Genomic DNA, 72,089 nt, shown 5'->3' with positions numbered 1-72,089 from the left:
CCCCCGCAGGTCGCCTCCAGACCCGGAGAAGAGGAGGAGGCCGAGGGGAGACTCTCGCCCCGGCTTCTGAGAAGTGCTGGGGGCGGTGCGTGCCTTGCGCAGTGGGTTTCTCGTCTGCAGACCTGAGCTGCCTACCAGGCCGGCGTGCTCCTCTCTGTAGCCTTAATCAAGTCACTGTTTTGTACGCTCTTTTTATGCAGAGGCCATTCAGATACTCATTTTAAATCTCTACTCTGTCCCCTGACATAATAGTAGGACTGCAGCGGTTGGGAATTGCTAGACCGGACTGTGGCCGTGAAGACCACAGCAAGGGCATGATCTCTTGTATTTTACAAAGCATTTCAGGTTTAGGAATCACAAGTGAAGTTTCTGCCTGATAAGATCCCCAAGCTGCTTATACTTCAGCGAATCTTGGTCATCTTGCTTGAAGAAACCAAAATTTGTAAAGTTACAACTCCCCTGAAATAATCCTGGGAAAGTATTTGACACGTGTCAGAAAGTAGCTCGGCGTTTACAGGATGGCAATGGAGTCTTCCTATGTTCGAAGAGAAAAAAGAAACAAGTTGAATGGTTTGCCCTATTTAAAATAAAGTTAGCCAAAGCCCCGAAACTTAGCCCACATCACTTCCAGGCATTGGCAGAATCAAGACACGGAATAACCAAGTCAAACAGCATACGATTTTAAGTTTGTATTATATATAATACTGTCAAATTGTCCCCACAGTGTTTATACCAATTTATGGGTTTTTTGTCTTTAGCAGTTATACTCACCAGCAGTGTATGAGAATGCTTGTTTTTACCACATTCCTGCCACATTTGGTATTGTCAGACTTTTTATTAATTATTAATGAAATTCAGAGTTCATTTTCATTTCACTGATGATTGCTGGTACTGTCTTTTTATGTTTATTGGACATTGCTTTTCCCGTTGTCTATTTTTTGCCATTTTCTTTCATTAATTATTAAATTTTATACAAGATACAAATAATGTATAAATCAGTTTTCAATTAAATAAAAACAAAACTCCCAAGCATTACGGATAAAGCTAAAGACTCCTTTGATCACTGCCCCTAACATTAATTCCTCATCCTTCCTCCGTGGTAACCACTGTTGTCACTGGAGTATGTAAGCAGAAATGAGCTTTGTGATCTGCAATAGGAAGCACATAGCAGCACCTATGAAGTATTCTCGTCTAAAAAATTGAACCTGAATCTAATCAAGCCTCTAGACCCAGTTACCAGTTTACAAGAAATGTTAGAGGACAAAGGAACAAATTAAACAATAGGAAAAAAAAATATTACCCAGATCCCAAAGTGGGACATTCTACAGTACAGATGACACTTTCTCTCCAAGAAGTCAATGTCAAGGGAGGAAAAAAAGGAAGAAGGGATGATGACAGAATAAATGAGGTTTGAGAGACATAAAAAACCAAACTCGGGGCCGGCCCGGTGGCGCAGCGGTTAAGTTCGCACGTTCCGCTTCTCGGCGGCCCGGGGTTCGCTGGTTCGGATCCCGGGTGTGGACATGGCACTGCTTGGCAGCCATGCTGTGGTAGGCGTCCCACGTATAAACTAGAGGAAGATGGGCACGGATGTTAGCTCAGAGCCAGGCTTCCTCAGCAAAAAGAGGAGGACTGGCAGTAGTTAGCTGAGGGCTAATCTTCCTCCAAAAAAACAAACAAACAAACAAACAAAAAAAAAAACCAAACTCAGTGTGTGAACCTTGTTTGGATTTGAGTAACCAACTGTAAAAAGATAGCTTTGAGACAATCAGGAAGAGATATTACGTTGTTACTAAGATGATTAAGAGAATGGTATTAAGAATTATTGGTTTTGTTAGATGTAGAGAATGGCATAGTGATTATATTTTAAAAATTTTAAATCCTTATAGTTAAAAGATTCATTCTCAGGTATTAAGTGAAATGACATAATGTCTTACAAAAATAATGGGGAAGGCGTAGATAAAACAAAATTGGCAAAATGTTATTGTTGAAGCTGAATGCTGGGTACATGGAGGTTTATTAGATTATTCATTCAACTCTTAAATGTATACTTAAAATTTTCTATAATAAAAAGTTTTAAAAATACTTGTCCATATACTCACTGACTCTGAAAAACATGTAATGGTACATAAGGATATTTTTACAAAACTGTATTATACTGTGTCTAATTTGCAGCTTGTTTTTGTTTTCAGGGTACTTTTGTGATCTATCCGTGTTGAGACATATAATTTTAGTTTATTTCTTTCAGGTACACTGTAGTGTTTCACTGTGTGACTATATCACACTTTTATTTAGTCATTCTCCTATTGATATTTATGCTGTTTCCATTTTCCCTCTAGTACAAACAAAGCTTCAGTGAACATAGGATAATGTTTCTCTACAGATAGCATGTCTCCAGAGGTAAGATTTCTCTGGAGGTAGAACTGCAAGTTCATGTTTGGTTTTAATAAATATTGCCAAATTTCCCTGAAAGTGACTCTAACCGGTTTACAGAATGTGTAGCTACCTACTGCCTTGCCAAATCTGATGTTACCAAACTTTATAATTTTTCCAGTTGATGCTATCTTGTTTTGATTTGCATGTATTTGACTATTAATGATATTGAACATCTTTTCAGACATTTATTTGTTATTTTTATTTCCTGTTATGAATTAAATTGTTAAAGATAGGTCCTTTCCTTACTTTCCCTAAAACATAAAATGATAGCTACAGATATTCACTATCAGCCAAACAGGAAGAAAAAATTAGGAGTGGCAGTGGTAATATATTATAGAATTTAAAACAATATACTATATTAAAAGACCCCTACTAATAGAATATGTAATCAATAATTAAGATACTATACTCTTAGATGCACTGAATAGCTTCAAAATATATAAAGCAGAAGTTATCTGACATACAAAGAAAATAGCCATAGCTCCTGTGGGAGATAGTCTCTTCTATTAGTCTATGACATAAATTTGGTTTAAAAAATAAGGATGTAGAGAGCTTAAATACTATATTTAATAAGGCCAAAACTGTAAATATAAATAGGTATCTTGAATTTTTTGATACATGCAGAGAATACACCTTTTTGAGCATTCATGAAACATACACAAAATTTATTACATATTTAGCGCAAAGAAAACCTTAGTAAATTACAAACACTAGAACTTGAAAGGATTACACATGGTTTTACAAGCCAGTTCAAACATATTTAATTCAAGTTACAGATAAATATTATGTTATATTGTGTTATATATTCAAGAGAACAGAATAAGATGGAGCAGGTTTCCTACATGTGAAGCTAAAATTTTCTAAATATTTAATAAACTTTTTTTTCTGCTTTCTTTCCCCAAACACCCCGTACATAGTTGTATATCCTAGTTGCAGGTCCTTCTAGTTGTGGGACGTGCGACGCGCCTCAGCGTGGCCTGACGAGCGGTGCCATGTCCGCGTCCAGGATCCGAACCCTGGGCCGCTGCAGCGGAGCCCGCGAACTTAACCACTGGCCACGGAGCTGGCCCCAATATTTAATAAATTGATTCTTCATATGTTTCTCAAAAGGGAGGGAACTTATTTCTCCATTAAATGACAGGGGGGGAAAGTGGTAAATATGTGATCATCTTCGTGTGGTGAGTTGTAGACAGAGGTGAACGGTGTAGTGGTGAAAGCATGGGTATTAGGTCTCGTTTCATATCCTGTCACCACAATTCATCAGCTGCATTACTAATCCCAGAGATTGGGGACATAATCCCTGTCAGCCTCAGTTTCCTTATCCTGAAAGAGTGCAAAATTATATCTTCTGTATGAGGTTGAAGTAAAAATTAAATGTGATGATAGTTGTAAATCTTAATATAGTTCCCTCAAACAAGGCTGGCACTCAGCACTTATTTCCTCTCTTTCTTGTGCCTGTGTTCTGATTTCCAGAGCATATCTCTGTTTTGTGGATGTCGCTGGCCTCTAGTAAAACAGTGAAAGTGTCGAGACTGCTGGCAGCAAGGACCAGGATGCCCCTCTCGGTGGTCTGTGAGGAAATGTAGCAGCTCTTGTGAGGTGGGGGGACCTGCTGATGTCACACTCATCCGAATTGATACGTCAGGATTTCCAGTGCAGAGTGTCTGGGATTTTCAAGGTAGACCTGATTTCGTGTTTGTTATCACCTTCAGGTAAATGTCTTCTCAGGACTCTGCCCTTCGAAGACGAGGTCCCAAAGGAAGACATTATGGCTGCTCTGCATTTATCAATTTTTTCTGAGGTTGGTTGTGCCTTTTTCTGTTTTTAAACAGCGGTTTTGGTTTTCATTAAATAATGTAGACATTTATAAAGTAAAGAATGAAGTCTGCTCTCATTCCTTCAGTCTGGGCGGGACTGAAGAAACCATTGTCAGCAAGTTTGGCAATACGACCTTTGGTATTTTTATCCTGCTTGTGTGTGTGTGAATATGAATAGGTGCACCCTTGTTCTTTTAAACAGTTGTGTACTGCATCATATGATTGTACCATAATTTACTCATCCATTCCTCTTTTAATGGATGACATACTTGCTTTTACACACGCTGCTACAGCAAGAATTCTTGCAAAAATATTTTACAAATTTGTGTTAATGTGGTATAGATCATAAAATTTTCATGTTAAAGATTTTGATAGCTTCTTCAAAAATGCTCTTCAGGGTCCAGCCCCGTGGCCGAGTGGTTAAGTTTGTGCACTCAGCTTCGGCGGCCAGGGTTTCACTGGTTTGAATCCTGGGCGCGGACATGGCACCGCTCATCAGGCCATGCTGAGGCGGCGTCCCACATGCCACAACTAGGCCCACAACTAAGAATGTACAACTATGTACCAGGGGTCTTTGGGAGAAAAAGGAAAAATAAAAAAAAATTAAAAATCTTCAAAAATGCCCTTCAAAAGATAGTACAATTACATTCTCACCATTAGTGAATGGGAATGAGAGTACCCATTTCTACCACCTTAATGAGCATCTTTTTATATTTATTAGTTTTTATGCATAAAGACGTCTCTAGGACAGTAAGGAAAAGATAAATGTGTGTATATCTTTGGGGAGATATCTATTTCCATATGTGTATCTGTATCTCCCAGTGGAAAAGTAATTTTCTGGATTTTGGGTCATTTTTAAAATTGAAATCATAGTAGTCTACAACATCGTGAAATTTCAGTTGTACATTATTATTTCTCAATCACCTTATAAGTGCACCCCGTCACCCCTTGTGCCCACCCCCAACCCTCTTCCCCTCTGGCAACCAACCACTAATCTGTTCTCTTTGTCCATGTGTTAGTTTATCTTCCACATATGAGTGAAATCATATGGTGTTTGTTTTTCTCTATCTGGCTTGTTTCGCTTAACATGATGCCCTCAAGGTCCATCCATGTTTTGCGAATGGGACAGTTTTGTCTTTTTTTTATAGCTGAGTAGTATTCCATTGTGTGTATATATACCACATCTTCTTTATCCAATCATCAGTCGACGGGCACTTGGATTGTTTCCATGTCTTGGCTATTGTGAATAGTGCTGCAACAAACACAGGGGTGCATATGTTACTTTGACTTGTTGATTTCAAGTTCTTTGGATAAATACCCGGTAGTGGAATAGCTGGGTCATATGGTATTGCTATTTTTAATTTTTTGAGAAATCTCCTTACAGTTTTCCATAGTGGCTGCACCAGTTTGCATTCCCACCAGCACTGTATGAGGGTTCCCTTTTCTTCACATCCTCTCCAACATTTGTTATTTTTTGTCTTGGTAATTACAGCCATTCTGACAGGTGTAAGGTGATATCTTAGTGTAGTTTTGATTTGCATTTCCCTGATGATTAGTGATGTCAGACATCTTCTCGTGTGCCTATTGGCCATCTGTGTATCTTCTTTGGAAAAATGTCTGTCCATATCCTCTGCCCATTTATTGATTGGGTTGTTTGTTTTTTTCTTGTTCAGTTGTGTGAGTTTGTTATGTATTTGGGAGATTAACCCCTTGTCGGATATATGATTTGCAAATAGTTTCTCCCAGTTGGTGGGTTGTTGTTTCATTTTGTTCCTGGTTTCCTTTGCCTTGCAGAAGCTCTGTAGTCTGATAAAGTCCCACTTGTTTATTTTTTCTTTTGTTTCCCTTGACCAAGTAGACAAAGTATTCGAAAAGATCCTTCTGACTCATGTCAAAGAGTGTACTGCCTATATTTTCTTCAAGGAGTTTTATGGTTTCAGGTCTTACATTCAGGTCTTTAGCCCATTTTGAGTTAATTTTTGTGTATGGCAAAAGATAATGGTCTACTTTCATTCTTTTGCGTGTGGCTTTCCAGTTTTCCCAGCACTATTTATTGAAGAGACTTTCCTTTCCCCATTGTATGTTCTTAGCTCCTTTGTCGAAGATTAGCTGTCCGTAGATGTGCAGTTTTACTTCTGGGCTTTCCGTTCCATTCCATTGATCTGTGTGTCTGTTTTTGTTCCAGTACCATGCTGTTTTGATTACTATAGCTTTGTAGTGTATTTTGAAGTCAGGGATTGTGATGCCTCCAGGTTTGTTCCTTTTTCTCAGGATTGCTTTAGCTATTCAGGGTCTTTTGTTGCCCCATATGAATTGTAGGATTCTTTGTTTTATTTCCATGAAGAATGTCGTTGGGATTCTGATTGGGATTGCATTGAATCTGTAGATTGCTTTAGGTAGTGTGGACATTTTAACTATATTTAGTCTTCCAATCCATGTGCATGGAATAGCTTTCCATTTCTTTATGTCATCATCAATTTCTTTCAATAATGTCTTATAGTTTTCATTGTATAGGTCTTTCATCTCCTTGGTTCAGTTCGTTCCTAGATATTTTATTCTTTTTGTTGTGATTGGGTCATTTTTACAAAGGACTTTCCTGCTCAAATTTATGAAGCAATTCCTCTGTTTTCATTTAGTATTTTTATGGATTCATTTGTACATTTGCCTGGAATATATTTTTAGAGATCAGTGAGGTAAAGATCTGTTTTTCCAATGAGTAGCCAAATGCCTCTGTAACATGTTTCAAATGATTCATGTTTTCCCCGGTTATTTGAAGTGCTGCCTTTATTATAAAACAAATTGATCAAAATAACTGGTACTATTTCTGTACTCTTTATTGTGCTTGACTGATTTATCTGTACATTTGTGCACCAGGATCACACTATTTTAATTAATAGAGATTTAAAGCACTTTGAGATATCTGGTACAGTATGTCACCTGTATTTTCTTTTTCAGGAATTTCTTGACTGCTCTAACACATTGACTTCACCAGAAGAACTTTACAATCAACTTATCAGGTTCTACAAAGTATGCCATTATAACCGGATTTATAGATCCATTTAGAGACAATTGATATACATCGTGTCTTCCCATCTAGGAGCATGGTATGGATTTCCATTGTTCAGGTTTTGAATGTCCTTTAAAAAAGTGTTATAGCCTATTTCGTATAAATGTCGTTGTTTATTGCTATGTGTTTTATAGTTTTTGTACCTATAGAAATTGGACCTTTCTAAAAGTTCATTTTATAAATGGTTATTGCTAGTATATATCACAAATTTTTATATATATCCTACTGCTTTCCTGGGTGCTAAGAGTATTCATTGCCACCGGGTTGCCATTGCATCTAGGCCTCTTCAGACAGAGATATGAAATGTATATTTTTAAGAAGAAGAAAACCAGATCACTGAGTTCACACTGATAGTTCTAATTCAAATTTTAAATTATAGTTTTAACTTAATGTCTTCAGTTTTATACTTATGTCTTTTTTCTTATGCTGAAATTTTCATTCCCTAGCAACATTAATGTACTTACTTACTTTGTCCTAAAATATACTTATAATAGTTTCAAAATATATATTAATTTAATAAGATTATTGAATAAGGTTAAGATTATTTTGCAGTTCTCTCTGTCCTTAAAGTTTATCCCTCTGAGGATTTATAATCAAAATACTTTGTAGTGAGGACGGATGGAGTCGTTCTTTTCTGAGTGGTATCCAGTTAGGTTCATTTCTCTCACGTTGTTTTTGGTATTTTAGGGATTGCCTTTTTTTTTAAATTTGTTTTTGATTATATAAGACTTTTGGAAGAAGTAATGCAGCTTTAGTGACACGTTGATTTTAGGACTACTGACCTCTAAAACTGGACGATAATAAACTTATGTTGTTTTAAGCTACTAAGTTTCAGATTTTTTACTTGGTTGGTGATTACATAAGTAATGACTAAATAATTATTCGTTACATTTTACATTTATGCTTTATGTACTTTTCTACAATAGCATTAGTTTGCACATGTGCATGAGTTAATCCCATTCTGGGATGGCCGAAAGTCTTTGATAAGAGTTTTACTCCGGAGCAAAAGATCAGGTCCTCAAATTCTCTCCGAAAACTTGGTGCTCAGTTCAGTACTCTTTATGCTTTATGAATAAATTATATTTGTTGGATATGTTGTTTCTCTTGACCTTGATGGAACAGATGACTGGAAGGAATAATCGCTGTATGTTAGTGAGGAAAAAAAGGAAATCCTAAAAAATTGAATTGAGATCCTGGAATGACTAGATCTTTTATGAGTGTTTCACCAACAATCATGTTTTCAAAAGATATTGGGAGATACTTTAAAGTGAGTTTAAAGTCACTCACCTTCCGTCTGTGCTGTGCTTGTTTTGTGCCTTAAGGAGAGTTATATAGGGGCAGGATAACTTTATACAGTTATAGCTCAGTATGAGATCCAGAAGACAAATTAGCTCTTTTGATATCATCTGCTTGTGACACACTACCTTGGATCCATTTTGGAAGTAGATGTTTACTCCATGAGAATAGGAAAATTTTCCTGTTTAGTTTGTTTCTTCACTATACTCAGCCCCTATTAAAGGGCCTAAAGTTAATAGGCACTCATATTTATTGAATGAATTCTTGATACATTCTTATTCAGTATCCGACACATCAATCTATTTCAAATTTTGATTGATTTACCTCTAAAATATAATTCAGCTACTTTTCTCCATCACCAATGTGATCATCCTAGTCCAAGCTGACGTTACTTCCTGTCTGGAATCATGAAATAGCCTCTTGACTGGTTTTCTTGCTTCTACTCTTGCCCTTCACTACTGTTCTCATTAGAGTTTAAGCATACTCAGATCTCTTCCATCTTAAAACAAAAGCTCCATCGTGACAATACTGTCAGCTACTATTTTGTCGTTCTCCTTTCCTTCTCAGCTACCCTTCTTAGAAAAGATGACTACCCTTCCTTATTCCAGTTCATCCCTCTGTCATCTGCAGTTTTCCAGTCCTACCATTCCACCAAAACTACCCACCAAAGTCAACAACCATCTCTCTGTTGTTAAAGCCAGTGGAGGCCTTTCATTTCTTATTTTACTCAATCTCTCAACCTCAGACACCATCAGTGACACTAAACTTGAAATGCTCTCTCTGTGCTCTTGCTTCTTGCCATCAGGTTTTACCCCTCGGCCATTCCTTGCCAGTTTCCCTTGGTCAGGGTTGTCTTCTGCCTGCCTCATTATAAACTGTAAGTTCCTTAATGATGGATTATATTATTGTATGCCCGTGCTTAGCACAGTGTTGAGACATAGTAGAGCTCAATAAATATATGTGGAACTAATGAATGAACTGTGTCTTTTTGCAATTAATTTTTATTTTCATTTCATAACATATACACATAATTGAAAAATCAAATAGTACTAAAAGGCTTATAAACCAAAACCCAGCATTTTTCTGTGCTTTCAACTCTTTTAACTGTTTTTTTCATGTATGTCCGTTATTTCTAATTAATATGCTGATGCCATTCTTTTCTTGATCTATCAGTTTTAGCCCTCTTATACTACTTCACTCTACCTTCCTTCTCCTCTCTTCTCAACATAGTTTTGTTACCATTTGGGAAAAAAATCATTAATTGGAATTTTCTTATATTTGTGTAATAGATACTCTACTGTGATTGTGTGTTGCCTTTCTTGTCCAACATTTTATTCACCTGAAGTTATTTACTGACTTTTTTTCATGTCTCAGTTATTACTCAGTTTTCCCCAGATTAGAGGCTTTTCTGTTTTTGCCTTCTTTCTTCTTTTTTTCGGTCCTTGTGTATTGATTCTCTTGTTTGTTTTTACTGTCATTTTGGTGCAGACACAGGAGATAGAGGAAATAAACACCTAGAATCAGTATACCATTTGTAATGAAAATACATCCAATTTATCCTGGAGATTAGAAATCCAAGAATTCTAGCAGTACGCATGAGCTACATTTTGTGACACAAAGAAAATTTGGGAGATATTTTTTGGTGATCTTCAAATTAAGAACTCTCTTGGGAGATAACATGACAAACAGGATATTTACAAAATCTCCTCCGAATACAGCTTAACTAAAAATGCTAGATGAAATATATACAAAAGCAAGAAAATCTCAAAATAAAGATGAACCTGATAGAATAAGAAAGCACTGAAACTGGCATTTGCTCTAAGTTGTTTACACACCGGGACCTCATACCCTGCAACCTGAGTTTTAACAGAGAACAGGAAACAGGACACGAGGCCTAGGGCCAAAAAGGCCCTGTAAAAATCCAAGACCCTCCTGAAGGGCAGCATACGCAGAGATAAACCATGGGGGCAGGGAAATAAAAGCACTTCCCAGGTGTAGACCATGCAGGTAGTTGTCTCTTTCTTTTTCAGTCCAATCTGGTGACGTTTCTACAAATATAATTATCTTAAAAACTCTGTGGTTCTCCTCTAAGTTGCATTGGATTCACTCCATTAGACAATATCCACACACACAAATCTCTTAAAGATAAGCCCTTTTCTACTATGGGCTTCTACTGAAACTGCAAAGGGACAATAGCCTTAAAACTTATTAGAAGTCTTATTGTTTGACTGAAGGATTTTCAGAGGTACTACCTTTAGATCTTCCTGAGATTTTAACAAATGATCATACAGTCACACCTTAAGATTTATCTTTAGGCTATGTCTTTGTGATAATGTCCTGGATTTGATCTTAATCCATTCCTTAATTGTGACATCATTTGCTGCATGGAGAGGCTGGGAGTTTTCAAAATCTTCAGTTCTTGGCTCCTTCACGTCTAGCATTCCTTCCTTTAGTTTACCTCTTTCTTATTGCATTTTAGTATAAGCAGCAAGAAAAAAACTGGGAGGCATTTCAACATTCTTCCTGGAAATCTCTTTAGCTAGATCATCAAGTTCATTAAGTACAAATTCTACTTGCCACATCACTGCAAGTAGTGGTGTCGCTAAACCTTCTGCCACTGCGTAACAAGAATCCCTTTTCCTCCAGTTTCCAAAACCACTTTCTCACTTTCCTTTAAGCCTCATAGGCAGCCTCCTCAAAGACCATCATGCTTCGACTATGGTCTCTTTAAGGTGACGTCAGGCTTTCACTGACATTCTCCTCAAAATCCTTACAGCTCCACCCACAACCTGGTTCCAGCACCACTTCAATGAATCAGTAAGAAAAAGACAAGGAATCCAATAAGAAAAAAAAAGAGCAAAGCTCATGGGAATTTCACTGAAGAGGAAACAAAAATCTTCATAGCAGCACTGTTTATAATATCAGAAACCTGGAAACAAGTCAAATGTCATCAATAATAGAATGAATAAATATATTGTGATATATTCATAAAATATAATACAACTGAGGAGTGAAAATTAATAACTACAGTTCCATGCATCAACATGGATGAATCTAAATAACATATTATTTACCAAAGCAAGCAAGAATATATACAACACAATTTATTTATATAATATTCAAATAGAAGCAAAACTAAACAGTGTATCATTTAGAAATATATATATGTTTGGTTAAACTATAAAGAAAAGCGAGGAAATGTTTAACACAACATTTAGGAAAGCTTATTACTCCTGCAAGGATGAGATCCAGGAAGACACACAGGAGACTTCAGAGATATTGGTAATGTTTTATTTCTTAAGATGGGTAGGAATACACTATTGTTCAATTTATAGTGATTTTTATAGACATTCTTGTGTACATTATATGTTTAATAAGTTCTAAAACCCTTTAAGAACTCTCCAGTGAAGGAAGAAACTTATGCTTTTTGGTTTCAAATAATAAACCAATAGTTAAATGTTACTTGAAGGCAGATTTTTCTTCATATTGTAAAAATTTATGCTAACTGTGAAAGGCTTCTGAAAATGGAATACACTGCCTCGGGAAATAATGAGTTTTAATTCCTGGAGCAGTTCAGGCCGAGATTAGATGAATGCTTGCTGAGGATGTTGAAATATCCTCTTAGAAGTTGGACTGAATGACCTGTAAGCTCCCATCCGAAGTAAGGATTTTCTGTTACATGAATCTCCCTTTCAGTACTATAGTTTTCTTCCCAGTGGGCTATGTAATAGATAATTTGGTGTTATCCCAATGTATTTAATGTTTAGGAATCACTGACGTTCAAGGATGTGGCAGTAGACTTCACTTAGGAAGAATGGAAGTTAATGGACCCTGCACAAAGGAATCTTCACAAGGATGTAATGCTAGAGACCTACGGGAACTGGCTTCTCTGGGCAAGAAATTTCTCTTCTGTGACTCTCCATCTATTGGACCAAATGGATCTTTATGGTTCAGGGATTTATGATTTCTTATGGACCCTTTGTGGACTAACTTTATCCCCATTTCCAGGTAAAAACTCTACTCTTTGTAGAGTGAAAAATTTGTATTTTCATTGGCCTATCTTGAAACCTAAACCTGAGGATAGTCTAGTCTCCCAGACTTAGAACTCTCTCTTCTGAAATCTCTTTTAAGATCCTTCTATTCTGCCCTTTTCTTGGTGGGGGCTGGGGTGGGGGGGGGGGGGCGCGTGGTTCAACCCAGATTTATTCTGTGATGCAGTATATGTCACTATTCTTGGGAGCATAGATGTAAGCCTTCCCCAAGTACTTTTGTAATCATATGGAACTCCCTTTATTGGCCTCGCCTTCCAAAAGATTGATGACCTCAATGAATTCTGGAATGGCTTTTTGTCACCAACATGGTGAAGTCACGTTTCCTTTTTCCTGAACAGGACTTGCAGTTTCCAAACCAGACATGATCTCCCAATTGGAGGAAGGAAAAGAACCTGGGATGGTGGTGAGACGGATTTAAGGAAACTGGTAAGTAAATGAGAACCAGGATGTTAAGATTCATTGAAAATAATACCCTCAATTGGTCTTTAAAAATTATTTTTTGAAGGGGCCAGCCCGGTGGTATAACAGTTAAGTTTGTGTGCTCTGCTTCAGCGGCCCAGGGTTCACAGGCCCAGATCCCGGGCACGGACCTACCACCACTTACCAAGCCATGCTGTGGCAGGTATCCCATGTATAAAGTATAGGAAGATGGGCACAGATGTTAGCTCAGGGCCAATCTTCCTCAGCAAAAAGAGGAGGATTGGCAGCAGATGTTACCTCAGGGCTAATGTTCCTCAAAAAAAAAAATCTTTTGAAATTTTGTTTTAGTTCATTTTTGTCAAAGCTATTTCACAGGAAAGGGATCTTTTTATATTTGACATGCTTTACTTGACTGTATCTCATCCTGTGCTGCCTTCCCTGGGGCTCGACTCTCATCAGAATCCTCAGTCTGATCCTATTCCAGGAGTACTGTCCCTTGTGCATTCAGACATGCAAAGAAATTTTGTGACTTTTTTAAAAAACTTTTTTCTAATTGATCTTTTCTAACTTTTTTAAAAAATATCTTTTAGTGTCAGACTTCTTAAGCTTGTCATTTGTATTCACATTTCTGGTGTGTTTGTTTTTTTCTTGATGATTGGCCCCGAGCTAACATCTGTTGCCAATCTTTTTTTTTTCTTCTTCTCGCCAAAGCCCCCCAGTACATAGTTGTATATTCTAGTTGTAGGTCCTTCTAGTTGTGCTATGTGGGATGCGGCCTCAGCGTGGCTTGATGAGCAGTGCTAGGTCCATGCCCAGGATCTGAACTGGTGACACTCTGGGCTGCTGAAGCAGAGTGAGCAAACTTAACCACTTGACTACAGGGCCAGACCCACATTTCTGGTTTTTGAACTCCTATTCATTTTCTTGCTCTGTATTTAATTTTTCCTTGCAACTATGCTAAAACTGATCCGTCTTAAAGGTCATCACTTTTCAACCAAAAGCCTTTGACCTTTTCTTCAACTTTTTGCATCCTGTGTCACTGTTTTACTGCTCTTCTCTTTCCAGCTACTTTTATCTGATTACACAAATGCAAATAATAAGTTTTTAAATCACTTATAATTCCTCAGCTCAACAATAACTGCTTCAGTAGTATGATGTGTATATTTCCATACTTTTTTTCTATGCATGAATAACAGATATCACTAATGATACATACTTTATAGATATAGATATGTTTGTATTTAATAAAAAATAGTATAAAGTATGGGAGCATAGTTTTCATTTCAAAGTATGGGAGCAGACTTTTCAGTCAAATCTGCTTTTCTCACTTTATATAATACATATAATTTCCTGTGTAAACATTTTTCTAGTCATTTTTAAAAATTCTAAAAATTCCTTTTTTGGGGGGCGGGGGAAGATTAGCCCTGAGCTAACTGCTGCCAATCCTCCTCTTTTTGCTGAGGAAGACTGGCCCTGAGCTAACATCCATGCCCATCTTCCTCTGCTTTCTATGTGGGACGCCTACCACAGCATGGCTTGCCAAGTGGTGCCATGTCCGCACCCGGGATCCAAACCGGCAAACCCCGGGCCACCGAAACAGAACGTGTGCACTTAACTGCTGCGCCATCGGGCAGCCCCTCCATTGTTTTTATGTACTATAATTTAATCATTCTCCAATTGTGAACATTTAGATTATTTATGCCTTCTTGAAACACTTTACTATTCCTACTCATTTCCTTCTTCTAAGTGTTTTTTCTTTGTATTTTTTTCTCCGCCCAGCCCTTTGTTACCCCTTTCCTAAGCCCACTGGCCTGGCATCTCACTCTTCTCTGTCCTAATAGTAATAATAATATTAGGAAATACAAATACCATTTTACATTTGAATTCTCATAACAAGTCTCTGATTGTATTTCATTTTATAGATAAGAAAATGGTGGCACAGAAAAATTAACTTGCCTAATTAGAGGCAGAGATGGAATTTCACCCCAGGCAATTCGGACCTAGAGTTCATATCACACTGCCTTTCTAGAGACACCCATCTATCTATCCAGGAAGTTTTAATTACACTTTCTTTATCAGTGCCACCAAAGTCCAGGTCTACACTTTGTCCAAATTATACTCTCTATTGATACCCCCAGTTTCATTTCCCACTTCTTCAAACTCAAAAGATTTAAATATGATCGTATTAAGTATAACCTCTTCCTTTAATTTGTTCTGTCTTCCACTTTGGGTGAAAGAAAAAAAAACAAAGAAAGCAAGCAAGCAACACTTGGCTCCAATCTTAATTTCCCCTTTTGTCAGTGGTACCACTGTTGTTTTACTCTTCAAAACTAGAATCCAGGGCTGGCCCGGTGGCGCAGCGGTTAAGTTCGCACGTTCAGCTTCAGCAGCCTGGGGTTCGCTGGTGGGATCCCAGGGGCAGACATGGCACCGCTTGGCAAGCCATGCTGTGGTAGGCATCCCACATACAAAGTAGAGGAAGATGGGCACGGATGTTAGCTTAGGGCCAGTCTTCCTCAGCAAAAAGAGGAGGATTAGCAGCAGATGTTAGCTCAGAGCTACTCTTCCTCAAAAAAACAACAAAAAAGCACTAGAATCCATGGTGCCCTTTTTAATCTTATTTCATTCCTCACTTGAATTCACTTTGTTAATCAACCTCTTTGTATTTTCTTTAAAAATGTTTCTTGGATTCTTCCTTGCTCGTATTTCCACTTCCATCACTCCAGGCCTTATTTCTTTCATGCCTGCTTTATTGCAACAGCTTTTTAAGGGGTCTCACTAGTTCTGATTTGCCTTACTCCAGTCTTGCACACATCATGCCACATTGTTTCATTGCCCGAGAATTTTCCTTTGCCTAATTTTCAAGGTCCTTCTACTCTAATCCATTTTAATTTTCTTCAGTTCCTCATGTGTCTATTGCTTATTTCAAGTGTGTCAATCTCCATATTTTCTCATACTTGCCTTGAAATTTCTGCAACCTAGGCCACTGGTCAGTTCCTCCATCTCCCACTAGAAATGGGGCATTTGTAGCATCTAGACCTAACTATGCCTAATTGTGGAGTGAAAGGTGTTCTAGCAGCTCTACCTCCCCAAATACTCATTTGGAAAGTTTTGGCTGGTTAATATCCCTATCTCCTGTTCTTTTAACCATTTCTTTCCTGTCACGAGTCGTTGGCATATGCTTACTTCTTATTCCTCTGCTTTCTTCATCTTCGCTATCTTCATCTCCTACCTTTGCACAAGCCCTCCCTCAGACTGCCTTCTCAGAACACTCATTTTTCTTCAAATCTTTTCTAACTCTGGCTCTTCTCATATTCAATGCTGAGCAGACACCTATCTCCAGGCCTTTCCATTTGCTCTCTCTGCCTGGGACACAGATATGTGCATTGTTGCCTCCCTCACTTCCTACAGATCTCTGCTTAAACGTCACCTTGTCAGGCCTTCCTTGACCATTCTATTTAAAACAGCAATGCCTTGCCCCTCCTGACCACTCCATATTTTCTTAGCCTCCTTTATTTTTCTGCACAGCCCTTATCACCTTCTGCCATACTAGATGTATTCCTTCTCGCGCATTTATTTTTGGACTCTGTCCCCTGGGCTGTAAGCTCATGAGGGCAGGATCTTTGTTCGTTTTGTTCATTACTCTATTCCTACCGCTTAGATACTGTCTGTCACATTGTAGGCATTCAGTTAATATTTGCTGAATGAGTGAATCCTTCTAATGACCTCTCCTGTTTGGGAATGAGGAGGATGGTCGTTTTTTCCCTCTTTTTTTTTTCCCTACCCCTCCATCATTTTCTTTTTCACTCGTGTGTAGCTCTTCAAGGTGACAAGTTTTTCCTAAAGCCATCTTCACTGACTTTCCCTTCCCTCTTTGAGAAAAGAAGGCAGCTCAGCCTCAGCCTACTTCTTGCTCCAGTATGCCTCTTTAGACCATTGTTCTCTCATAGTCGTGAATTTCTCCTCATCTGGTTGTAATCCTGTTCCCCCATCATTAATGCAGAAAAATCTCCATGACGCACTTAGGATTTTCTTAGTGATTTTAGTTCTTTGACATTCTTAGTCAAAGAGCCATCAGTTAGTATCAACTAATCTGTACTGCCCTTCACTTGCACACATTTTGGATCAGGTAATTACTAAAAACAGCTCATTCTGCATGATATCAAACGTATTACTCCACCGTTCTTACTACCTCCTTACTGTTGCTATGCTGGTTAATCTGCTCTTTGCTCTCGCCATAGTCGCTGGCCCTCCTATGACTCCCCAGCCTGTTCTGTCTCCCCGTGCCTTCCCAGCCATCCTGTCTGGTCTGTGTTACCACATGACTAGCTCTTTCTTCAAAATTGTCCCAGCCCCTTATATGTCTTTATTCCTCTGTTCTTTCTCTATATGACTCACAAAACCTGAGTGACTTTTTCCTGTATTTTATTTCATCTTGGACTTCCAAACATTGCTAGAGGAAGTCATCTAAATGGGCAGACTTTTACGGTCTCTAAACTACACCTTTCCTGCTTCAGCTGAGCCATTTTTTTAATCTGTTATTTTGAATTCTCTATCTTCTTCATAATGGAAAACTGTATTTAGACCCTGGCCTTTCTTGATTAAAAAATAATAAAATATATTACCCCTAAGTTGCTGAAGAAGATACCAGATAATTCCATTAGGAATCTAAAAGACAGCAAATCTAAACAAATTTTAAAACAAACATACAGTTTCCTCATGTGGTACTTAATGTGTAATTGTGTATATGACTCGTCTGTGATATTTAAACTTCTTTCTTATTTTATTTCTAAAAGATCTATATGATTCTTTTTTAAACTTTCCTGGTGGGTTTTCATGTTTTGTTGTTTCTTGCTAATATTTTTCATTTAACCTTTGATGCCTTTAAACATTTTCAACATAGTTATTTTAAGTTCGGTAGCAGATAAGCTCTGTATCTGAAGTTTTGGGGGATACATTTTCTGCTGTTTCATGTTTCTGCTTATTTTCACTCACAGGGGCTTGTTTTCTTGTTTGGTAATTTTTAAATTGTGGGCTTGCATTTGGCTAATTTTCATCAGTGGGAAATATAAGAGAACTGGGACTGCCACAGAAGATTTGCATTTGCTCATTTTCTAATCTCAGAATGTATTAAATGACTATTTAAAAAAAATTTTTTTTAAACATTGGCAACTAAGCTAACATCTGTTGCCAATCTTTTCTTTTTTTTCCTTCTTCTTATCCCCAAAGCCCCCCAGTACATAGTTATATATTCTAGTTGCAGGTCCTTCTAGTTGTGCTATGTGGGATGCTGCCTCAGCATGGCCTGATGAGCAGTGCTGGGTTCACACCCAGGATCCGAACTAGCGAAACCCTGGGCCGCCGAAGCAGAGGGCACAAACTTAACCACTTGACCACAGGGCTGGCCCCTTAAATAATATTTTTCACTACAAATCCCTTTTTATTCCACTCCCCTGTGAAAACTCTATTGATTACCCTTTGACACCACTCTCCTTTGAGGATGTGCCTCATTCCCTGTGCATTTCTGTATGCGGAAGTGTGTTGGGAGGAGGGGTTCAAATCATTCATTCTTTCTTTCATTCATTTGTTATCCATCACTCTACTAAGTAGTCAGTGTGGATAATAAACTGCATAACACATAGTTTCTGTTCTCAAAATATCAGCTTTGGTAAGGAAAACAAAAAGTAAATAAATCTGACTACAGTCCTTGGATGAACAGCCCTCGGATAAATGGTCAAATAAATTTGTTGTAAATGAATATTTTCAATCATTATTTTTAAGAGTTGTCATTTGTATGCATTATGGAGAACTTCTACAGCCTTTTATTTATCTTTAAAAAGCTTTTTCTTTTGCATTTTGAAGAATTTTTGCTTTTTTAAATTTCTAATTTATTTTCATGCTTCCACATCTACTCTGCTTATCTGGCACTATAATCATGAATTTTTGTCTCTTCCAACTCTGAGGGAATTGTCTTAATGCAAATTGTTCATAAAAAATGTTTCTAGTCATTAGTTCATATACTGATAACTTTTATGGACTCTAGGTAATTTTATAAACTTTCATGCATTAAAATTTTTTCTTTTCTAAGTTAGCTAATTAAATCGATCATTTTCTTTCCTTTGGATCCTAAATCTACATTATAGTTATAAATGTTTTGCACTATAGCTGTAATTCTAAGTATATAAGTTGTATAAAATGTGAATAAAACAGAGGATTTTATGCATAAAGTAAAAGCTGCTAAAATGTAAAATAAATATACTGTCAAAATATGTTTTAAAACGGCAATATTGGTAAAATAAGTTTCATTAGCTAAAAATGAATTTAATCTTTTAAACCCTTATTTACATAAATACACTTAATTTTAAATAAACTCACCAATCATTTACTATTTGTCCTAGTAGAGTCTTTAGTTTTCTTTTCCTCTTGCGATAGGCTCTCCCTTTATTATTCCCCCTCTCCTCACCTCAGGCAATCTGTGTTAACAAACATATATATTCTCACTTATTTTTCTCTGTAGTCATATACACATATGTAAATATTCACATATGAGGAAGTTGGTTCATTGTTTTACAGAAATGGAATCATATATTACACACCTTCATATCTTGCTTTTATCTTATAAAAATCCCCCTAAAATATCTAGTATAATACTTGAGACTTTTAAAAATACTTTATGGATATACAATATTCCATAGTGTAGATGGATGTGGAAACAAAAGCTAATAAAATAAAAATTTATTGTGGGGGCCGGTTCAGTGGTATAGTGGTTAAGTTCACGTACTCCACTTTGGCAGCCTGGGATTCATGGGTTTGGATCCCAGGCACAGACCTACACACTACTCAGTAAGCCATGCTGTGGTGGCGTCCCACATACAAAATAGAGGAAGATTGGCACAGATGTTAGCTCATGGACAGTCTTCCTCAAGCAAAAAGAGGAAGATTGGCAATGAATGTTAGCTCAGGGCCAATTTTCCTCAACAACAACAACAAAATTATTGTGATGTTTGTGTGCTTTAAACAAATGGTCAGAAATCATTTTATTAATAATTCTGCAGTAGAAAGTTGATCTTTTTCATTTAACCATCAGGTTTATACTACAGCAGTTATCTTTCCCCCTAACATTGGAAATAATCTTTTTTTTTTCCATCTCTTTCAGACTGGAAGACCAAACCTGAAACCAAGCATCCTGTTCCAACAGCAGATATTTCTGAAGAAGGAACATGCAAGGGACCATAATGGAAAGACTAATAAAAAATGATCCTCAGGATCCTAGTTTAGGAGAATCCAGGACAAGATATTACAGGTTATTGAGACAAAATTTTTGTGATAATTTGAATAAAAGAATAATTACCCAAGGGGAAACTCTCACTGAAGAAAGTGACTTCTGGTTGAAGTCTACTCTCTTTAAAGAACAGAGAAGTCTTACAGAAGACAGTCATCACAGAAGTAATCTAGATGGACAAAGTTGGAAAGAAAACTCAGAGCTGATTATTCAATCAGGAACCTACTTGGGCAAGAAAATTTGCAAGACTGCTAACAGCAACAAGGATGTGAGGTAGGCCTCATGACTTAAAATAGATAAGAAAATTAATGGTAAAGGGAAACCTTATAAGTGTAATATATGGGGAAGAGCTTTTAGTTTTAGTTTGTCACTTATTCAACATCAGAGAATTCATAATAAAGAGGAACCATATGAATGTGATGAATATGGGAAAGTTTTCAGTCAACCTGCATATCTTAATCAACATAAAAAAATTCATAGTGGGGAAAAACCGTATAAAACTTGTGAATGTGGGAAAGCCGTCATTGTCTCCTCAACTTTAATCGTACATCAGCAAGTTCATACTGAAGAGAAACCTTATGAGTGCACTGTCTGTGGAAAAGCCTTCAGCTAATATGCACACTTTACTCAACATCTGAGAATTCATACTGGAGAGAAACCTGGTATATGTCATGAAGGTGGCAAAGCGGTGAGTCAGACATCAGAACTTACAAAACATCAAGGAATTCACACTGGAGAGAAGCCCTACAAATGTAGCAATTGTGGGAAAGCTTTTAGTAATAACACATACCTTACTGTACATATGAGGACCCATTCTGAAGAAAAGCCATATAAATGCACTGAATGTGGGAAGGCATTCAGATGTAGCCCAGATTTTACAGTACGTCAGAGAATTCACACTGGAGAGAAGCCCTGTAGATATAGTGAATGTGGAGGAGCCTTCAGAAGTAACTCAACCTTACTCTGCATGTTGGAGTGCATACTGGAGAGAAACCCTATGAATGTAGTGAATGTGGCAAATCATTTAGTCATACAGTAAACCTCATAGAACATCAGAGAATTCATACAGGAGAAAAACCATATCGATGTAATGAATGTGGGGAAGCCATTAAAAATAAATCAAGCCTTACTGTACATCAGAGAAGTCATCCTGGAGACAAACCATATAAATGCAATGAATGTGGAAAGAGCTTCTTGCATTCCTCATCTCTTATTATACATCAGTGAATTCATATGGAAGAAAAATATTACCAGTGTAGTGAAGGTGAGAAATCATTCAGGCTAAAATCATACCTAACTGTTCATCAGAGAATTCATAATGGAGAGAAAGCATACAGATGTACTGAATGTGAGAAAGCATTCATTCAAATGGTAAATCTCACAACATCAGAAAATTCACACTGGATTGAAACCATGTAAATTACCAATTGTGGGAAATCTTTCAGGAGTAACTCATACCTTATGGTATGTCAGAGGACCCATACTGGAGAAAAACCACATAAATGTAATGAACGTAGGAAAGCTTTCACTAACATGTCACAGCTTATTCTGCATAAGCAAACTCATACTGGTGAGAAGCCTTATAAATGCAGTGAATGTGGTAAAGTCTTCACAAGCAATTCAGGCCTTCATGCCCATCAAAGAATACATACTGGGGAGGACCCATTTAAATGTAATGACAGTGGGATGATAGATGTTATAGAACATCAGAAAATTCATACTGGGGAGAAATCTCATAGATGTGATGAATGTGGAAAAGTCTTCAGAAGAGGTTATCGCCTTATGGTCCATGTGAGAACACATACTGGAGAGAAGCCTTATATGTGTAAGAAATGTGGGAAAAGTCTTGTCAGTGTATCACAGCTTATCCTTCACTGGAGAGTTCACACTGGTGAGAAGCCCTAATATGGAAGGAATGTGGAAAAGCTTTCAGGACTAATTCTGACTTTATTGTATGTCATAGAGTACACACTGGAGAAAAACTTGATAAATGTAATGAATGTGAAAAAGCTTTCAGGTGTAGCTTAAGCCTTACTATACATCAGAAAGCACATCAAGGAGTATGAATGTACAAAATGCAAGATGCCATATAATGTCCGTTCTCAGAGAACACCGGAGAATACGCCTACTTCATTTCTTACCCTTTGGACTTCTTAAGAAGAGGTCAGACATCAGTCTATGTAGCCTTCAGTTGCAGAGAATGCATGTCAAATACTCCGAGAGATCCTCAAAAGTCTTTTTGTATTCTCCAACTCTCAACCAGTTTATACTCTTGCAGAGGAGGAAACTTTAGGAGTCATCTAATCAATTCTTGGCCGCCTATTCTTAAAATTTACATTTTATTGGATGCTTTTCTTTGTTATCTGACATCTATCATCTTGACGTTTTCACCAATATATCCATTTTAATATTCTATTCCAGATACTCTTCAGAAGATTTTTTCCAGAATCTATTATCTTTGGAAATTTTTTGAATCAGTAATAAGTGCATATATACAAAACTCAGGAAATCCAAAAGATATGCCTCATTAAAAGTGTTCTTCCTCAATTGATTCTTCAGATTTTTCATTCTCCTGTTCAGTGTTTAGTTCTAGTTTTTCAGTAATGGATATCATGAATTCAGAATAGCATTAGCATCTTTGTACATATATGTACATCTTACTATATTTTCATTGTTTTCTTAAGGTAGTCTCAGAAATTAAAATTAACTGTGCTATGATTTTTTAAACTTTCCTTCCAAAATAGTTTCAGCACTTTACAATGCCATTGTAAATATATGAAGATGATATTTTCAGTAAACTCTCAACATACCAGAATGTCAACTTTTCTCTTTTTAGTTTTGTTACCAAAAGTTCAGTCTCTGATCCCAATGCCAATGCAAATAACAAAAACAGAGTCTTCGGTGAAAAAGGAAGGTGTTATTTTGCCTGGCAGAGGGAGCAAAGCAAGGGCTAGTGCCCCAAAAGTTGCTTGCTCCCCATTAAGAAATGGGTAGAGGCTTTTATCTGGGGTTTCAGGTAGAGGAGGGGGACCATGGACTTCTTGGTCAGCATTTTCCCATCAGCCTGTGTCTGGGGCTGCTTCCAGCGGAGGAGACAAAGGATTTCTCAGATGAGTGTCCTTGGCTGTTTATCTCCATGGTGGAAGGTAGACTCTGATGTCAGGAAGCCGAGGAGTTGGGCCTGGGAAGCTTCAGTTTCTTGATATTCTCTGGACGTTAGTTTCTCTGTGAAAGTACTTCAAATTCCTGGGATCAGCCACAACTTTAGTGGGAGCCCAGCCTGAGGCCATCTGGACTTAAACAATTTGTAACTTCTGTTTGGTTGTAAGGCTCAGGGGGTCAGAGGTTAAAGAAACAAACATTTACATGTGAGTGGAACTAAAGACCCAGGGAACTGGAATGTGTGCTTTTAGTTTTAACCCATGTATGGGGGCTTCACTGTAGGGGAACCAATATCAAGGCTGGTATTAACTAAGAGCCAGCAACAGTTTGACATGGGGAGTTGAATTGAACATCTCCAAGAGTGTGTTTGAAAGACATTAGGTGCCCGCATTTATGTCCCAGGTTTTTGTTTTGTCAAAAGTTGTTCAACTTTAACCGTTTTGAAAGGTATGTATAAGTAGATAATGTTGAAGAGGAGGTATTGAAGGAGGAGAGCAGAGCCCTCCTTCCTGATGAGTCTTAGGGGAGGGAAGTTATTTGGGAGGATAGAAAAGCAAAAGCAGCTGCTGAGAAGGACAACTTTTGGAGAAAAAATATTAAAGTCAATCTTTCAGATGTTTCACTGTCTGATATAACCCCTTCCCCAAGAGAACTTAAGTAAATACATAAAATGATTATCGACGTTTTTGGAGATAAATTCCGGGTTGTTTGTTTTTGTGGAAATGTGGAACTAGCCACTGTAGGAGAGGAACGCTGGCCTGAGGTGACCAAATTTCTCTTGGTTTGGACTAATTAGTAGGCAGGGAAAGAATTCATGCTTGCCTTTATTTTCATTTGTCCTCAGTGGTCATATCATTGCTCATTTATGTATTCAAATATTACTACTTTTCTTATTTTGTTTAAATGTTTATAATAAAGATATTAACCATATAACATTTAATACAAATATTTTTTCATAGGCTGACGTTTGCCTTTTTATTGTCAGTAAGTTTTTTCTCCTCTTAAATCTATATTTAGCCTTTCTATATAGGAACATATTATGTCTTTTCATTGGTTCTTGTATCTTTTATATAACTTTCCACATATTAGATTTACACAATTTTCAATATTATTACGTCTATGCTCTGTTTTTCTGATTATAGCTAGTTTCATAGTTATATAAATAGTTAACTAGGTTATGAGGGTGTCACAGTTGCATAGAAACCTACATCACTTCCAGTGCTCCTTCAGGGCCTTTCTACCGTCCTCTACTGCTTTGATTACTTTGTAATAACAGCTCAGTCCCATCCAAACTAGTTGGTGGATATTTTTTTCTGTATTCTGTGATGTTCTCACTGTTATAATAAAGGCAGCTGTGTGAGTGTCATGGGTAAGCAGGAGGAACTTAGGAAACAATAACTCAAAATGGGCCCTAGCTCTGCACCAGAGACAAAAAGCAAATGTTTTACGTAAATGTGAAGCTTGCGTCTTGGTATACTCCAATTTTCTTATACTTTTAATCAAAAGTACTCACACAGAAAAGTATATGAAAGGTGTTGACTCTAACAAATAATTCGAAAACAAACACTTGTGAAAACTCCAGGACACAAAATAGAAGGTTACCAAAACTCTGGAAGACCTCTTTGTGACCCGCTTCACTCATAACCTGTCCTACACTCTCTCAGGCAGTCCTGCCTTTCTATCTGGGACGAAGGGCTCCTGTCTGAGCCCTGAGCCTTGCAAGGGCCCCATTCTGGTCCTCCTCCACCTGTAACTGTCTCCACCGGCTGAGGAGTCTATGGGGCCAAGGGAATATGTCAACTGGAGCCTGTTCTTCCTCTTTCTAGATAATGCTCTAGGTACCCCGGACCTCAGCTTCGGCATCAGAGCGAAACTTGCTACTATGTACAAACCTATAAGTCTGAGGCAAGGGGACAGCTTTCGGTCAGTAGGGGAGGACTCAGTTTGGAAGTGCAGGCCTTTGGAGGTGTGAGCCATAGCCAGGGTGACATAACTGAGTGGGCTGCAGTAGGTCTCCCGACACCACCATATTCTGACACAAAACTCTGAGGAGGTACAAAAATATATTTACCTATAAAGCAAGAGAACATATATTTTATTGAACAGTTTGTTACCTTGATTTTTTTAATTCACAATTTATTTTGTCTGTATAATACATTTTAGAATTTGATGAATTAGGTTAAAAAGCGTATTAAATGGTAAGTCTATGAAGTATCATAAGCAATGTCAAAACAAAAGATTTTAAATTACAAAATGTTAAATATGTAGGTACATGACATTTCACTAAAACAAATTATAGATATTTTCTAAAGAAAAATAATTGTGCCACTTATTCTCTTGTTTCTATGAAATTTTCCTGTTCTGTACACAGACATTTTATACAAAATATGTTTACATTTTTATTACTACCATAAAACAAAAATACAATGTATGTGCAATATTAAAAAAGATATAAAGTCACATTAAAAACACACTTGGAATAGCACTATTTCCAGTGTACAGATACTTTAGAAAAAGTGAAGATGTCAAATGCAGAATTTTCTGAAGAAAAAGTCACCAAATTACCAGTCTATTTTCAATGTACTACTTTTGAAATAAGTTTTGTATAAATATATATCTATATGATAACATGTAAATTGAACAATTAGCTCAGGGAATCAGAGTACTTAGTACAGAAACCTGAATAAGCCCAAATATTAAATAGTACTCTTATCAAAGAACGTTCTTCTCAGAGTGTTTTTTTCTTTTTGGCTAATGAATTTGTTTTCAATAAAGAGCGGAAATAAAACCTAGACAAAAATATTCATAACTTTACACAATGAACCAAACATTGATATTTTGATCATTCCCTAGGGAGAAACATCCTTTGGGAAAAATATCCTTTCCAAAAATCTCTGAAGCATACCTAACATCCAAGATCAGGATACGTGAGATATCAAATATCAGCTAAAGATTGAAATTCAAACAATGGCATTTCAAAATACATAAGACACTGCTTTATACAATAAAAATCATCCTTTTTTCTTCAAAAGGAGAAGGCATGTAAACTTTTTTAAATGATGGGTTTAATAATGGTGAAGCGGATAAGTACTTGTCAAGATTCGCAGGAATGTTTTTCACGGTGTGCTTTTCCGCTTAAAAGGGAAAGCTTTTAAATTAGTAGTTGCTCTTGCTCTCTAACACAATAAACTCTCTCCCCAAAATTACTTCCTCCAAAACACAGAGAAATAAATATTGGCAGTGGGTTTAAATAAAACCAATTGGCAGCAGGCAGTAGAGCTGCAGGAGGAACTACGTCTACTTTTTACAATATTTTAACAGATATGGGAGAGCTCGATTAAAAAGAGGATCTTAAAAGAAGCTGCATTTTATCTTTATGTATGCATCGAGACATTAACACTAAGTTATATAAACTTACACCAGAAACAAAAAAAATTCGAACCACTTCTTTAGAATAGCACTACACATCTCAAATGGCTTTCAAGCAGGGTAAATAAGTCAAAATACTGGCCACCCTGAGGAAACAAAGAACACACAAAGCGCTAAGTTTAAAGATTTTCTCATGCTATTCCATCTAAAACAAAAGCTCAATACAAGCAAGTCTGGAAAATATTTGGACACATTTGAAGATGGATTAAAACTTAGATACTGTATTTCACTTACGATGTGTTTATAATGTGTGCTCTCTTAAAAAAGATTCGATTAAAATCATCCCCACTATTGCTTCCTCTAAGCTCTTAGAACCATATTGGGTCAATAACTGAAGGTCATGATAATGCCCAGCACATACAAGCTAGTTTTGTTAAATTATGCCTAAAGGCAGCAACAGTTTGCATTAGCGCAAGAATTGATTTAACTTAAAATGATCTCATTCTAACTTTACACAAAATATGGAATTCTTAGAGACTATTTTTATTAAGTTCAAGAGTCTTGTTAAAGGGCCACAATGTCTGAGTAAAGAGAAAATTATGCAAATAAAAATATATAAACATTTTTTTAAATTCTAATTCCAGTCAAACTAGAGAAAGATTTTTTTGAAATAAATTTCTCCCATTATCTTACTCAAAAACCTTGGTACTACACAAAAGACTTGAAAATATGGCTTTGGATGTACATTTTAAAAAGTAGGACATGGTATACATGTCATTAACCAAAGTAGAGAAATACTCTAGAAAATAAAGTGGCTGAGGATTGCCATGTCACCTTTTTCAGTGAATTGTGTTAAGAACGCAATTTCTATAAGATTTTTTTTTAACGCTAACAACAATCACGTGGAAACAATTTCAAGGTTGTAAAGTCTTAAGTATGTAATCCTTTTAAAAGTGTTTCTTTGACTTGAAAAATACTGGAACCACCAAGTTTTAAACGGTCACAAATTGCATTTTGGTAGGCCATGAAGATGATGACCAGGTTGGTTTTCTATAGCTCTGATTATGTGAAATATTCCTCCTTAAGAATATACTTGGATTGTGATGACACCACCACCCAACAAATGTGGCAAAATAGTCTGAAAATGGAGTCTGATAATTCACTATTGTGTGAACTCCTAATCTTGAGCTAACGTGGAAGCTTGTTATTCCTACAGAAATGGGTCGAAGGAAGCTTTGAATTTTGACTGTAACTGATTTGTATGGCACAAAAAGTATGTATTTTCTACAAAAACCATAAAAGATTGATCCCCATTGTCTGACACCTTACATCGTGAAAGGCTAGTACCCACTCTGGGAAACCAGCTCGTCCTCCCTGCAGCAAGCGAGCATCCAAGGTTTTCTTGGTTATAAATATTCTGAAGCAGCTCTGATTTCCAGGGTGCAAGAGGACAGTCCTTCTGATCCTTCTGTGCCTGAAGAACCGCTTTGTGCTCTGTCTTAGCATCTATATATCTTCAAATAAAGACTATCTGTCCCCATTGCAACCAGGAGGCACTTGCCAGACTATACATTGCATACTGGGGATATATTTTTTTTTTCCAGATCATCTATTTTAACCCATGCTGTTTCTCATTCTTTCATTTTTAGCTGCTTCTTCCAGTTTCTCTGCTTTAAATTATTGAGAGTTATCATCAAATAATTTTTGGTTCATCGCCAGGGAGAATTTAGCAAATTTATATCAAGCAATATATTTTTTTGTTCCAACGCATCTTTATTTTTTATTGAAGTATAATTGACATATAATATTATATTAGTTTCAGATGTACAACATAGTGATTCAATATTTATATACATGATGAAAATGCTCACCATGATGTCCAGTTACCTTCTGTCACCATAAAAAGTTATTACACTATTATTGACCATATTCCCTATGTCCTACATTACATCCCTGTGACTTATTTTATAACTGGAAGTTTGTACCTCTTAATACCCTTCACCTATTTCACCCACAGCATCGCACCCCCCCATTGGTAACCACCAGTTTGTTCCCTGTATCTATGAGTCTGTTCCTGTTTTGTTTTGTTAGGCTTTTTTTTAAGATTCCACATGTAAGTGAAGTCATACAGTATTTATCTTTCTTTGTCTGACTTATTTCACTTAGCATAATACACTCTAGGTCCATCCATGTTGTCACAAATGGCAAGACTTCATTCTTTCTATGGCTGAGTAATATTCCATTGTGTGTGTGTGTATATATATGGGTGTATATATATATATATATATTCTTTATCCATTCTTCTATCACTGGACACTTAGGTTCCATATCTTGGCTATTGTAAATACTATAATACTGCAATGAACATAGGGGCACGCATGTCCTTTTGAATTAGCATTTTTGTTTTCTTTGGATAAATACCCAGAAGTGGAATTGCTGGACCATATGGTACTTCTATTTTTAATTTTTTGAATAACCTCCATACCGATTTCCCAGGTGGCTGCACCAATTTACAATCCCACCAACAGTGCACAAGCATTCCTTTTTCTCTACATCCTCGCCAACACTTGTTGTTTTTTGTTTATTTTTTGATAATAGCCATTCTGACAGTGTGAGGTGATATCTCATTGTGGTTTTGGTTTGCATTTCCTTGATGATTAGTGATGCTTGTTGAGCATCTTTTCATATGCCTGTTGGCCATCTGTGTGTCTGCTTTGGGAAAACATCTATGCAGGTTCTCTGCTCATTTTTTAATTAGATTGTTTCTTTTTTTGATATTAAGTTGTATGAGTTTTTATATATTTTGGATATTAATCCTTATCAGATATATCATTTGCAGATACCTTCTCCCATTCAGTAGGTTGCCTTTTTGTTTTGATGATGGTTTCCTTCACTGTGCAAAAACCTTTTTAGTTTGATGTAGTCCCATTTGTTTATTTTTGCCTTTCTTGCCCTTTCCTGAGGAGACATATCCAAAAAAATATTGCTAAGACTGATCTCAAAGAGCTTACTGCCTTTGTTGTCTTCTAGTTTTATGGTTTCAGGTCTTACATTTAAATCTTTAATCCATTTTGAGTTTATATTTGTGTATAGTGTAAAATAGCGGTCCAGTTTCATCCTTTTTCATATGCCTGTCCAGTTTTTCTAACATCACTTATTGAAGAGACTCTCTTTTCCCCATTGTGTATTCTTGGCTCCTTCTTCCTAAGTTAATTGACCCTATACATGTGGGTTTATATCTGGGCTGTCTATTCTGTTCCATTGATCTATGTGTCTGCTTTTGTGTCAGTACCATACATTTAGATTACTATGACTTTGTAGTATAGTTTGAAATCAGGGAACCAATGTATCTTTAAATTGCAGTACAAGGGCAGAAACATAATAGAAAGAGTTTTTCTGCATTGTCACTAATCAAACTTGGGTTCTGAGTTGTCAGTTACTTTCTTTCAGCACTTAAAAAAAATGTTGCCCCATCTCCTTCTGGCCTCTGTGGTTTCTGATGAGAAATCTACTGTCATTTAATTTTCTGTTACTGGTATGGTGTCCTTTCTCACTTGCTGCTTGCAGGATTCTTCTTTGTCTTTAGCTCTCAGGAGTTTGATTATTATCTGTCTTAGGCTGGATTTCCTTGTATTTATCCTGCTTGGCATTTTCGTAGCTTCTTGACTCTGCAGATTTATGTTTTTTGCCAAATTAGAGGACACTTTGAGTATTATGTTATGAGACTCTGAATTTTTATTTAAATCGTGTTTTAGCAGGGCTCCCCTGACACCACTCTGGTGGGAGAAAGAAGGTCGCCACCACCTGGTTATTTGGTAGGAGTAGACATCTTCAGTTACTTAGCCTCTATTGACAGGTCTGGGAGGGGAATTTCTTGTTACCGCTGGGCAGGAGTAAAATTTCAGGCTCCCCACTAGGCCACCACCACTGACAACACTTTGTCAGGAAGGGAGAGGCATTCTACTACTGCTTCACATGGCTGCCACTGACACCGTGCGTGGGGAAGCTCAATATTACCAGGCGTGAATGAAAGTCCCAGCTCCTCACACTCCCTTCTCTGACATCACCCCTGCAGGGACAAGGGGAACCTCATTACAGTCAGGGGAGGGTGGAAGTAAAGGTTCCCCACTCAGCTTTTGCTGATGGGGATGAGGTGGGATCCACAGTTTTTGCCTGGAGTTGAGTGGTTATTTTCTTAAGGGTTTTCTGTCGTGCTAGGTTGCCCTTTTCTTGGTCCTTTGGCTGGAGACAACAGGCTTTATTTAGGGCTTTTTTTTTTAACCTGCACTCATTGGCATTTTAGGTTGTCAGCTTCTCCAACACCCAGGCCAGGATATATGATGCAAAAAGAAAATCTGGGAAATTCACCACTGTGTCTTAGCACAGTCCCTAGCTGGCCTGCCTTCTGTCTAACTTTCTGAGTCTTATATTTGTTTTATAGATAATATCAAGGGTTTTTAGCTGTACTTAGTGGGAGGTATAGGAGAAGTGTGTCTACTCCATCTCATCCCACTACCAAATCACTGGTTCACCTTCATTTATGAAAAATCTTTTGATGGGTATAAATTTCTGGGCTGATTGTTTTTTTCTTTCAGTACTTTAAATGTGTTGATTCACTACCTTCTGGCTTTTTTTTTTTCTGATGAGAAGTAATTATCTTTGTTCCCCAATATATGCAGATCTTTGCTCCTCCAGCTGTTAAGATTTTCCTTTATTACCAGTTTGTAGCAATTTGATTATGATATGCCTTGGTGTGGTTTTCTTCATGTCTTTTCTTTGAATTTCATTGAGCTGCTTGGATCTGTGGGTTTGTAATTTTCATCAAATTTTGAAAATAGCCATTATTTCTTTAAATATTTTTCTACTCCCCCACTCTCACTTCTCCTTCTAGGATTGTAATTACACATAATTAGGCTACTTCATATTGTTCCATAACTCACTGGTGCTCTGTTCATTCTCCATCGTCTTTCTCCTTATGTTTCATTTTGGACAGTTTCTATTCCTATGTCTTTGAATTCACTAATCTTTTCTTTTTCAGTGTCCAATCTGCTTTTAATCCAATCCAGTATATTTTTCATTTCAGATATGTGTTTGTTATCTCCATAAGTTCAATCTCCCACTTGTATTTCTCCTGTGATAGTTCAGGGGTCACTGGGTTATGTCACACTTTCCCCAAAGATATCCATTGGCTCTTTGAGATCTCAAGAGCTCAGTTTTGCACTGCGTTCAGTTTCACTGAGCTTAATATTTGCCTGCAGATCCCCATCTGGAGGCCACTGACCCTAAGTGGGCCTCATACACAATCAAAGCGGCAGAGAATCCAAGGCACACAGAGGAGGAATGGATTAGGGAGGAAACCCGCTCATTGAGGGAAGCTGCTCTGGAGTCTTGAGGACTCTGTTTGACTAACTGTGGAGAATATGGTCTTTGTGTTACCACCTACAAACATAGGTTCTTCATCCACCAGACAAGAGGGGCCAAATAAAAACTAGAATGCCAGGCTTATGGCAAGGAAAGGGATTTTATTTCGGATGATATCAGCCAGGAGACGAGAGTGAGCCCTCAAATTTGTCTCGTTTTATCTCATCTCCCCAAAAGAGGGGTTTTAAAGGTTTGTGAGGAATGTGGCTGCTTGTAGCGTCAGCGGCCTTGCTGGTCAGAGCTTTCCCGCCAGCCTGCATTCACCCTTGGGAGGAGGAGAAGGAGATAACAAATCCAGGTGGCTGTCCTTGGCTGTGTCTGTCTCCATGGCAGATAGTGGATTCTGGAGCCAGGGAGTAAGCAGGGAAAGAGTGCTTTGGTTTTCACCCCATATATGCTGGCTTTAATGTAGGGGAACTGATATCAGGGCCGGCATCATTCGGGCATTAAAACCATGGAATTGAGGCATAGGAAACTATGCTTTAAAATAATAATTATCTTTTAATAAATATTATTATTATTATTAGGATGAGCCAAGGAAGGAATCTCTGGTTGAAAGACTCAGAAATTATAATGAAGGCATTATGAATATTTGGGTCAAGAAGTTGAGTAAAAAACAAGCAAAAGCGTGGAAGCACACTTGCCGACTCTGCCTGCATCTGGGGTTTTAACTAAGTTACGGGAGGACTATCTGTTCTCTCACTCCCTTTATTTCTTTAGTCACACGGAAATGTTTCAAGGCAAGGGGTGTGTCATTTTTCTTTGTGTGGCTAGTGCTTGACACAAAGTTATGGTCTCTCAATTTGACTGGATTTTTTTTTTATGTGGGGCGATGATGCTAAGTCCTTTTGTTTTTTTTAGATTGGCACTTGAGCCAACATCTGTTGACAATCTTTTTTGTTTTATTTCTTCTTCTTCTCCCCTGAGCCGCCAGTACATAGTTGTATACTCTGGTTGTAGGTCCTTCTGGTTGTGCTGTGTGGCAGGTTGCCTCAGCATGTCCTGATGAGCAGTGCCATGTCCCCTCCGAGGATCCTAACCGGTGAAACCCTGGGCCGGGGAAGCGGAGCGCCTGAACTTAACCACTCGTCCTCAGGGCGGCCCCTGGATTTCTCAGGTCACCCAAACTATCGATAAACACAGACAATTCCCTCATATGTTCAGACAAAGTGAAGGGGGGAAAAATCAAAGAAAAAACTCCCACCTCAGGCGCTGGGGATTCTGGGGGCTGTAGTTCCGACGCCCGGCTGCGCAGGCGCACTGGCGTGCCTGGCGGCCGGCCCAGCCGAGCCGGCGCCATTGCTGGAAGCGTTCCCGCCCTGCTCTGCGAATGCCCTCAGTTGTCCTCAGTTCGGCCGCCAGGTATTCGTTGCCCCGGGCGCCAGGCCTCGGTTCCCCGCCGCCCCTCCCTCGGCGCTTGGCTCCCGGCGGCGTCCGGGGCGTGGCCGTTCCCTCCAGAGCCCCTGTCCCTGAGCGGGCCCGCCCACCCCGAGAGGCGATTGGGGCTGGGCCTCCCCCGCCCCCGGCTTCTCTCGAAAGCGGCGGATGCCCTCGGCGGCGGGCTCGCGGGGCTGGGGTTGGGAGCACCGGAGCCTGGGCTGGGGCGCCCCTGGGCCATCCTCCTCCTCCCAGTCCCGCGCCTCTGATGGAGGGAGGGCGGACCCCCGAGAGGCCGGAGAAGGGCAGTTAGGCAGAGAGGGCGAAGCCAGAGGAGGAGAACCTCCGTCCCGGCTGCGGAACCGGCAGGGATGGAACTGGGTTTCCTATCCGGTGACCTGACAGGGGGACGTTCTCCTGTCTTGGGTCACCGAGGCAGCTTTTCCTTGCCGGCTCATTTTCCGGCATTTCAGATCGTCACTTTTAAATCACTGCTTTCTCCCCGACGTGACAGGGGTCTCCTTGCGCTGGTTGGGAAACGCTGGCCTGGTCCACGGCGCTGACGTTCTCAGCAAGAACTGCTCCCTTCGTAGTTTAAACGCCACTACGTGGCTTAGGAGCCACAGCAGGTGAAGTTTCTCCTGAAGTCTCGATACTTCTGCAAAGCTTGGCAGGACAGGGCTTGAGTGAAGTCACAACATCCAGAAAAAATACCTAGGAAGTTATGACTGGGGGGAAACACCGGCCTAGATATTTTCTGCGTATTGTCAAAGGCGAAAGCAGTCACATAGAATGTGGTTAGCCTCATTTGCTAGCAACTTAGCTGATTGACTGTGGTCCAGTGACTTGCCTATAATCATGTTAACGCAGTAGCCAAACCAAAATTAGCACCTGGGGGTGTGGACAGCCACTCTGGAATTTTATTCCTATACCAAACTCCTATGTATATGTGGGTACTTGTCTGCTTGGAAAGTATGGAAAAGTAGAAAGAAGGATAAATATCACAGGCCTAGGTCTCAGTAAAGTCTGGCTTACTCGCAGTCTTTTTCTCGATGCATTATTTTCACACAGTGGAGATCCAACTGAGTATATTGAATGTTAAATAGCGTTGTTTATTCTGATTATGAAAGGAAAAAGATGTTTATTGCACGGTTTGGTTGTTAAAGGTATTTGACTGGTATTATCTATATGGCTCATTACCAAGGAGGAGTTTATTACTCTCTACAAATTTAAAAAGAAATGATGACTTGGCGTTCTTAATGAGTTTTAAAGATACAGTTCCAGGAAATTGAAAATGTCCTCAGTTGCTCTTTGGTGGTCTCCTTTTGTGTTTGGGAAAAATGGTTTTTATTATTCCTCTTAGCCCATTTTTCCTTTCCAACCTTGTAAAGCTGGACTTCTTAACTTGGGGTCAGCACTTGAGACTTCAATATAGGAATTCTCTCAGATTATTCTTTCTTTAAGTCTTATCTCTACACTGTGTTTTTCCTCCCTCAACTTCTTATTCTTTCTCTTCCACCAAAACCTTTTCATTGTGCCTAGTGAAACCCCAGTGTCATGGAACAAACTACTCTACGTGCTTAATTAAGATGTTCACGTTTTCTCGATTTAACTAAACCCTGCTCTCCCCTGCTTACCTGATATCTTTAAATTTTTCTTTCATGACCGTTCACTCTCTTAGTTAGGAAATTAACTTTGCAGCTTTATCATATTCCAAGTGGTTTGACCAAGAAAGACCATTTCTTTCTTTCTCATATAAAAGTCTGAATTGGTAGGTGGCTGGCAGTGATGAGGGTGGGTGGGGCTAGGCAGCTCTGGTCCATTAGGTCATCTGGAAACCCAGGTTCCATGCAATTTTTTGCTCTACCACCCGCTAGGGGATGCTGTCCTCCCTCTGGTGGAAGCTGGCTCCTTCTCATACTGTACATTCTGAAAGGCCACTGGAAGGGGAAATGAAGAAGTGAAGGGCAAACCACTCCCTTTTAAAGATGTGACCTGAAAGTTGCATGCATCTCTTTTATTCAGATCCCGTTTGCTATAATTCAGTGACGTGGGCACACTTGCCTGCAAGGAGGCTGGGAAATGTCTCTCGGTGGGTGGCTTTGTGGCCAGTCGAGACTTTAAGCCTCTGTCAAGCAGAAGGGGGAGACTGGCTGTTGGAAGGCAGTTAGCAGTCTCTGCTACATCGGCCTACTTAAGTTTTCTGCTGATTGAGTCAGTTTTAGAAAAGTTTTAAACAAATTCTTCTTTAGGAAATTTTATTTTTATTGACATACAATTTTAAGACATTTTATCCGTTGTAGGCCCTTTCTTGTTTCTATTTTTGGTTATTGGCAATTTTCTTTTTTGACTGCCAGTGGCTTATATATTTCATTATTTAGAAGGATCAGCTCTGCCTTCATTAGCTATTTTTGTTTGATTGTCTTCTTAGTCATTAGTTTCTTTCTTTATTATTTCGTCCTTATGGCTTACTTGTTAATTATTTTTCTTCTTTAGTTGAATGTTTAATATTTTCATTCTTTTTGATAATTTTACTTGAGAGTATTTAGGGATATAAATTTAATCTCCTTAAAGCTTTGACAGCAACCCATGTGTTTTTAATCTATAATACTCTCATTTTTTAATTCACTAGCAGTTATAATTTAAAGTTCTCTGTTTGACAATAACTACTCAGGAGGGTCTATTTAAATTTCCAGGTGATAGGGTTTTTTCCCCTCCCTTCAGGCTTCCTTTTACATTTGTAATTCTGTTGCATCATGTTTAGAGAATGTAGTGTATTCAATTTCTTCTTTTTGATTGAGATTTTCTTTGTGGTCAGTGGTCTTTATGATATATGATTAATTTTAGCAAATGCTCCATAAATGCTTAAAAATGATCTTTGAGTATAAATTACAATATAGTCATATCTGTTTAATTTCTATCTCACCTTTTCTTTGAATTTATAACAGCCTTGCTTTATGTATTATCATTCTTGTTTTTCAGAGGATAGTGGTTAATTACTGCAAGTATCATTTCGGATGAGCTTCTGATTGGCACAAGCTTAGATTAAGTTCTGCTGTGTTTATTGAGCAAAAACTACTGAATCTTGTGGGAAGCAAGGTGCCCATTAAGGTCAGGAGCAGATGCAGCATGTTTAAGCATAACACAGTCCCTAATGAGGGGCCATGCAACTGCTGGTAACACTTTTTGCACAACGTAGGGTTTCTGAAAAACTCAAAACTTGCTATGTCACTGCCTTTTTATATCTGAAGCTAATATTACCGCTCTGGAAGAGTTTATATGAACAATCTGTACCATTTTGTATAAGGAAATATCATTCATCAGGTACCCCTGGTTCTCGAACCAAACTCGCCATCAGCAAGGCCACATCCTCATGTAAGGAGAATGGGGAGGGGAAATGGTGCCTAGATGTCCCTGCTGGTTTAGTGGATGGTCATATATCTAGCATCATGGCTCATATATTTGTATTATTTGATTGGCTACCAACCAATTAACTCATATTTGTGCATAAATATTCTATTTTTTATTATTCATATCTTTTCTGTTTCATCATAAACTTATGGCCTTTCTCTGTTAGTAATATTCATTGTCTTTGTTTGTTTTTATTGTATTCTAATATGAGTGCTGTTTTTCTTCTTTCCACCAACTTCCATGGATCCTACTATATGTTGTCATACCAAACTATGCATTTAAATTACAGTGTTGATCCCAAATTTAGGTGTCTCCATTTTCTCTTTATTATTATAAACTTTGGCTCAAATATCCTGGAATATAGCCTGCAATGATGATTTATTTTATTTTATTTGTAGTGAGAGCTTTATTTCTTTTTTCATGCACAGAAATATTTATTACATCATTTTTAAAAATTGAGATATAATTGACATATAACATTATATTAGATTCAAGTGTACAACATAATGATTCAATATATGTATATATTGTGAAGTGATCACCACCATAAGTCTAGTTAACATCCAACACCACACATAGTTACACATTTTTTTTCTCATGATGAGAACTTTTAAGATCTACTCTCTTAGCAACTTGCAAGTGTGCAGTACAGTATTATTAATTATAGTCACCATGCTGTCCATGACATCCCCAGGACTTATTTATTTTGTGAGTGTAAGTTTGTGCCTTTTGACTTCCTACATCCATTTCATCCGCACTGCCCCCCACCCCCACCCCCCGCCAGTAACCACCAATCTGTTCTCTGTTCCTGTGAGTTTGGAGTTTGTTTTTTGATTCCACATGTAAGTGAAGTCATACCGTATTTGTCTTTCTCTGTCTGACTTATTTCACTTAGCCTAATGCTCTTAAGGCCCATCCATGTTGTTACAAATGCAAGGATTTCCTTCTTTGTATGGCTGAATAATATTCCATTGTATGTCTATATATACCACATTTTCTTTTGTGTGTGTGTGATTTTTTTCTTTTTCTTTTTAATTAAGGTAACATTGGTTTATAACATTATATAAATTTCAGGTGTACATCATTATGTTTCCACTTCTGTGTGGACTACATTGTGTTCATCACCAAAAGTCTAGTTTCCATCTGTCACCATACAAATGTCTCACTTTACCCCTTTCACTTTCCCTTACTCCCGATTCCTGTGTGGTAACCACCAATCTGTTCTATCTATGTGTTTCTTTGTTCTTGTTCTTGTTTATCTTTCACATATGAGTGAAATCATATGGTATTTGTCTATCTCCGTCTGACTTATTTTGCTTAGCATAATATCCTTAAGGTCCAACTATGTTGTCACAAATGGCAATAATTCATCTTTTTTATGGCTGAGTAGTAGTCCGTTGTATAAAGACACCATATCTTCCTTATCCATTCATCATCAATGGGCACTTAGGTTGTTTCCCAACCTTGGCTATTGTAAATAATGCTGCAGTGATCACAGACGTGTGTGTATCTTTTCATATTAGTGTTTTCCTGTTCTTCGGATAAATACCCGTATGTGGAATAGCTGGATCATATGGTAGTTCTATTTTTAATTTTTTGAGGAATCTCCATACTGTTTTCCATAGTGGCTGTACCAGTTTGCATTCCCACCAGCAGTGTAGGAGGGTTCCCTTTTCTCCACATCCTCTCCAACGCTTGTTATTTTTTGTCTTGTTAATATAGCCATTCTGACAGGTGTGAGGTGATAGATGATTGTAGTTTTGATTTGCGTTTCCCTAATGATTAGTGATGTTGAACATCTTTTCATGTGCCCCTTCACTATCTATATATCTTCTTTGGAAAAATGTCTGTTCATATCCTCTGCCCATTTTTTGATTAGGTTGTTCACTTTTTTTTGTTGAGTTTTATGAGTTGTTTATATGTTTTGGAAGTTAGCCTCATGTTGGATATATGATTTGCAGATTTCTTCTTCCAGTTGGTGAGTTATCTTTTCGTTTTGTTCATGGTTTCCTTTACTGTGCAGAAGCTTTTTAGTCTGATGTTGTCCCATTTGTTTATTTTTTCTTTTGTTTTACTTGCCCAAGTAGACATCGTATTTGAAAAGATACTGCTAAGACCTGTATCAAAGAGTGTACTGTCTATATTTTCTTCTAAGTGTTTTTGTGGTTTCAGGTCTTACATTCAGGTCTTTAACCCATTTTGAGTTAATTTTTGTGTATGGTGTAAGATAATGGTCTACTTTCATTCTTTTGCATGTAGCTGTCCAGTTTTCCCAACACCATTTATTGAACAGACTTTCCTTTGTCCATCGTTTTTTCTTGGCTTCCTTGTCAAAGATTAGCTGTCCATAGATGTATGGTTTTATTTCTGGGCTCTCAGTTCTGTTCCATTGATCTGAGTGTCTATTTTTCTGCCAGTACCATGGTGTTTTGATTGCTATAGCTTTGTAGTATAATTTGAATTCAGGGAGTGTGATACCTCCAACTTTGTTCTTTTTTTCTCAGGATTGTTTTGGCTATTCAGGGCCTTTGGTTATTCCAGATAGATTTTAGGATTCTTTGTTCTGTTTCCATGAAGAATGTCACTGGGATTCTGATTGGGATTGCACTGAATCTGTAGATTGCTTTAGGAAATATGGACAGTTTAACTATGTTTATTCTTCCAGTCCATGTGCATGGAATATCTTTCCATTTCTTTATGTCTTCTTCAATTTCTTTCAATAACTTCTTACAGTTTTCAGTGTATAGGTCTTTTGCCTCACTGTTTAAATTTATTCTTCAGTATTTTATTGTTCTTGTTGCAATTGTAAATGGGATTGTATTCTTGACTTCTCTTTCTGCTAGTTCATTATTAGTGGATAGAAATGCAACTGATTTTTGTATGTTGATTTTATATCCTGTAACTTTATTGTATTTGTTGATTATTTCTAATAGTTTTTTGGTGAATTCTTTAGAATTTTCTATATATAGAATCATGTCACCTGAAATTGTGACAGTTTCACTTCTTCCTTTCCAACTGGGATCCCCTTTATTTCTTTTTCTTGCCTAATTGTTCTGGCTAAAACTTCCGATACAATGTTGAATAAGGGTGGTGAGAGTGAGCATCCTTATCTCGTTCCTATTCTCAGAGGAACGGTTTTCAGTTTTTCTACATTGAGTATGATGTTGGCTGTGGGTTTTTCAGATATAGCCTTTATTATGTTCAAATATTTCCTTCTATACCCATTTTGTTTAGAGTTTTTATCATAAATGGATGTTGGATCTTGTCAAATGCTGTCTCTGCATCTAATGAGATGATCATGTGATTTTTATTCTTCATTTTGTTAGTGTGGTGTATCACATTGATTTGCTGATGTTGAACCATCCCTGCGTCCCTGGACTAATTTCCACCTGGTTGTGGTGTATGGCCCTTTTAATCTATTGTTATATTTGATTTGCTAATATTTTGTTGAGGAGTTTTGCGTCTGTGTTCATCAGTGATACTGGCCTGTAACTTTCCTTTTTTTTGTTGTTGTTCTTGTCTGGTTTTGGTCTTAGGGTAATATTGGCCTCGTAAAATGAGTTAGGAAGCATCCCACCCTCTTCAGTTTTTTTAACTAGTTTGAGAAGGATAGGAATTAAATTTTCTTTGAATGTTTGGTAGAATTCACTGGAGAAGCCATCTGGTCCTGGACTTTTGGGGTTGGGGGGAGGTTGATTAATGTTGCAGTCTCTTTGCTTCTCATTGGTCTCTTCAGGTTCTCTATTTTTTCTTGATTCAGTTTTGGGAGGTTGTGTGATTCTAAGAATTTATCCATTTCTTCTTGGTTATCCAGTTTGTTGGCATATAGCTTTTCATAGTATTCTCTTATAATCCTTTGGATTTTTGTGGTGTCTGTTGTAATTTCTCCTCTCCTTTTTTATTTATTTGAGGCATCTCTCTTTTTTTGTTAGTCACTCTGGCCAAGGGTTTGTCAATTTTGTTTATCTTTTCAAAGAACCAACTCTTAGTTTCATTGATGCTGCCTATTTGTTTTTTTAGTCTCTATTTCATTTATTTCTGCTCTGGTTTTTATTATTTCCTTCCTTCTACTGACTTTGGGTTTTATTTGTTCTTCCTTTTCTGGTTCTTTTAGGTATAGGGTATGCTTGTTTATTTGAGATTTTTCTTGTTTGTTGAGGTAGGCCTGTTTTGCTATATGTTTTACTCTTAGTACCATGTTTGCTGCACCCCACAGGTTTTGGTATGTTGTGTTTTCATTTTCATTTGTCTCTAAGTATTTTTTGTTTTCTCCATTGATTTCTTCGTTGATCCAACAGTTGTTCAATAATATGTTGTTTACTCGCCACATATTTGTGACTTTTCTAGCTTTTTTCTTGTAGTTGATTTCTAGTTTCATAGCGTTGTGATCAGAAAAGATGCTTGATATGATTTCAGTCTTCTTAAATTTATTGAGGCTTGCTTTGTTTCCCAACATATGGTCTGTCTTTGAGAATGTTCCATGTGCACTTGAGAAGAATGTGTATTTTGCTGTTTGGGGATGAAATGTTCAATATATGTCTATTAAATCCATCTGATCTAATGTTTCATTTAAAGCCTCTATTTCCTTGTTGACTTTCTGTCTGGATGATCTCTCCAGTGATGTAAATAGGGTGTTGAGGTCCGCTACTATTGTTGTGTTGCTGTCACTTTCTCCCTGTAGGTCTGTTAATGTTTGTTTTGTGTACTTTAGTGCTTCTGTGTTAGGTGCATATATATATTAATAAGTGTTACGTCTTCTTGGTGAAATGTCCCTTTTATCGTTATATAATGGCCACCTTTGTCTCTCGTTTTCTTTTTTATCTTGAGTCTGCTTTGTCTGATATAAGTATGGCAACACCTGCTTTCTTTTGCTTGCCATTTGCCTGGAGTATCATCTTCCATCCCTTCACTCTTAGCCTCTGTGTGTTTTTAGAGGTGTGATGTGTTTCCTGGAGGCAGCATATTGTTGGGTCTTGTTTTGTAATTCATCCAGCCTCTCTTTGTCTTTTGGTGAATTCAGTCTGTTTACATTTAGAGTGATTATTGATATATAAGGGCTTAGTACTGCCATTTTGTCTTTTATTTTCTGGTTGTTCTATATTTCCATTGTTTCTTTTCCCTTGTAGTTCTGTCTGCCATTTCAGTTTGGTGGTTTTCTGTGATGGTTTTCCCAGTTTTCTCTTTGTTTATGATTTGTGATCCTGCTCTGATTTTTTTGTTTTGTGGTCACCATGAGGTTTGTATAAAAGATCTCATAGATGAGATAGTCCATTTTCTGATACTCTGTTATCTCCATTAGCCTATGCAGGTTCCATCCCTTTCCTCTTCCTTTTTTATGTTTTTGTTGTCACAAATTATTCTTTTTTGTGTTGTGAGTTTGTTACCAAATTGAAGTGGTTATAGTTGTTTTGGACTCTTTCTTTACCTTTATCCTTTGTTTTATAATTGTTTGCAAACCTATTCGGATATAGAGCTGCAATTTTCTGATTTTGTGTATTTCTCACCTTGCTGAAATATTTTTGATCCTTCCCCCCTTTTTTTTTCAGGTAGGAGGGCTCCCTTCATCATTTCTTGTAAGGCAGGTCTAGTGGCAATGAACTCCCTCAGCATTTGCTTTTCTGAGAAAGCTTTTATTTCTCTGTCATATCTGAAGGATAATTTCACTGGATAGAGTATTCTTGGTGGATAGATTTTGTCTTTCAGTATTTTGACTATATCATTCATCTCTCTCCTAGCCTGTAAGGTTTCTGCTGAGAAATCTTCCAAAAGCCTGGTGGGGGGTTCCTTTGTAGGTTATTTTCTTCTCTTTTGCTGCCTTTAATATTTTTTCTTTGTCATTGACTTTTGAAAGTTTTAATATTGTATGCTTTGGAGAGGGTCTTTTTGCATTGATGTAATTATGAATTCTGTTAGCTTCATGTACTTGCATGTCCAGTTCTTCCCCCAGGTTTGGAAAGTTCTCAGCTATTATTTCTTTGAATAAGCTCTCTGTTCCTTTTGCCCACTCTTCTGGGATACCTATATGTTACTTTTCCTAATTGAGTTAGATATTTCTCAAAGAATTTCTTCATTTTTAAAAAATCTTAGTCCTCTCTTCTCCATCTCAATCATCTCTAGATTTCTATCTTCAAGCTCACTGGTTCTCTCCTCCATTAGATCTGCTGTATTTTTTATGCTTTCTACATTATTTTTTATCTCATTAATTGTGTTCTTTATATCCAGAATTTCTGTTTGGTTTTTTTTAGAGCTTCAATCTCTGTGGTGAAGTACTCCTTCTGTTCATTAATTTTATTCCTCAGCCCATTGAACTGTCTCTCTGAGCTTTCTTGTAACCTGTTGAGTTTCTTTATGACAGCTATTTTGGATTCTCTGTCAGTCATATTGTAATCTTCTGTGACTTCAAGTTTGGTTTCTGGAGAACTGTGATTCTCCTTCTGGTCTGTTGTGTTACTGTAGTTTTTCATGCTGTTTGATGAGTTGATCCTCTGCTGGTGTATTTGTGGTAGTAACCACCTGTCTTATTTGGGTACAGCTTTGGTTACTTTGGTTCTGAGCTGCTTCTGGTTGTATCTGAGAGCCTTCACTTTCCACCCTCCACTCTCCTACAGTTGTCATCAGTGCCCTCCTTGTGCTGCTTCTGCCTCTGAGGTTGCTGGTGCCTTGCTGCTTTCAATGTTGCTGCAGTCTCAGGTGTTGCCCCCAGGGTCACCAGGCTTGAGCACTTCCGCTGCTTCTGGGGTTTCTTGGGTTTCATGTTCTCTCACTTGGTCTCCACGGGCTCTCTGTGGGCCCAGGTGCTGCTTCCCTGTGCACCACGTGCACTTCTGCTCCTGGGTTATCTGGAGGTGCTGGTGGCACTGCTGCCAGGGGACACTGGGTTTGCAGGTGTCTCTGTTGGGGTCCCAGGTTCTTGTATACAGCCCCTGCTGCAGACAGAGTCAGTCTTGGGAGTTCCACCACTGGGTGCTGGGTCTCAGGTTCTACTGTGGTTCCTGAAGCCTCAGATCACAGGTGCCACCTGCCAATGCTAGGGGAGGAATAGGGCCTTAGCCACAAGTGTTGTCGCTGGCCCTGCATTCTCTGGTCACTGGCACCTGCCAGTATGCTTTTTGAGACCTCAGGTCAGGGCACTCTGCTCCTGCCGGGGAAATTTATGCCTTGGATATAGTCCCCACCACTGAAAAGACCAACACCACTGCCAGGGAAGGGGAAAAGGCCAGGTGGCTGGCTCCACTCTATGTCCTGAAGCCTCAGGATGTGTGTGTCATCCACCATCACTGGGAGGAGCAGAGTCCACAGCCTCTGGTTGCTGGCACTGGTGCATGAACTGGTGGCCTACTCTGAAACCTTCGATCAGGGGACCCCACTACTGCCAGGGAAATTCATGCCTTGGATGTAGTCCCCACTGCTGGAAAGACCAGTGCCATTGCTAGGGAAAGGGGAGAGGGCCAGGTCCCAGAGCCTCAGGACGTGTGCACCACCCACCACTGCTAGGGGTTGGGAACAGGGGCCAAGCCACAAGTGCTGTGTTTGCCCTTGTAACCTGTGGTCACTGGCATGCACACCAGTTTTACAATCCACATTTTGGATCGCTTCCAACCAGAAGAGAGGGAAAGGGCTGCTTCCCTAGTTCCTCTGCCTCCTGGAGGTCTAGTCCACCCACCTTCAGATGTATAGGTGCATGGATTGCTCAGACGTTCTGATGTGTTGAGCAGGGAGTCCTTTTTTGGTCACTGGATGTCTGACTGGTTGTAGCTTAGAGAGGAGAGACAAAGGGAACGACTTACTCAGCCATGATGCTCTATTTGATTCTTTTTCTTACCATTGTAAATGGGTTTGTTTTCTTGACTTCTTTTTCTGCTAGTTCATTATTAGTATATAGAAAGACAACTGATTTTTGTATATTGGTTTTGTAACCTATAACTTTACTGTATTCATTTATTACTTCTAATAGTTTTTTGGTGGATTCTTTATGGTTTTCTATATATAAAATATTATCTGCAAATATTGACAGTTTTACGTCTTCCTCTACAATTTGGATCCCTTTTATTTCATTTTCTTGCCTAATTACTCTGGCTAGGACTTCTGATACTTTGTTGAACAAGACTGGTGAAAGTGGGCATCCTTGTCTTGTTCCGTTTCTTAAAGGGGTAACTTTCAGTTTTTCAGTGTTGAGTATAATGTTAGCTGTGGGTTTGTCATATATGACCTTTATTATGTTGAGATACTTTCCTTCTATACCCATTTTGTTCAGAGTTTTTATCATAAATGGATGCTGAACCTCAGTGAATGCTTTTTCTGCATCTATTGAGATGATGAGGTGGTTTTTAGTCTTCATTTTGTTAATGTGGTGTATTCTGTTGATTGATTTGCAAATGTTGACCCATCCTTGTATCCCTGGAATAAATTCCACTTGATTTTGGAGTACAATCTTTTTAATGTGTTGTTGTATTTGATTTGCTAGTATTTCATTGAGGATTTTTGCATCTATGTTCCTCAGCAATATTGGCCTGTAATTTTCTTTTTTTGTATTGTTCTTGTCTGGTTTTGGTATCAAGGTGATGTTGGCCTCGTAAAATGACTTAGGAAGTGTCCCCTTCTCTTTAGTTTTTTGGAAGAGTTTGAGAAGAATTGGTATTCTTCTATAAGTGTTGGTTGAATTCACCAGTGAAGCCATCTGGGTCCTGGACTTTTTTTGTTTGGGGATTTTGTTTTGTTTTGTTTTGCTGAGGGAGATTCACCCTGACCTAACATCTATGCCAGTCTTCCTCTATTTTGTATATGGGTCACTGCCGTGACACGGCTGCTGACGAGTGGTATAGGTCCACACCCAGGAAGCAAACCCTGGCCACCGAAGTGGAGCATGCAGAACTTAACCACTAGGCCATGGGGCCAACCCCTGTTTGGAGGTTTTTGATTACGGATTCAATCTCCTTAGTAGTAATTGATCTGTTAGATTTTCTGTTTCTTCATGATTCAATCATGTTGGGTTATCTGTTTCTAGGAATTTATCCATTTCTTCTAGGTTGTCCAATTTGTTGACATGATCTATTTTAGATCAGTGTGTCTTAAACTTTAATGTGTGCATATGAATCAGTGAGGGATCTTGTTAAAAGGTTGATTCTCAGGGCCAGCCTCATGGCCGAGTGGTTAAGTTTGCACTCTCTGCTTTGGCAGCCCAGGGTTTTGCCAGTTTGGATCCTGGGCGCGGACATGGCATGGCTCATCAGGCCATACTGAGGCGGCATCCCGCATAGCACAGCCAGAGGTACTCACAACTAGAATATAGAACTATGTACTTGGAGGCTTAGGAAAGAAGAAGAAGAAGAGGAAGAATATATTGGCAACAGATGTTAGCTCAGGTGCCAATCTGTAAAAAAAAAATGGTTGATTCTCATTCAGTAGGTTCTAGAGTTAGGCCTGAGATTTTGCATTTCTCACAAGCTCTCAGTGATGTTGGTGCTCCTGATCTTCAGACTACATTTTTGAATAAAAGCTCTTGGATGTGGATTCTTAATGGAAGCAAATTGTCCATATAATGCAGACACAGATTTGGCATAATTCAGCATAGATTCTTTGGGACCTCAAAGGTCCTACTGGGTGGTGAGAGTGTCAAACTGCCTGGGAAACTGTCATCAAATGGTAGGATTTCACAGTATCTGGAAAGCTCAATTCTTACTGTGCCACAGCCCTTTTATATGTCTTGCAACATCATTCTGCAACTATGCACTTGCTAAGAGAATGTTTACAAACATGAGGCTGTTGTTGTTTTTGAACTAAACTCAACATCAGTAAGGCCATATCCTTCACGAAAGGTAGAAAAGCAGAATCAGTGCCTAGGGATACCTGAACAAGATCTCTGCCACCCTATTTCTCCACAGTGTAAAACCTTTATTAGGCATATAACTTTTCATTAGGCAAAGGACTATTGCCTAATGCTTTGTGCATTGAATTCCACTTTCTCTTACATTATTATTGTTATCCCTAGTTCCTTTTTGTTTGAGTTTGACTGATATAGAAAGGCTAGAAAAATATCTGAGTATGAGATTGAGGGAAGCACGTCAAGGTTTCTTATAATATCTTTGAAGTCTGGAAGTTTTTGTGTTCTCTTTATATGAAGCTGAGGTCTCTTAACATTTTAACAAATTGACTCCTCACAGGAAATACAGGAAAAAGAGAGTTTGGGAATATTTCATTGGTAGATGAGTAATGATTATGGCAAAGAAAGGTTGAATTATTTTCTCTCACTTCGCACAGCAAATTGATTTAGTAGAACAGGTGTGGACATTGGAATTAGACTGATTTGGAGCCATGCATGGCCTTGGGTAAATAGTTTAATTTTTCTAAGCCTCCAATTCTTCAGCTATAAAATGGGGATGTAATTCCCATTAGGTTGATGTGAAGATCAAATGAGAAAGCATTTTAAAAGGTCCTTGTACAGTGTCTGACCTGATAGCTGTGACTGCATTTAATGGTATTAAAATCTCAAGATCTTCAGGAGTAAGAATCCTTTCCCCTCACTGATCTTGGAGGTTAATCTTGTGTTCTTTAGAGAGATCATGCTTAGTCGTAGTGTTAGGGTTCCAACTTGGTGATTCTGAAGTTTCCGAGGCAGGATTGGTTTTCATGGCTTATTTCTCTTTCTCAGATATGTCTTTGCAGGTCTCCACTTTTTCCAGAGAGGGGAACCCAGAGGAAGAGATTATGGCTGCTGTGGTTTTTTCAGTTGGACCTCTGGTAAGTTGGGGTTTCCTCTAATTCTCACCTCTTGTCTTGGTTTAAGAGCATGTCTACTTTTCCTGAAGTCTTGTGACTTCTCTATCTCACCTACACTCCTTCTGGTAACTGAATCCAATTGTTTGACCCATAAATATTGGGTTTATCTTCATAAAGCTTGTAACCTATAGGAAGATTCACTATACATATTGAACCAGATATCAAGATACATGATCTTTTGAAAAGTATCTGGGCTATCTTTAGACATGATAAGCAGTCTGGGAAATTTACTTATCATGTTAAATTTGTATTGTTCTCAGGAAATCAGTTATTTATGGGATAGTAGAATGGAATATTTTCCAATTGGAAATTTTGTTTAGGAAATTTGGGGACCAAATACATGTACACACACACACACACACACACGCATACACACACACCCTTAATTCATAGGGACCATTCCCCTTGTACCCACTCTCAGTGATCTCCTCTTTTCTACCCATTAAGAAGTGATCAAGCTTAATAGATGACATGGAGAGAAAGAAGATGTGTAAGACACAGTGCTTGGCTGTAGGGAGCTTACAGTCTCATTGAGGTAAGGCATACAAAAGAAATAGTTACATGATTTATTTAGGTGAATGACAGTTGCTGAGCGGTATGATAAGGATGATGAGTGCTATGTAAGGAAAGAACTGGGACATTAGTATGGGCTAAATTGGTCACAGAAAGTTCATGAGGATAGTTAGATTTAAGCTGGTACCCAATTAGCAAGTCGGATTTAAATTGTCATTAAGTATTGTGAGAGTTCTTCAGGTGAGAAGAGAATTTGAGGGCAAGGCCCTGAGGCAGAGAACAGTGGGTGAGCTAGTGATTTAAGATGGAAAAAAGATAGGACTGGAAATTAGATATTTAAGCTGAATCTTTTAGTGTTTCTCTGAAGACATTTAAGTGTAAATATGTATGTGTGTGTGTTTGGGTGTGTTTGAGAAGGGTATTAATTTGATAAAAGCTATGTTTTAGCAGTGACTTTTTGAAATAGGAGATTCAGAAGAAAGGTAATACCAACAAATGTAATTTGTTATAGTAATGATCTATAAAAACCTGTAGTAGTGATCTTTTATTCTTTGTAGCCAGAATAAAGAACATATAAATAGTTCTTAAAACATACCCTTGAAATGATAAATAAAAACCAAAATGTTGTACTTCCAGTAGATCCAAAGTGTTTGTCTAGTATTAGCCTGATCAAACCCATCCTTTACATCATCATTAATTTTCTGGAAGCTGAATATTTGTATTTTTTTAAAGAAGAATTTGGGAGAAGAGAAATAACATAACATTTTCTCAATGTTTTAGAGAACAATTGTTTAGAGATAACAATTTCTCAACATTTTAGATTTTATTCTAAAATTGATAAGTACTGCTAGAAGGTATAATAAAATTTCATTTCACTTATAAAATCGGGCCCTCATAGAGATATAGTTTCTAAAGTTTGGAAGAAAACAATGTTATGAGAGATCCCTAAAATAGCTCCTGGTTGGCTACTGAGACATGTCCTCCCACCCCGAAACACTGTAATGATTTTTCAACTGTAGAAAACAGATGGTGTTAGCAGGTTTTAAATATTATTCTTGAGCAAGATAGATAATCTCTGAGAAATAGATTTCATCCCCATATGAAAAAGAAGAATTATATAGCATCTGAAGGCCCCTTATTGTAAGTTTATTTTTGTTTTGATAGGTTCTTTGTTAAAAGCCTTCTTTAAAAATTGTGCAGTTATATCTTTCTCAGTCCTGTGTGTGTGTTATTGTCTCAAAGAAGTGAAAGAAGATTATGATTGGATGTTACTGTGGGACCTTAATTTCACCCGTAAATAAAACAGTAAAAGAGGTCATCCCATGTACACCGCATCCACAGTGGACTCGTGGTGCTTGTTGAGGCTCTGCTGTAGGTCCTAGGCAGCCTATCACTGAGTGATCTTATCCTGTATCCCCTCAGGGTCCTGAAGTTTCCCAGCCAGAGGAAGATCTTCACCTTCAGGCAGAAGAACCAGAATTGGTAAAGGTAAAACTTAGCTTTGTATGTAAGGGGAATAAAGCAAAAGCACCTCTTTTACTGTCCCTATTCTTAATGTTCCCAGTTCATTTCAACTTCTCAGTGAATACCATTTTGCTTAATAGGTGGCGTAACCCCAGGTATGGTGACATTAATTTGACAGATTTCATTTCTCTCAGTGGTGGCAGCCCTAATTTGACAGTCATATCATAATTGCTGATGATAATGTATCCTATATCACACAGTCTGAGTCTTGCTTCACAATGTAAGACCCAATACCATTAAAAATATCAAGAATACATGGACATTGGTGGCAATATTCTTAAGATGAGTTTAAATTGGTTTAAGTTTTTTCATTGCATTACATTTATTAAGCTTACTTATTTGTGAGTACAGAATCCGCCTGATTTTTCCAGAAAAAATCAAAGTCAAAAATGTCTGAATTGTGTTAAGAAACATTATCCAAAACTTAGAAATAAGGCAAACGGTAAATTTATGCCCTTTCAGTGTCATGTTATGCCCTTGTCTAACCAGCCTGTCGAAGGGTCGTCTGATGTAGCAGGGAAGGTTACATGATTTGACTTACTATTTGTTATTGATTAATATCCAAACCCAAGTTAGATGTTAACTTACAGAAGATTGAAAAGTTGCAAATTATTTCTACCTAGGAGAAAAGAGAATCCCAAAAGTTATGGTTTTATTGTCCTGTAGGTCATTTACCAGATTTCTATCTAATTTTCAATCTTACGCATGCATTCTTTTTTCCACTATCTATTCATCTGTTTCTTGTATCTCCTTTGAACCAGCTTTGTCCAGATGCTAATCTCTCATTAATGACTTAAGTAAATCTTCGACATGTATTGACTATACCTTAGGAGAATTATAATTTAAAAAAAAAAATTTATATAGGAGAAATTCAACCCCTTTATCTTCCTTTTTTTAGAATTATCTTTTTACATTTTTGAAAATTATACTTTGAAGGGACTGGCCCAGTAGTATAGTGGTTAAGTTCAGCACACTTCACTTTGGCAGACCAGTTTCGCGGGTTGGGATCCCAGGCTCAGACCTACACCACTCATCAATCCATGCTGTGGTGGCCACCCGCATACAAAATAGAGGAAGATTGGCACAGATGTCAGCTCAGGGCCAATCCTTCCTCACCAAAAAGAAAAAAAATTATGCTTTGAAGATTGGTTTTATTCCAAAAATGTTTTATGTAAAACTGAGGTGTTTTTTTCTTTGTTTTTATGAGAAAATACATTCTGAGATTCAGTCTTACGCCTACTTTTTTTTGAAATTTAGTACTGGACCAATGATTCTTAAAATTGTTCTTTAATATATGACAATTTAGGCTTTAAAATTTTAAGGTAAATATATTCAAATTTCAGACTTTGAATCCTGAACCTTAGGAAAATGCCATAATTTTTGACATGATGAATAATTCATGTGGTTTATTTTTATTCTTCTGACAGAGGGGTTCCTTGGCAAAAGATTAATCTTCAGTCTGGCTCTTCCTTAAATTCTGCATCCTGTTCATAAGTACTGAATTTAGCTTTGTTTAATTTTTAATCTGAGTAGAACCAATATTTTAATAATATTTTTTAACATTTCTATTCCTACCCAAAAAAGGCAGATGGAATTTTCACAGGGCTTGTGTTGAATCTGTTGGTCAATATGAGGAGTATTGCTATCTTAACGGTATGAAGTTTTCCAATAGAAAGAATATGGGATGTCTTCCTGTTTATTTAGGTATTCTTCATTTTCTTTCAGTGATGTTTTATAGTTTTCAGTGTACAGGTCTCATACATCTTTGGGTAATTCCTTCCTAAGTGTTTTATGTTTTTTGCTATTTTTAATGGATTTTTTCTTTTTTTTTTTTAAAGATTGGCACCTGAGGTAACAACTGTTGCCATTCTTCTTTTTTTATTCTTCTTCTCCCCAAAGCCCCCCAGTACATAGTCATATATTCTAGTTGTGAGTGCCTGTGGTTGTGCTATGTGGGACGCCGCCTCAGTATGTCCTGATGAGTGGTGCCATGTCCGTGCCCAGGATCTGAACCAGTGAAACCCCTGGCCGCTGAAGCAGAGCGTGCGAACTTAACCACTTGGCCACGGGGCTGGCCCCTTTTTCTTAGTTTATTTTTGGAATGTTTGTTGCTAGTGTATAGAAATAATTGAGTTACGTATATTGATCTTGTACCCTGAACCTTGCTGAACTAGTTTATTTAGTTCTAATAGGTTTTTTTGCATGTGTTTGTGTCTAGATTCTTTAGGGTTTTCTATATGCAAGATAATGTGGTCTGTAAACAGAAATTATGTTTTTTGCAAACAGATATTTATTTCTTCATTTCTGATCTGGATACCTTATAGATTTTTTTCTTATATAATTTCCCTTGCTAAAATTCACAGTACAGTATTGAACAGAAGTGAGGAGAGAGGACATCTTTGTCTTGTTTGTAATCTCAGGGGGAATACATATGGCCATTCACCATTAAGTATGATTTGGGTTTTCATAGATGGTCTTTTTCATCTTGATAAAGTTTGATTCTATTTCTAGTTTCTTGAATTTTGTTGGATACTTTTTATGAGTCTATTGAGATGATTGAGTGGGTTTTGTTCTTTATCCTATTAATATGGTAGTGATTGATTTTGATGTATTAAATCAACTTTGTATTCCTGGAATAAATCTCATTTGGCTGTAGTGTATATTATGCTTTATTTGTTGCTAGACTCAGTTTGCTGGTATTTTGTTGAGGATTTTATGTCCATATTTATAAGAGATAGGGATCTATAGGGTTCTTGTGACACTTTGTCTAGTTTTGGTAATACTGACCTCATAGAAGGAGTTGGGAATTCCCTTCTATTTTTTGGAAGGGTTAGTGAAAGATCGGCATTAATTCTTCTTAAAATGTTTGGTAGAATTCACCAGTGAAGCTATTTGAGGCTGGGCTTTTATTTGTGGGAAGTTTACTTATTATAGATCTATTCAGATTTTCTGTCTTCTTGAGTCAGTTTTGGTAGTTGTGTCTTCTTAGAAATCTGTCCATTTCCTCTAGGTTATCTAATTTCTTAGCATATAGTTGTTCATAGTATTCCCTTATAATCCATTTATTTCTTAAGATCGGTAGTAATGTCTTCTTTTTCATTACTCATTTTAGTAGTTTGAGTCTTCTCTGTTTTTTCTTAGTCAGTCTAACTAAGGGTTTGTCATTTTTGTAATCTTTCCAAAGAACCAACTTTTGCTTTTGTTGATTTTCTCTGTTGTTTTTCTCTTCTCTCTTTTGTTTATTTCCGTTCTAATATTTATTATTTTATTCTGCTTTTTAAAAAAAATGTAGTTCTTCCTTAAGAAGAATAGTTCCTTGGGGTATAAATTTAGGTTATTGATTTGATATCTTTTTTGATATCTTATTTTGATATAGGCATTTACAAGTATACATTTCCCTCTGAGCACTGTTTTCACTGTATCCCACAAGTTTTAATCTATAGTGGTTCATTTTCATTTGTCTCAAAGTATTTTTTAAATTCCCTTGTGATTTCTTCTTTGACCCATTGGCTGTTTGAGTCGGTGGTTTAATTTCTACGTATTTGTGAGTTTTCTAGTTTTCTTTCTTATTGATTTGTAGTTTCATTCCATTGTGATCCGAAATCATACAAAGTACGATTTCAGTCTTTTAAAATTTATTAGTACTTGTTTTGTGGCCTAACATGTAGTCAGTCCTGGAGAATACTCCATGTACACTTGGGAAGAATGTGTGTTCTGCTGTTATTGGCTGTCTCAGTGTTGTATGGATGTCTGTTAGATCTAGTTTATTGTATTCTTCAAGTCCTCCGTTTCCTTCTTGATTTTCTGCCTTGTTCTACCCATTATTGAAAATGGGATATTGAAGTCTCCAACTGTTATTGTTGAATTGTCTTTTTGTGTTTTCAATGCTGTAAAAGCTTGCTTCCTGTGTTTTGAGGTTCTTTTGTTAGATGAATATATGTTTAGATTTGTTATGTCTTGCTGATACATTAACCATTTTGTCATTATAAAATATCTTTCTTTGTTTCTAGTAACAATTTTTGTCTATTATTAATATTACTACTCTGTCTTTTGTGTACTGTTCACATAGTACATTTTTCCATCCTTTTACATTCAACCTATTTGTGTCTTTGAATTTAAAGTGTCTTCTGTACACAGCATATATTTGTATCATTTTAAGAAAACTTCTTTCTGCCAATATCTTCATTTTGATTATAGTGTTCAGTCTATTTACTTTTAGCTTAATGACTGATAAGGTAGAATTTATATCTGCCATTTTGCTATTTGTTTTCTCTATGCCTTACATCTTTTTTCATTTGTTTCTTCCTCCTTTACTGATTTTTATGTATGTTAGATATTTTCTAATATCCCATTTAATTAACCCTTCTTATTTCTTTCACAATATTTTTTGAGTTATTACTTTAGTTGTTTCCCTAGGGATTACAATTAACATCTTGACATAAAACAATGTATTTCAGATTAATGCCAACTTAATTTTAATAGTATATAAATCTTTGCTCAAATATAGCTCCATTCCCTTCCCCCTCCTCTATACTATTATTTTATCCTTTCTTTGCTTCTGTTCCTCAGTCTGGATAATCTCAATTGATCTGTCTTCAATTTTCTGCCTGCTTATCTTAGTCCATTTGAGCTTCTTTAGCAAAATACAGTAGGCTGGGTAGCTTTTAAACAACAGAAATTTATTTCTTACAGTTCTGGAGACTGGAAGTCCAAGACAGTGTGCTAGCATGGTCAGGTGGGAACTCTCTTCTGGGTCACAGACTTCTCATTGTATCCTCATGTAACGGAAGGGGCTAGGGATCTCTCTGGAGCCTCTTTTATAGGGCACTAATTCCATTCATGAGGGTTCTCCATCATAACTTAACCACCTCCCAAAGGCCCCACTTCCTAATACCATCACATGGGGCATTAGGATGTAAACATGCCAGTTTGGGGAAACACAAACTTTCATACCATACCTCTGTTCAATTTGCTATCTCCTTTCACTGAACCCCTCTGGTGTATTTTTCTTTTCCTTTTCTTTTTTTTATTGTGGTCATAATAGCTTATAGCATAGTGAGATTATAGCATAGTTGTACATTATTGTCTGTTAGATACCATATAAGTATGGCCCTTCACCCTTTGTGCCCACCCTTCACCCCCCACTCCAGTAATCACTAATTTATTCTCTTTGTCTGTAAGTTTGTTTGTATTCCGCATATGAGTGAAATCATATGGTGTTTGTCTTTCTCTGTCTGGCTTATTTCACTTAACATGATGCCCTCAAGGTTCATCCGTTGGTTGTGAATGGGATGATTTTTTTTTTTTGCAGCTGAGTAGTAGTCCATTGTATATATATACCGCATCTTCTTTATCCAATCATCAGTTGATGGGCACTTGGGTTGCTTCCACTTCTTGGTTATAGTGAGTAATGCTGCAATGAACATAGGGGTGCATAAGTCTCTTTGAATTGTTGATTTCAAGTTCTTTGGGTATATACCCAGTAGTGAGATAGCTGGCTCATCCCTCTAGTGTATTTTTCATTTCACTTATTGTATTTTTTCAACTCCAGAATTTCTATTTAATGAGCTGTCATTCTCCTAATTTTCTTTAATTCTTTATACCTGGTTTTCTTTAGATCTTTGAACATATTTATAATAGCTGATTTAATGTCTTATTTAGTAAGTACAATCCCTTGGCTTCCTTGGGGACAACATCCATTGACTGCTTTTTTTTTACTGTTTATGGTCCGTGCTTTCCTATTTCTTTGCATGTCTGGTAATTTTTTGTTGAAAACCTGATATTTTAAATAGTACAATGTGGAAACTCTGGAAATCAGATTCTTCCCACTCTAGGGTTGGTTATTGCAGTTTGTTGTTGTTGCTGCTGCTGCTACTTTGTGTATTTAGTGACTTTACTGGACTAATTCAGCAAAGTTTGTATTCTTTGTTGTATACAGCCACTGAAGTCTGTGGTTAACATAGTGGTTAATAATTGGACATAGTTTTCCTTAAATGTCTTAAACCAAGAAGTCTTCCAGCATTTGCCAAAAGGCTTTTGTATGTGTTGGGCATTCTTTGTGCTCTTAGGCAGGAAGTTTACAACTCTGCTTTAAACTTCACTTCTTGCTTGCACAGAACCTCAAAGTAAGCCACAAGTGAAAGCTGAGGGCCTTCTTAGATGTTTCCTGGGCCTTAGCTCTTGGTGGAAAAAGAAAACAAACCCAGTAAGTTCATTATAATTTGAGTTATGTGTGAAGTGTTTAACAGTAAAGTTTATGAATTGTCATTATCTCTCACATTAGCCGTGTTTTATTATTAGCAGAATTATATAAAACATGTTTCACAAACTTTGAGGTCCAAATAAAGAGGTTTAAACTATTTGACAAGCACACATACCTGTACGGCCGAAAAACGCTCCAGAGGAAATCTGTTTCTTCTGATACAGAGCAGATCTTAGCCAAATTTGATCTAACTTGAGACCTTTGCCTGGTTAGTCAGCTAATCAGGGCTCTGAGTTTACTAAATCATAGAGTATGGTGATTATGAGCTTGACTTCTGGATCCAAACTACCTGGATTTGAATGTAGATTTTGCCTCTTCTGTGAACTTAGGCAAAGCACCTGACCTCTCCATGCCTCACTTTCCTTATCTGTAAATAGGACCTTCCTTAGTGTAAGGCTTCAGTCATTACTGCATATAAAAAGCCTTTACATGAGTACCTGACAAATAATATGCACTATGCTTATACAAAAGTAGACAGAGTAGTTTGATGAATCCTGTTGAATCTATTGCCCATCTTCAACAATTATCGACCCACAAACAATCATATTTCATCTGTAATACTACCCTCCCTCACTAATTATTTTGAAGAAAATATAAGACATTATATAATTTCATCTATAAATGTTTCAGAAATTATGTCTATAACAGATTTTTTAATAGTAAGTATATTACCATTATTACAGCTAAAAAATTAATAAGCCATAATATTATCAAGTATTGAGTTGGTATTTGTTTCCCCAGTTGATTCCTACGTTATAATTAGTTAATATTGTCTCTTAGGTCACTTTTAATCTAGAGGTTTCTCGTCCCTCGTTTTTTCCCCTTGTAATCATTTATTGAAGAAACCAAGGAATTTGTACTTCAGAGGGGTGTTGTCCAGTACAGTAGGCACTAGCCACATGTGGCTATTGAGCATCGGAAATATGACTAGGCAAAATTGAGATCTACTGTAAATTTAAAATACCTGTCCTATTTCAAAGACTTAGTACAAAAATTAATGTAAAATATTTCTTAACAATTTTTATATTGACTGCTTATTGAAATTATAATATTTTGTATATATTATGCTAAATAAAAGATATAATTAAAACTAGTTTCACTTGTTTCTTGTTATTTTTAATATGGCTACTACAAAATTTAAAATTGTGTATGTGACTTACGTTATATTTCTATTGGACAACATTGATTTGGAATTTCACACAATATAGATTTTACTGATTGTAAATATTGCCATGGGGTTATTTAACATGCTCCTTTGTCCACTATATTTCCTTTATATTGTTAGTTAGATCTAGAGGCTTGATCAGATTCAGACTTTGATTTTTTTTAAATGTTTTTAGCAGTAGTATTTCATATTTCTGGTATATACCACCAGAAGGTACATAATGCCTAAGTGAGGCTTCTATGGTGAATTAGCAGCCACCAATGATCCTTTAATTCACTAGAGGTTGCAAAATGGTGATGTTCTAATTCTTTTGTTCCTTCTTCATGTATTAGCTGGAGTACCTGCATAAAGAGAAACCTCCCCTCATCGACGTTCTGATCACATTTGACTACTATACAAACTATATATATCGTTTGCATAGGAAAAGAAGGACAAAAGATTGCTTCTTTCTCTTTATTTACCAGTTTCCAGGCATCCTGCAAAAATAGTAGTTATTGTGAAATCACAATTTTAAATGTATTAGATGTTTTTGAAATCCGTTGTGATTGTTATCCTTATTGATGCTCAAATTGTCCCATAATTGGCCAGTGGGAGGCTCTTCAAGTTGTCTCCTATGTCTTAGACATAATCCTAGTAGTCTTTGATAGCTTCCTTGCTTTTGGGTATGACAGAAAGTTCTCAGCCCTGGTTCATTTTAGTGGGAAGTAATATTTAGAGGCCACAGTCTGGCTTGCATAATGCTGCCTCCTCGGTTATTGTTTCTAGGCCTTTTCAGTAGACAAAGCTAGGAAATATGGGATTTTTCCTGAAAAATAAAATACTGCATGAGTTTATACTGATACTTCCAGTTCAGATTTGGATGTGTGGAGTTTTTATATAATCTCATCAATGTTACATTTATATCTTCTTTCTCCCATGTCAAATTTATTAGCTGTCATTGACATCCCTATACTAATTTGCTTTATCCAAAACTACGCACACAACAGTTACAAAATAGCATTTCCATCACTACCACCAACAATATGATTTTTTACTGAAAATGTGTTCTTTTTGTTTTTTGCAGTTCTATTTCTCCTCAGGGTATATGTCACAAAGAATATAAGGAAAAATTACTGTATTTTAAAGTCACTCAAAATAGTTCCTCTCTGATGAATGTATGTGATACCAGCTGGTTTCATTTTACTTTTAATTTTTACAGATTGCTTTCTTTAAGTTTAATTTTTCTTTTATCATATTATAAAGTATTTACATGGCTCAAAAGTTAAATCCGCAAAACAAAAAATATTCAAGGGGTCCAGCTTCCGTTCCAGTCCTCTGCACTCTTATTTCCTCCTTCCTCCACTACGTAACCATTTAAAAAAATTTTATGGTTCATTCTTCCATTTTTTTATACAAGCACATGTATATTTCATATCCTGACCAACGAAGTTCACCAGAGTCCTATGATTTCTTATTTTTCTTTCTCAGAGAGCTTATAATTTTCCGTATCTACAATCTGAATGATAAACTGTATCTTCTGTTAAGCTATATTTTACAGATTGGAACTGTAAACGAGTTGATATTATAGATAAGGCAGGGTTTTGAGGGAGAAAAGATGATTTGGGTGGAAACTACTAGCTGTTGTCAAGTAATTTTAAAGACTTTCTAAGGAAGGAAGAAACCATGCTGTTTGATGCCAGATAATATAGTAGGACTAATATTGAGAAGTTACAGAAAGCCAGATTTGAATTAGTCTGAAAAAAGTCCTAGCATCAGTTAAAACTTTGAAAACCTCCTGTGGTTTTAAGTTCTTGTCCCTGGAGAGATTCATACGTCCTTGCAGGGTTGAACTGGTTGACTCCATAGTCGTTTGGTGATTCTGATTTCTGGTGTTCTTCCCCCATTTTGTATGTATCACTCTGCCTAACAGGTCTAATTGTATAGTCCCTGGGTGATCACAATGCATTTATTTTAGGAATCAGTGACATTTAAAGATGTGGCTATAGACTTCACATTGGAAGAGTGGAGGTTGATGGACCCTACACAGAGGAACCTGCACAAGGATGTGATGCTAGAGAATTATAGAAATCTTGTCTCCCTGGGTAAGGATAACTTCTGTGTGCGTGTATCTGCCCATTTGACCAGGTTTTCTGAAGATGTAGAGCCTATAAAGTACTTAACTGAATTTTGGGTCAGAGTGTAGGCATTAAAGTCTCATAATCTTAGGGGCATATTGTTGGGAGTTGTGCTATTCCTTGCTCTTAACTAAATGGTCTGTCATTTTAGAGTGAAAAATACATATTCCATTGGAATCTTCGAGATTGTTGACAATCCCCCAGATTTAGAACTAAAAGTTTTTTCTAGTTACTTCCATAAATGATAGTTATCCATGCCTCTACAAAGAAAGGAACAAATACGTTCATTTTCTTTCTAAACTCACTTTTTTCCCATGATCTAATACCACAGCAAACCTGAGATCATAGTGTTGAGTTTCTTTGAGATAGCTTTGTAATTCTCTGTAACACCACTGTACAGTAGAATGTTCTGCTGTGATGGGAATGTTCTGTATCTGTATCTAATATGGCAGGCACCAGCCACTTGTGGCTGTTGAGCACTTGAAATCTGGCTAGCCCAACTGAAGAACTGAATTTTAAATTTTATGTAATTCTAACTAGTTTAAATTCAAATTTAAATAGACACATGTGGCTATTGGCGACTGTGTTGGAAAGCACATCTCTAAAACTTCCTGTAATAGCCACTCTGCACAGAATATTAAGAACTGAGCCTGAGTTTGGCAATAGTTTCTGCTCATAGGCACAGTCAAATCCTATTCATTTTTCTCCAAACAGGGCTTGCAGTTTCCAAACCAGACATGATATCTCATTTGGAGGATGGAAAAGGACCATGGGTGGTAGTGAGAGAAATTTCAAGAACGCCCTATCCAGGTGGGTTGATAAGAACCAGAAGGATGGGATTTATTTCAAGTTAATAGGTCATGGATGGAGCAGAACATCTGAAATATTTTGGGGGATATCTTTGCTCAAATCTACCTCAGAGGAAAAGATTCTCCCCCTCTCTTCTTCTCTCCCTGCATCTCCTTCCCTTCTTTCCTCCCGCCTTCCCGCCCTCCTTCCTTCCCTCCATCCCTTCCTCCTCCCTTTCCCTCTCCCTCTCGGGCTTCCTCTGGCTCCCTCTCCCCCTCTCTCCGTCCTCTGCTTTTGGTTCCCATCCCATCCTACTTTGCTTTCTTCAGGACATGATTCTCATAATTACTCCTTCATTCCTTCTTCATTCAAATACGCATAAAATATCCCTTTCAGTTCTATCTTCTCCAATTAACTTTAAATTTTTCTCATTTGTTTAACCATTTTCTGATATCTCTTCCTTCATTAATTGTCCTGAAAATGCTTTCTTGAGCGTCACCACTGAATTCTTCTAAGCTAAACCTATTGACTCATTATTTAACTTTCTTCACCTGCGAGCCTGCTGAAACTTTAGGGGAACCCTCCTCCTTTCCTCCATGTGCTTAACTAATCGAGAAGACAAACAAGAAATCAGTTGAGAATCAAAACACTATTTATTTATTTAATCAATATTTAGTGAACATCCGTAGACTGAACTGGATTAGGTACGAGGTCTACGGCAGTGAGTAAGATGTACCAGGTCCCTGCTCTCATGAAGATTAAATTTTGAGAAATAGATAATTAACAAGTAAATAAACAAACACAAGCTAAAGTAGTGGTTGTAATAACTTAGCTGTGAGCTCAACAAGGGGATATGAAAGAGTGACTGGGATGAGGTTGAGGGTGCCTCCTTCAGATAGTGTGGTAAGGGAAGGCTTCTGAGACGGTGACAGTTAAGCTGAAACTTGAAGGATCCAGAGAAGCCCACCAAGGGAAGAGGAGAAGGGGAGCATTCCAGGCAAAGGGAACAGCAATGCAAAGGACCTGATACAGAAAATAATGTAGTGTGTTCTGTAAATCAAAGGAAGTGGCTGTGACTGAGCATAGGTGAGAGGGAGGCTGGTATAGAATAAGATTAGAGAGTTGGACAGGAGACTGCCTGTTCAGGGCTTTGTAGACAATGGTAAGGGGTTTGGATTTTAATCAGAGTGTGAAGGCACCAAAAGATTTTAATCAAGAATTTTTAGGAAATAACCCACTTTATGGAAATTGAATTTAAGGGCATAAAGCAGGTAATCAGTTGAGAGGTTGTTAAAATAGTCTAGGCAAGAGGTAATAGTAATTGATTAGGGGGATGGTAGTGGAAATGGAAAGAAAGAAATAGATTCTAGTTCATTTGAGTTTTCATTTTATGATGATGCCATTCCTAACTTGCATATGTGTTACATATATTCTTTTTATATATCAAATATTTTATATTTTTAAAAGAGTGAGTGAAAAGTAGACATTGGGGATAATTTTAGATGACTCTTTAAAGAAGAGTTTCCCCTCACCATGAAGAGGGAAAGAGAAATGGGGCAGTGGCTAGAGGAAAGTAAGGAATCAAGAAAAAAACTCTTATGTTTTATTTTTGAGATGGGAGATTTTATGGCATGCTTGAGTGCTGATAGGAATGATGCCCCAATGGAGAGGGAGAAATTGATGTTGCAGGACAAAGATGGGATCACTGGAGAACTAAAGCGTCTGAGGAGGTGAAAGGGGATAAAGTCTAGAATGGAAAAGGAGGGATTTACCTTTGATAGACGAGGAGGCCAGCTCCTCTGTGTAACACTAGGAAAGATGGAGAAGATGGATGCAGATATGGGTCAACTGGTGGCAAGAAGATTGAGGCATTCTGATAGCTTCTGTATTCTCAGTGAAATATGAATCAAAGCCATCAGCTTATAGTGAAGACAAGAAAGAGACGTGAGACAGGGAAAGTTACATATTTTAGGGTGTCTAGAATTCACCAGGAAAGCCATGTGGCCTGAAGCTTTTATTGTGGAAGGTGTTTAATTACAGCTTCTATTCCTTTTGTAGTTATAGGACTATTCATATTTCCTATTTCTTTTTGTTTGAGTTTAGTAAATTACATTTATCTAGGAATTGTTCCATTTAACCTAAAATTTAATTTTTTGGCACACTATCCTCTGTTTATCTTTTTTTTTTTTTCCTGAGGAAGATTCGCCCTGAGCTAACATCTGTTGCCAATCTTCCTCGTTTTGCTTGAAGAAGATTCACCCTGTGCTGTGTGTCTGTGCCAGTCTTCCTCTATTTTGTATGTGGGTTGCCGTCACAGCATGGCCACTGATGAGTGCTGTAGGTCTACACCCAGGAACCAAACCTGGGCCACCAAAGCGGAGCATGGAGAACTTAACCTCTAGGCTACTGGCCGGCCCCTGTTTATCTTTTAAATGTCTACATGGATCTGAAGTGATATCTCCCTTTTCATTTCTGATATTAATTTTTCGTGTCTTCTCTCTTTTATTTTAATCAGTCTTATTTGGTTTTTAAAGAATAACTTTTTATCTTTTCTATTGTGTATTTGGATTTCTTTCTTTACTTTCTTCTATTTCATTATTTTTTACCTTCTTAGGGTTTAATTTGCTGATCTTTTCTAACTTCTTGAGTTGGATACTTATATCATTGGTTTTCAGCCATTCTTTTTTTTTTCTAATGTGTTTGAAGCTATCAAGACTGTACCACACATTTTTTTTAATGTAGCACCTTCATAATTATTGAGTTCAAAGTATTTGATAATTTCCATTGTGATGTCTTTGGCCCTCAGGTTACTTAGAAGTATTTCTCTTAATTTTGTGCCATATTGGGATTTTCTAGTAATCTTGTTAACATAAATTCTATGTGATCAGATAGCATACTGTGTATGATTTCAGTCTTTGCAAATTTCTTAAAATTTGCTTTACAACATGGCCGATTTTATAAGTATTTTGTGTGCACTTGGAAAAATATGTAGTCTGTAGGTATTGAGTGCTATTCTAGATATGTCAGGTTTGTTAATTGTGTTGCTAAAATCTGTGTACTTACTGATTGTCAGCTTATTCTGTCAGTTATTGGGAAAGATTTTGTAGAGTCTCCCACTATGACTGTAGATTTGTCTGTCATTTTAATTCTTTTAATTTTTGCTGTATGTATTTTGATTCTGTGTTCTTAGGTAGATACAAAGTTAAAACTGTTATATCTTTCTGGTAAATTGGACCTTTTATCATTAGGAAATGTCTTCTTTATTGTTCTTAATGGTTTTTGTTGTTTTGCCTGATATTAATATTACTGTAGCATCATTATTTTGGTTATTGTTTATATGGTATCCCTTTTTTCATCTGCTCACTGTCATCTTTTATATATCCTTATATTTTGTGTTTCCCTTATAAGTAGCATATTGTTTGATTTTTGTTTGTATTTAGTCCATTTGTACACAATACAATTACATAATGTTTGTCCACCATCTAACTGTGAAAGTATCTTGCTTGTTCTGTATTCTTTTTTCCCCATTCTTGCCTTCTTTTAGATTTATCATCTTTTATTTTTCTGTTTTCCCGTCTAATCACTTGGTAATTATAAATTTTTAAATTTTTTGTTTAGTGATTAACTTTGGGACTAAAGCATGCATCCTTGATTCAGTAGTCGAATACAGATTTTCCTTCTTCCCAAACAATACGAGGATCTTAGAGCAACTTATTCCATTTAACCTCAAGTACATGTTATTGAAGTTATGTATTTTAATTCTATATATATGTCAAATCTCATAAGACATCATTATTGATATTGTATGCAGTTGATATTCATTTGGATTACCTATATTTTTACCTCTCTTTCTCTTCGTTTTTTCCTTCATTTCTGAGCTTCTTCCTAGGATTATTTTTCTTCTACTTAAAGAATACCCTTTAATATTTTCTTTCATTCAGATCTGCTGGGATCATATTCTCTCCATTTTTCTTTTTTACCTAAAGTTGTCTTTATTTAATCTTCATTTTTGAAGAATATTTTTGGTATGTTTAGAATTCCAAGTTGACAGTTATATTCTTTAAGCATTTTGAAGGTATCATTCCATTCTTTTCTGTTTTCATAGAATCTGTTGAGAAGTCAACCGTCTGTCTAATTCAGGAGTCAGCAAACTTTTTTCGTAAAAAAGCAAGACAGTGGATATTTAAGCCTTTGTGGAGCTGTAATGTCTCTGTTGCAACTGCTCCATTCTACTATTGTAGCACAAAAGCATTCATAGACAATATGTTAACCAGAGAGTATGGTTGTGTTCCACTACAACTTCATTTATGAACACTGAAATTTGAATGTAATATGATTTTAATGTGTTGCAATATATTATTCTTTTAATATATTTTTCAACCATTTAAAAATATGAAAAGCATTCTTATCTTGCTGGCCATACAAAAACATGTTGTGGACCAGATGTGGCTGTAGTTTGCAGCCTCTGATTTAATTGTCACTCTCTGAAGGGAATCTGTAATTTTTTCCTCTGGTGCTTTTAAGATTTTACTTTTCAACAGTTTTACTACTATATGCCTTAGTATAGTTTCCTTATATTTCTTCTGCTCAGGATTCTTTTGGCTTCTAAAATTTGTGACTTGATCTTTTTCATCTATTTTGAAAAATTTGGGGACATTATTTCTTTGAATTTGTTTTTGTCCCATTCTCTCTCGCTTCTCTTTCTAGCTTTCTAGGGCTCTTTTTACACCTATGATAGACCTTTTCACTCTATCCTGTATGTCTCTTATGCTTTTTAAAATAATGTTTTTGATTTTTCATCATTCTGTACTTCAATATGGATATTTTCTACTAACCTATTTTCCATTTTGTTACCACTCTCTGTCTTTTCTCTCTGTCTGTCTCTCTGTGCTTTTAGCCTATCCTTTGAGTTCTTATTTTCTAGTTCTGGAATTACCACTTGGTTCTTATTTTATACTTTCCAATAATTTGGTAAAATTGTTAATCTTGCCTTATTCTCTTGAATATACTAATCATGATTATTTTAGAAGTTCATGTCTGAGACCTCAGTTATCTGAGTACGTTGCAAATCTGTTTCTCTTATCTTTTTCTTTCCTCTTGATTTTTTTCTCATGTGACTTTTGTCTCCTTGTACGCCTATTATTTTTCATTGTCAGGCATTGATATGAAAACCTATAACAGTAATTTGAGGTTCTGGGTATGTATTCTTTTTCTACAGAGGGTTAGTGTTTGATTTTGGTAGTCTGCTAGGATAGGAGCTCTAACAATTCTCAGTCACCTTAATTCAGTTAGACGTTTCAATGAGCTAAGTTTTAGTCCTTGAGTTCTAGGGTTGTCTTCTTTGGTGGCCCTGAATTCGAATCTTTGTCTAGCCCTGTGAATCCATTGAAAGTTCTACTTACCTTGAGTTTTAAAGTCATAAAACCATTTTACTATCCACAAAAGGTTTTTTCAGTTGTTTTTTTAAACATTTGGACATAATTATCTGAAAATAAATTAGAAATTTAGAAGAAGTATAAAAGTGTTTTGAAAAGTAATATATTAGGGGGCCAGCCCTGTGGCCAAGTGGTTAAAGTTCCACGTACTCTACTTCAGTGGCCTGGGTTCACAGGTTTCGATCCGAGGTATGGACCTACTCCACTCATCAGCCATGCTGTGGAGGCATCCCACATACAGGGTAGAGGAAGATTGACACAGATGTTAGCTCAGGGCTAATCTTCCTCAAGCACCAAAAAAAAAAAAGAGGAGGATTGGCAATGGATGTTAGCTCAGGGTGAATCTTCCTCAAAAAAAAAAAAGAGGGGGCTGGCCCCGTGGCCGAGCGGTTAAGTTCTCACGCTCTGCTGCAGGCAGCCCAGTGTTTCGTTGGTTCGAATCCTGGGCGCGGACATGACACTGCTCATCAAACCACGCTGAGGCAGCATCCCACATGCCACAACTAGAAGGACCCACAACAAAAAATATACAACTATGTACCAGGGGGCTTTGGGGAGAAAAAGGAAAAAATAAAATCTTTAAAAAAACAAACAAATAAAAAAAAAGAGTAAAATATTAAATTGCATGTGAAAACAAGTTGTAAGACCACCACACCACAGTATAACTTTTTTAAAGGGAATTTTTGACACATGTTCAGGAATGTTCTTAAGACCCATAAAAAGGCTGCAAAACTACCTTTGAAAATAATAAGTATCACTATTTAAAATATAAATAACTACAAATATTAATTTGGACTGGTTTGTTGTTCAGCCTCTTTCTGAAAAATCAGTGTCTTTCTCCATAGAAGTTCTACAAAAGGGTACATAAAAATACTTAAATAAGCTACTAAGACAGGGACATTTGAGAAAATCCTCACACATAAAAAAAGCTAGGGAACAAAGAAAGAACAAAGAGAAAGAAAGTATGATTGGGGACAAATGTCTGGTTTGTGGAGTAAATGGGAAGCACGGAAGTAGTCACAACTTATGAAGAATGCTCTCTAAAAAAGTTGACTCTAAAGGGAGTGAGAACAGGAAGAAATACTTGAGAAACTTAGATTCTAGGAGGGTTACTATGAGTGAACTTTTTTTAATAGAAGGAAAACTACTTGAATTTACTACTTTGGTTCTTTGTTCAACCAGTCTCCCTTAACCCTACCTCCTCCTTCCTAGAAAACAAGGCCAATTTGCAAGCAGTTAAAACCATATATTCATCATCAGCCCAAGTTTCCATTTTTTTATCCTATTTAGTGAGATCTCCCCAACTTAGAAAATAGGTTTTTGATTTTTCTCTTTTTTCCCCCCTAGAGTTGGAAACAAAACCTGCAACCAAGAATGCTGTAACAACAGAGGATATTTCTGAAGATTTATCACAGAAAACCATAGTAGAGAAACTCACAGAAAATGATCTGTGGGACTCCAAAATGGCAGGATTATGGAAATGGAATAACAGAATACTGAGATTGCAAAATAGTCAGGAGAGTCATCTGAGTCAAAGAATAGTTCCACGCAAGAAAGCTCCCACTGGTCAGAGAGGCTTTATATCTATTCTTTTTTCAGAGCCAACAGTTATCACAGAAGAGCCTTACAGCAAATGCCAAACCCATGAGGAGAATTTCACAGAGAATTTAGATATGATTACAGATACCCATTTGGGGAAGAAAATTTGCAATGATACAGAAGGCAACAAAGCCACAAGGCCTACTTCAGAAGTTACTTTAGAGAAAAAAACCAATAATAAAGAAAAACCCTATAAATGTAGTACATGTGAAAAGGCCTTTCGTTATAGGTCATTACTCATTCAACATCAGAGAACTCACACTAAAGAAAAACCTTATGAATGTAGTGAATGTGGGAAAATGTTCAGCCAGCCTTCATATCTTAGTCAACATAAAAAAATTCACACTGGAGAAAAACCCTATAAATGTAATGAATGTGGAAAGGCCTTCATTGCTTCTTCATCACTTATGGTACATCAGAGAATTCATACTAAGGAGAAACCTTATCAATGCAATGTCTGTGGAAAATCTTTTAGCCAGTGTGCTCGCCTTAATCAACACCAGAGAATTCAAACTGGAGAGAAGCCTTATAAATGTAGTGAATGTGGGAAAGCTTTTAGTGATAAATCAAAACTTGCAAGACATCAGGAAACTCACAATGGAGAGAAACCCTACAAATGTAATGATTGTGGAAAAGCCTTTCGGAATAAATCATATCTTAGTGTACATCAGAAGACCCATACTGAAGAGAAACCGTATAAATGCAACGAGTGTGGGAAATCTTTCAAGAATACCACAATTTTTAATGTTCATCAGAGAATTCATACTGGAGAGAAACCCTTTAGATGTAATGAATGTGGAAAAGCCTATAGAAGTAATTCAAGCCTTATTGTGCATATAAGAACTCATACTGGGGAAAAACCCTATGAATGTAATGAATGTGGGAAAGCATTCAATCGTATAGCAAATTTCACAGAACATCAGAGAATTCATACAGGAGAAAAACCCTATAAATGTAATGAATGTGGGAAAGCATTTATTAATTATTCATGCCTTACTGTACACCACAGAATGCATACAGGAGAGAAACCTTATAAATGTAATGAATGTGGAAAGGCCTTCATGCGTTCTTCATCTCTAATTATACATCAGCGAATTCATACTGAAGAAAAGCCTTATCTATGTAATGAATGTGGGGAATCTTTCAGAATAAAATCACACTTAACTGTACATCAGAGAATTCATACTGGAGAGAAACCATATAAATGTACTGACTGTGAAAGGGCATTTACCAAAATGGTAAATCTCAAGGAGCATCAGAAAATTCATACTGGAGTGAAACCCTATAAATGCTATGATTGTGGAAAATCCTTCAGGACTAAGTCATACCTTATTGTACATCAAAGGACCCATACTGGAGAAAAACCATATAAATGTAATGAATGTGAGAAAGCTTTCACTAATACGTCACAGCTTACTGTGCATCAAAGAAGGCATACTGGAGAAAAACCCTATAAATGTAATGAATGTGGGAAAGTTTTCACAAGTAACTCAGGCTTTAATACCCATCAGAGAACACACACTGGAGAGAAACCATTTAAATGTAATGACTGTGGCAAAGCATTTAGCCAGATGGTACATGTCACAGAACATCAGAAAATCCATAGTGGAGAGAAACCCTATAAATGTGATGTCTGTGGAAAAGCCTTCAGGAGGGGTTCATACCTTACAGTGCATTGGAGAACGCATACTGGAGAAAAACCCTATACTTGTAAGGAGTGTGGAAAAGGCTGTATTACTCTATCACAACTAACTCTACATCAGAGAATTCATACTGGGGAGAGGCCCTATAAATGTGAGGAATGTGGAAAAGCCTTCAGAACTAACTCAGACTTTACTGTACATCTGAGAATGCATACTGGAGAAAAACCCTATAAATGTAATGAATGTGAAAAAGCCTTTAGGAGTAGTTCAAGCCTTACTGTACATCAAAGAATACATCAGAGAGAAACTCAATTAGTATAGAGAATAAATCATTTATCCAGATGTCAGCTCCGCAAGAAGAATCTTATAAACTATATACTTTATCAATGTGCAAAAACTTTCAGGAGCCATTCACCAGAAAATACTCATTGAAGAGACACTTTATAAACATAAGAATGTGGAAAAGCAGTTAGTCATATTAAATCTTAGAAGTTACAAGAAAAGTGATTTAAGAGAAAATAATGGACAAATGAAAGGCTTCATCCACATTGCATATTTTATTCATTTAACAGATTATCTTCAATGCATTGCATGTATTTTTTTGCCTATTTTTCTGTTGGTTTGTATTTCTTAAAAATCTGGAGGTGCTCTTTATGTATTTGAGATATTAATCCTTTGTCATGTGTGTTGCAAATGTTTTTCTTAATGTAGCATTTGTCTTTATACTTTTTATATAGTTAAAGAAGTCACAACATATTTTAATTTTCTATAGTAAAATGTTTACATCTTTTCTTTTTAGATTCTTGATTTACCCTTTAGTTAAAAGGGTCTCCTTAATGCCTAGGTTGTACATAGTCTCCTAAACTTATATCTAAGATGCAGATAATTTTATTTTTTACATTGAAGTCTTTAATCCATCTGGACTGGATAGCTATTCATATAAGAGCAACTCCAAATGGCCATTAACCTATGGAAATATTATGAGCCTAAATAGTACTCAGGGAAAGACAAATTAAAATGACAAATAAGATGTTGCTTCTACTTCATGGAGTTGGAAATAATTGAGATCTTTTGCTAGTGGGGTTTGGGAAGCCATGTACTCTTACAAAAAGGTTATATCGACATATTTCCACCAGCAATCCAGCAATATATATTTAAAGTTTTTAAATAAAAGTTTAAAATAAAAATGCTTTGACCCAGCAGTCTCACTTTTGGGAATCTGCCCCACTGAAATAACAGCATCAGTACATAAGAATACACATAAATAAGGATGTTTGTTGAAGTATTGTTTATAGAGGCAAAGAAGAAACTCAACTGGAGATAAAGTGAATGTCCATTAATAGGGGAATGGTTGAATAAATTATGATATATCCATACCATGGAACAGCATGAGAGTAATTTTTAAAATGAGTTATATCTACGCTAGTTGACTTCAAGGTATTTCCAGAATTTTTTAATAAGTAATTGCTTGATGACAGAGATGTATATGTACAAGATGTCATTTTTGTTAATGATCACACACATTTGTGTTTATATGTGTGTATGTGATTAGATGAGCATGGAAACAAGTATAGAAGAATATACACTAGGTTGTTGGTTGCCTTTAAGGGAGGGAGAATAGGAAAGGTAGGGAGATAAGGGGGGGAAATAGACAAATGTAAGTGCAGCATGTATGGTGTAAAACTGTGTGAACCTCTGAGAGTCATGAATGCAGGGATGGTCTCCAAAACGTTAATGAGATGGTTTCAGAGTTGTTGAGTATCTGGTGTTTGGTTTTGTTCGACTTTTCTGTATTTTTAAGGTTTCCTTTCTAATGAGCGTGTAATATTTATATAAATAAGAAAAATTAGATATTCATTATGTACCAGGAATTACCCTAGGGACTGGATATACATTGGCTGGGGAGGAGCGGTCATGGCGCTAAGAGCATGGGAATTGGTTCTGATGCTGCCCAGATTCCAAAGAAGTTACACAGCACCTTCCTCCCCTCGCCCTCTCAGTTTCATTTGGAGAAGGCAATAGAAATTTCAGATAGAAGAAAAACATATCCAAGAATATCTGGAACTTGTGTCTAGTCTATAAACCAGAAGACTGCAAGCCTCAGAGAGAAGTTCCACTTTTAACATGGCACCAAAGGAAAAGTCACGGTGGTGGAAAGGTCAGTGTACAGCCTCACAGGACACTGCATGATGGAGTATAGAGAGGGGAAACAGCCAAGGACTCCCGAGTCCATAAATGAAGTCTTGGAAGTTCGGGAATACTAAGAGTCTTGGAGTCAAAATGTGAGTCCAGAGGTTGTGACCCTAATACCAGAAGGCCCTAACAGACCAGTGGCCTGATATCCGAAAAGGATGAGACATGACATGATGAGCTACGCTTCAGGAGAGATTTAAGGAAAGAAAATCAAAGACCCCCTCCCACAATGCTAGGATAAGTGTTGAATATTAGGAGGGGGAAATTTATTAACCATTACCAAGAGGCTTATCTTCTTTGGATATAATGTACCACTTTCTGATTGGACAGTTTGAATATCAGACTTTGACATACTACCCTTCAGAAACCCTGCTGTCAAATAGTTGACATGACTTGACGCCAACTCTCTTGTCAGCTCCTTTTACCTCCTAACCCTCACCACACTTAAACTCTGCCTCCTATCCCTGCCTTAGAGCCAAGCATTTCAAAAAGAGCATGGTCAGCCGGTTCAAATGACATAAGAATTTAAAAGTGTCCATTGGGTTAGAGGATGGAGATGACACAGGCCATCTTTACCAGAGCAGTTTCAATGGAGTGGTAAGGTGCCAAAATTTGGTTCCAGCGTGTAGTGGTATCTCATTATAGGTTTAATGTTTAATTTGCATTTCTTTAGTGGGTAATGATGTTGAGTCCCTGTTTAGGTGCTTGTTGGCTTTTTGAATATCCTTTTTTGGAGAAGTGCCCGTTCAAGACTTTTGCTCATTTTTTAATTGAGAACTCTGTTCATTTGTAGGATTCTTTATATATTCTGGATACAAGGTAGTTTTTAGATGCATGTATTACAAGTGTCATCTCTCCATCTGCAACTTGCCCTTTCACTCTCTACATGATTTTCTTTGATGAATATAAGTCTTTAACTTTAATGAATAATTCATCAATCTTTTCTTTTATGATTAGTGCTTTTGG

At 37.2% G+C, this 72,089-nt stretch overlaps 1 protein-coding gene and 1 pseudogene across 4 annotated transcripts; both read left to right on the top strand.

Annotated features, from left to right (window-relative positions):
• Positions 1-20,308: 20,308 nt before the first annotated feature.
• LOC124247191 (zinc finger protein 624-like) lies at positions 20,309-22,436 on the top strand (annotated as a pseudogene).
• Positions 22,437-33,614: 11,178 nt separating this feature from the next.
• On the top strand, positions 33,615-70,520 carry ZNF624 (zinc finger protein 624). Of its 4 annotated transcripts, none has more exons than XM_046674627.1 (7): positions 33,662-33,684; positions 47,759-47,847; positions 48,334-48,421; positions 49,822-49,887; positions 59,305-59,431; positions 60,179-60,274; positions 67,036-70,520. In XM_046674627.1, exons 5-7 carry the CDS (start codon positions 59,362-59,364, stop codon positions 69,249-69,251), a joined length of 2,382 nt encoding a protein of 793 aa, XP_046530583.1. In that variant the 5' UTR covers positions 33,662-33,684; positions 47,759-47,847; positions 48,334-48,421; positions 49,822-49,887; positions 59,305-59,361; the 3' UTR covers positions 69,252-70,520. The 4 variants fall into 4 exon arrangements, with proteins under 4 accessions (XP_046530581.1, XP_046530583.1, XP_046530584.1 ...); XM_046674628.1 differs by lacking the exon at positions 33,662-33,684 and adding an exon at positions 34,303-34,328; XM_046674625.1 differs by lacking the exon at positions 48,334-48,421 and having other exon boundaries at positions 33,615-33,684.
• The last annotated feature ends 1,569 nt before the right edge of the window (positions 70,521-72,089 follow it).

Source organism: Equus quagga, chromosome 11 (assembly GCF_021613505.1).
Source record: "Equus quagga isolate Etosha38 chromosome 11, UCLA_HA_Equagga_1.0, whole genome shotgun sequence".
NCBI lineage: Eukaryota > Metazoa > Chordata > Mammalia > Perissodactyla > Equidae > Equus > Equus quagga.
The sequence above is the reverse complement of the archived record's forward strand: the minus strand, read 5'-3'. Positions and strand labels throughout refer to the sequence as shown.

What these genes read in the sequence shown, in the direction of transcription:
- ZNF624 (XM_046674625.1), top strand. Translation starts at nt 47,761, where the DNA reads ATGTCTTTGCAGGTCTCCACTTTTTCCAGAGAGGGGAACCCAGAGGAA. An exon ending in TTTTTTCAGTTGGACCTCTG is followed by an intron (nt 47,848 to 49,821) that starts GTAAGTTGGGGT and finishes GTATCCCCTCAG; the next exon opens with GGTCCTGAAGTTTCCCAGCC. An exon ending in TAGAAATCTTGTCTCCCTGG is followed by an intron (nt 59,432 to 60,178) that starts GTAAGGATAACT and finishes TTCTCCAAACAG; the next exon opens with GGCTTGCAGTTTCCAAACCA.